This window comes from Melospiza georgiana, chromosome 3 (assembly GCF_028018845.1).
Source record: "Melospiza georgiana isolate bMelGeo1 chromosome 3, bMelGeo1.pri, whole genome shotgun sequence".
Lineage (NCBI taxonomy): Eukaryota > Metazoa > Chordata > Aves > Passeriformes > Passerellidae > Melospiza > Melospiza georgiana.
In genome coordinates this window covers 72641257-72713345 of record NC_080432.1, presented here as the reverse complement: position 1 = coordinate 72713345, position 72089 = coordinate 72641257, and the positions used below count along the sequence as shown (strand labels likewise).

The 72089-nt window shown below is 38.9% G+C and overlaps 1 protein-coding gene across 1 annotated transcript; it reads left to right on the top strand.

The window, feature by feature from the left end:
* Positions 1-17004: 17004 nt before the first annotated feature.
* Positions 17005-68888, top strand: TMEM200A (transmembrane protein 200A). The gene is made up of 2 exons (XM_058020355.1): positions 17005-17214; positions 65720-68888. The coding sequence occupies exon 2, from the start codon at positions 65736-65738 to the stop codon at positions 67209-67211; it is 1476 nt and encodes a 491-aa protein (XP_057876338.1). The 5' UTR covers positions 17005-17214; positions 65720-65735; the 3' UTR covers positions 67212-68888.
* The last annotated feature ends 3201 nt before the right edge of the window (positions 68889-72089 follow it).

Below are 72089 nucleotides of genomic sequence, written 5' to 3'. Positions count from 1 at the left end.
TCCAAGGCTGTGTACCTGGTGGAATGTGTTTAAGTCCAGCAACCTGAGGGATTCCCACTGCATATGTAGATACACATTTCCCACGAGAACTACTTAGAGCCGAGCCAGAGAGGGGAACAGGGTTCTGTGCTGCTCTGTGTGGCTGGCAGCGTGTCTGTCCATCTGTGTTGAGTATGTGTGTGCTCACTGCTGGGCCACATGGACTCCTGCCACTACTGCAGACATGCTGCTGGTCAGCCCTGGGGACAGGGAGCTGCAGCAGCCTTGCTGCTGTCAGGCTGCTGGGTTTGAACACGTGCTTTTGCAGCTTAGGACACTTTTCACTGAGCTGCACAACTGCAAAGGTCAGCCCAAAGCAACGTTGACCATTTAGGTTGATTCCTGCTATGACTGCTACAAACCAAATATTCCAGAAACTTCAACACTCAAAATAGTCTGCTTCACTAAAATCTGTCCCTAGAGAAAGTGTTAAGCACTCAGAGTTGGATCCATTAGGATCCATATACTGCAGCCCTAAGACTTAACAAACTTCTCTGCTTGTCTGCACGTACATTAGTATGAAGATAACTTACTTAGGAAATGAAACACAAGGGTTGAAAAGCATGGGTTCTGCTCCTCTCAATCTAAATTTCACATGAACTCAAATCTTACTCAAGATTCAGACTGTTAAATCTCATGCTGGTTTACACTCCCTGGTTCCTAAATGCTAACTTACTGTAGACATGTTTAAAATCAGCCTTAAAATCATTATAGATGATAAATTTATCTCAAATAAGAAGTGGTTTTATTGTGAGCCACAGATATGTCTGTACTGATGCACACTTTAATGAAACTTAAATCTCTGGGGAGGTACAGAAGTATTATATATACTTAAATCCTCCATACAGTAAAGGATTATGAAACAAATTGATGATATCCAAATTTGGATTGACCTCCTAGCATTCTAAAATGTTAAAACTCCCAGCATTCTAAATCTGCTCAGCTATTCCTTAATTATTCTGATTGTCCTTTACTGAATGAAAACCACAGACTGATAGTGCACAGTGACTCATTTAGGAAAGAGATTACTTGGATTTAAACCATCTTTAACCTCAGGGTGGTGGGACTACCCTCACATCAGGCAGAACAGCCTGATGTGAGACTCAGGACACATCAACTCCAGCTTCAGCAGCCAGAGCAGACTCCCCTTTGAGAAAGCAGAACAAAATGTTATGGAGACAAAGAACAAACAAGAAGCAACCCTAATTGCAGGCTGCAAACAAGAAAATTTACCCTGAGAGAAATATACATTATACAGTACTATGATCAACTGTCTTTATTTTTCTAGGCTTATTTTTATATACTATAGGGATAAGAAGTGTATAGGATAAGGATTTTCAGGACATATTTCTAGGATTTGAACAGAGCATTAAGATTGCACAAACATTATATAATCATTCACTTATATGAAAAGATTCTAAATGTTAGATGACAAAGTTTATGTTCTTGTTGTTCTCATAGAATGCTAACTACTGTTTGTAAGAATTGATTTAATTGTGGATCATCTATTGTTTGTTTCCAGAAATAATCAGTTACTCAATATTTTCCTGCACTAAGATGCACAACAGACAAAAAAAAAAAAAAGGAAGCCCACTGAGTTTGTGATTTTCTTAGATGAAATCTAAGCAGTCTTTCTTCCTTCAAAGAGTATTTGCAAACAGGGAGTGATATGCTTTTTGGGCATACTTGGTGATTTTTAGATAAACAGTTTAGCAAACATATGGATTCAGTCTTGCAGCTACAGAAGCACCCATGTTGATTAAGGAAAATGGCAAGTGCCTTGATTTCATTAGAGAAGGAACAAACCCAGGATGGCTGGTAAAATGGTGATGTTTTAACCATTAGAGAGAACACAAAGATTAGAAACAGATACTTACACATACAGTGGCCTTATGGTTATGATTTTTTTTCAATTCTGTAGGACAATCCTACAGGAAAAAGATATTTAATGATTAACTATAGTCAAACCAAATTTTAAACAAAACTGTAATGCATTTTATACATTTCTAGCCTGTTATTTTATTGAAAACATTCTTTTGTTAAAAAAATAATTTCTGCCTTCAAGAAAAAGGAGCTAAATCTCTTAATGAACAAAATTATTGTCAGAGATGATACAGATTCACTAGGTGGCAGCATAGCTAGCAATCTTCTGAAAAATCTCTCTCATATTCTGTGTATGTTTTAGACGGTTTTTGGCCAAGCAGGATATAAAAAACAGACAGAAAAACAGCCTACTAGGAAGCCAATATTAATAAAATGAACTTATTATAATAGGTCATAATTTCAGAACATGTATTAATTTAAGGCTATGTTGTGTATCTGATAAATGACATGCATATAGTATGGTGTGGTAAAAATCTAGAATAAAACGGGAAAAAAAGAAATTCCTAAAAAAGAGTTCAACCATAGCTTATAGTCAAGTCTACAGCAGATTAACTATGAATTCTAGCTTCAAAATGCAAACAAGAAAAAGAAATGTAATATGCAGCTGTTAAAAAGTATTAGAGGTAATTTAAATTGGTCCTAAGCAAGGGAGAAATTTAGTAAAAAATTGCAGAGGTATAACCATGATATAAGCACTGCCTGTACTCTCCAGAACCAATTGGTATAGGGCAAACAGTGTGATGCCCAATGGGAGAACAAATTAAGCAGAGAAAGAAGATTGCCCGTGTGTGACTGCTTTCCAAGCTATAATGATGTTATGGACTCAAAACCAAAGTCTTCTGGTTTCATATGAGACTGAAAATGGATCTTACCAGTTTGCAGGATTCTCTCTGGTTTTATGGCTAGATTGTAAACGACAGCTTTCCCCCTTCTTTTTAGAGGAAAAAATGGTTTAAAACATTCTCAGCAGGGAAAATGAACATCAAAATACATTTTTAATCGGACTGAAATAACTCAGTCTTCTCAGCTTCAAGGATTCAGATGAACCAATTGATCCTTCTCACCTCTGTGCACACCTTACAGTCAACATTCATAAAATCAGAATGGGTAATGATGATTTACTGAAATATTCTGTAAGGAAGCTCTTTCCTGATACAGATCACCATAATTATCCAATAATCTCAGTTCTGCAATGTGGCCTCAGCCACTTATGCTTAACGCATGGCTATGGTGCTGCTGCTGCTGTGAGCTCATGGTCAAGCCAGCCATGCAGTACTTAGTCAGGAAACCTTTTCTTTGTCTAATTTCCCCTCATTAATGACTGTGAGACTGGTTACATTATATCCCAACCTTCAGGTCTCATCCTTGTCCTGCTAAGTCGAGAATCTTTTCTTACCAGCTTCTCCAAAGTACCTTTGCAGTGCAGTTTGAGGCTGTTTCTTGTGCCTTTGACAATTTACTTTCTCCTAGGGAAGGGACAAAACTGGTGGATGAAGGATTGGTTGCCATTCACAAACTGCTTGAGCTGTGCACTTGTGGTTTAGAATCCCAGCATCATGCCTGATGGAATTTCAGTTGTGGTCAATCTGGACTGAAGCATGCTTTTAGACTGGCAAGCAGAAGACCTACATCTCTGAAATTGCATATAATATGTTGGAGATATGCTGGAGATGTTGCTGTTCATGATTAAATGGAACAGATTTTGCATTTTTATAGTGCTTGCATATATTTCAGGGAAAAGGAATAATAAAAAAAATGTATTTGGCAAAACTCTGTAATTTAAGGTCAAATTAACCACAACACAGCCAACTAACTAAAATCATTATTTCTGAGGACCAGTAGAACAAAGATAAAATAAAACACTTAAATATATTTATCTATTTTTAGAAACTGTACCTATTGGTGTGTAAAATATCAACCTCGGTTTATTTGTTCAAATCAATTTTCTTGAGGAAAATTGATACTATTTTCAACCTTTCTTTTTCTGAGTATGAGCTAAAGGACCAGCTGTAAAAATTTCAAGCCTTGATGATAATCTCACTGAAGAGCATTAAAATCTTGCTGCTGCTGCTGCTGCATGAAGCATGAAGTTTCTCCAGTTTCTCTGAGTTTCTTCAAAGTCACCAGGACGTAGACACAGCCTTGCCTTCTGCATCTCACAGGCCACTGGCTGGATCTTTGGCTTTGGAGAAGGGAAAGGAAAGGAAGCTTGATTCCTCTATCAGCTGTTGAGAAAGCAGATAAACCCCACCTTGCAAAAGGCTTGCAAAAGGAACAGCTCTAAAGCTGTATAAACAATTTGGATTAAACAACATTAAACACATTCACACCTGCTCTCAGGTTCTGAATCTGTAGCTCTGAAAAATGTCATCCATCTGAAGAAAAGCAGATTTTTTTTCTTTTAGTAAACATCTGCTAGGAAATTAAAAACTTATTTTTGTGCTCTTAATTTTCCTGTTGCCTTTACCCATTTATTGCCCTGTTGTTTGAAATATACATCATTGATTACCACTGCAAAACAGCCACAAATAATATTAAGTTATTCCCTTCTTTGCCTTCTCTTTTTGGCCTATAAGCTTAAGGTTTTTCAAATAATTCTACATGCAATCACTGAGCTTTAAAATACAAACAAACTGGAAATCAGGAACAATCTGCTTCCAAGTACTGAAAGCTGGAAAATGTATTATTCTGTTTTATTGTTAAATGCATGAAACTTTGAATTTCATTGGAAAGCAGTCAAACTCAAAATATGAATGACAGAAAAATCCTTGTTTGAATTACTTACATTATTTAGACACAAATGAAGAGCAATCACTGAACAAGAATATTTGAAGTGAGATTTGATTTTACAAGATATTTAATTGAAGGTAAAGTATTACAGGCTTGATTTGAATCAATCTGTAATTTAAAAGTCCTGAAGATTGGGAAAAACAGAGTAATGAATTCAGACATTTGGATGAGGAAACTATCAGGTGTATCTCTGGAAAACAATGAACAGGGTAGGAAATCAATGAGCCATTTAACCGTATAAACACATGTTAATATTTGATGTGTACTTCACACACAGCGTTGGGATCCTGGCAACATGACCCAATTCCAGTAATACTTCTGAAGTGAAGGGAATTGCCTGCATAAATAAAGGTCCTTGAAAATGGGTAAGGTTCCCTGTTGTTATATGCAAAGCCGTTGAGATTGTGTGCTGTATTTAAATATTTGAAAGGTATATTTAGAGGAATGTAGAATTTTCCTGAAGAAGTTTCTGCAAAATTATCAGTGGTGTGGAAGGCATTGAGCAGTATTTCAATAAACCTGGCTACCACACAGTGGTACCACTGTAGTGAAACTGGTGTTTGGGTTTTGAAAGAACCTGAGAAAACAATAAGGGCAGAGATAATAGGAGTATGACATTTAAGTTTACAACCCAATGGAACGGCAAATGGGTGTATTAATAAGGTGGCTGCAGCTGTATTGTTGCAATTGCATTATATATTGATAAATTTCACTTAGGGAACATGGTAGATCCGTGCTAAGCAAATGCAATTACCTTCAACTGGTATAAAAATGTGTGTTCGAGAACAGATCAAGATTAAATTCAATTTACCATTACTTTTTTTTTTGGAGTTATTGCAAAGGATAAACCCTGGCTTGCTAACTTGAGATGAAAGGTGTTAATATCTAAGACCAGAAAAGCATCAGACTTATTATGTAATGTGGAAAAAATTCAATTATATCCTTCCTCATATGATAAATCTTCTTGGAATGAGTAAACTTAAATTTTCTAGAAGTCATAGCTGTAGACTCACAGAATAGTTGAGGTTTGAAGTGACCTCCAGAATCATTTGCTCCTTGCTGAAGCAGGGCTACCTGGTGCCATTTGCCCAAGGCTATGGCTTTTGAGCTTCTCCAAGGATGGAGACTCCACAGCCTCCCTGGGCATCCTGTGCCAGTACTCACAGTAAAACAGTGTTTCCTGATGTCCAGAGGGACTCTGCTGAGTTGCACTTTGTGCCCATTGCCTCCTGTCCTGTCACTGAACACCACTGAGATCAATATATGGCACATTGTCAAGAAGTGATAGAATCAATAAGGGACACTGCAATCAACAGATATTTTGCAGTGGCTCTGCATGTTGACACACTCCGGTGAAGTCAGAATATCCTTCCTTTAGAAGAGGACTAAGCAGAATGCTGTAGAGGACCTAAACTCAAATGAATTATCTATGTGGAGACTATGCAAAACAGCAATGAAGTTTAAATTTATGTCCAACCTTGCCTCACACCAGCCTCTTTATGCACATGTGACGTGAGACTGGATTCTTGCAACTTACTTTCATGTTATGGAAATAAGATTCCAGATTTCTCCATGGGTCAACAAACTAGAGCCATTTGAATGGAGTCCAGTGCTTTAAAAGTATTTCGGAATGTTTTTCACTGCAAGGCTTTCCTATTTCCAGAATTCACATTATCTGTAGACTTCATAGGCATTATCATAAGACTAAAGGTAGGTACTTTGCTAGTATTTCCAACATCCCATTTTGACTCATCATGACCTGAAAAATCCACCCATAAAGAATAGTTATGACATTTTCTCTACAATTTTTTTGGTCAGAAAGGTGCTATAAAAGCAGGGTTAAATCAGAACGGCACAGGTGTTAGAGAATAAGGCTGAGGGTCGTGGCACATCAAACTTCTGTTGCCTGGGAAATTCATTATTTTTATTCCAGAAAGATAATTTTCAACCCAAACCCCTCTAATTAGTAGTATGTGTGAAGAACTTACACTTGGACTAACATCTCCCACACTTTAATAATGAAAGTTCATTACTCCACATGGTCCTGAGCCAGCACTCTTGAACCTTTCCTCTGTCATGAGTCTGCATGTGCTAGGGTAGGGAAACAAAGGCTCTGGCAATAAACATGAAAGCATGCTCATGAAATCATATTCTGTCATGTTCTTCCATCCATGACAATCCCTGACTCCAGAGAGAAAAACACTGTAGTAGGAAAAAATATGAGATCTGCCTGGTCAGCATGCCTGGCATTAATCTCAGCTTGTCAAGTGCTTCTAAAGGCATCAACATCACAGATAAATCACAGGATTTTAGCTGAATTAAACTGGTTAGCAGTAAAGTTCAAATAAAACAAACAAACTTTTAAATGTATTACAAATCAGAAGTGTTTTTTCTCCCTAAAGATATGGATTTATGGATTCATGGATTTAAGATGCTTCGGGTCCCATGGTAAATAACCGGTAGAGTTGAAACAGAGCTGATGACTGAAGGAAAAATGGAAGCTCCTATGTTTCAGTCAGTCAGTGTAGACCTGCTGTCTAATAGCTCTGGTGAGAACAGGAGTGCTGTGACAATTGGAAACTGTAGAGGAAAATTTACTTAAAATACAAAAAAAGGTAAATGTTCACATTAGAATACAACTGTGAGGCCAAGATTACCATCATTACCCTGTCATCTACATGATGCCTTTCATTAAAGGATAAAATGGTAGTAAGAATTAGGCAGTACCTTCCTCTGCCATATCCAGGTCACTAATTTCACATGAAGTCAATGACATTTTGAGAGCAGATGGGTACATAACAAACTGTCTGCTTATGTATAAATAACTGTACTAGAACTGCTCTCCTGAGGAGGACATTATCCAGCTTTGGTCAAGCTGTGAAGTAAAAGATATTTTCAGAAGAGACATTAAAATAAACAAACTAGACTGACAAAATTCCATGTGCTTCATTTCAACACAAAGAATGAATTGATATTTTGGAAAACTTCATTAACAGAGGCTCCAGCCAGCCTGCTATGTGCTCATCAGCAGATGTGCTGAAATAATTAGCAGTATGATCAGGTAGTCAAGTAGAGCTTTTTGTTCCAGAGTATCTCCTTTAATTTAAATACGGCTGGAAAATTGCTTAAAAATATCTTAAAAACATTTTAAAAATGAAGTTCTTCTGTTATCAGGTTAATATATTTTGACATGATCCCTTTCCATCTTTTGCACTTCAGTGAAGATGTCACTATTTCTCTGAAGAAAATAGTGTCGTACGTAGGATTTTGATATAATAAATCCTGGGAGATGAATGGAAATAATGAATTACAGACTTCCCTTCCTCAAGCTCCTATGTTAATTACCATTTAAACAGACCTCATTTTTGCAAATAACCATTCAGTTATAACCCATTCATAAATGAGATTTGAGACAGCATTGTGATAAAACAGGCTGAATGGTAGATTGATATGATTGTCATAGAATTATTAATAATGGAAATTTAACACAATAATGAATGACTCCACTGTTAATTTTCTTGTTCTCTTAAGCATTTTATGTCAATAATTTACTGGAAATAGGCAGCAGATTACATGTTCATATCTAAATCATCCCTTACAGTCATTTAGAATCCTTTAAGCAGTACAGAGAACATTAAAAACATAAATAAAAGCCTTCAATTGTGTCTTTGCTCAGAGGTTTTCCCTATCCCCTAATTTTTGCTTTTACATTTTAACATAGTAGATCCCTCCACAGTCTCTTCTAAGACAATTTCCTGACATAAACTATGCTGAGAATCTGCTGTATTCTGGGTTACTGGTTCATGAATAAAAATGTTGTTTACAGGTTTCTAACTCATGTCTACATAAATGACAGACAGCAGAATGCCCTTTTAAACTGGGCTAAAAATGTCAAGGATTTCTTTCTGGGTTTTTTTTCACTTATTGTAGCTGGGACATGTCTTTCAGTTTCATTGCTTACAATCGTCTAAAAGCAATGTACCTTCCTGTACATCTTGCTTGATTCTTGTGGGAACACTTAAATCCCTATGCAGTGCAATATTTCTGAGGAAGGAGGGAAATACGTATTTTTTCAAACAGTAATTATAATAGTTTTTGTATGTATGTATTAATAATCCACTATTTATAAGCACAAGTTCCATGCCAGAAAAAAAATACTCAAAATATTTTCTAAGGTGATAGGAAAAAATGTAAGTTATTGCAACAGATTATCATGCACATGGGGATGGGGCATATGACTACAGAAATAGCTCTCATGCAGACCCAAATCAAAAAGGCATGAGGTCACTCTGTCTTCTTTCCTTCGGGGCTTAGAACAATTCTCCACTGTTTCAGAACACCTCCTGAGGAGGACAAGCAGAGTATCTGAAGACCTTACTGCTGGGCTAAACTACACTCTGAAAACTACAAAACAGTAAGTTTTATCAAATACTGATATTTTAGAAAAACTCTAATAAGAATTAAGACTCTAATCTTATTATTTTTATAGCGCAAAACCCCCAAATCATCACTGAGCCAGTTTAGCAGAAAAATCAGAACACTGTCCAAACCCATGGGATTTTCAGTTGTTTAAACATGTTTATTCATGTTTAAAGTTAAGTACATCTTGAAATGTTTATTTTATGGTGTCTGCATCTTGAGGACGCTCATGCCACACTTCATTAAGGGAAATATTTTGGGTACTGAATTTAAAGGAATTCATGGCAGCAAAAATTGGATATTCCCTTAATTCTACTGCATTTACTTTTAGTTTTACTCTCTTCCCTCAGTTTAAGTCAGACAACACTGCTCCCTGAGTCCATAGTTTAGCTTCTAACACCATTGAAATATAAAAAGCAAAACCAGAGCAATCCTTCTTCTCCAAAAATCTACCTGAGCATTTAAGCAGTAAACTGTCTGTCCCTGCTGAAATCTTCTCCAGATTAAAAAAAACAAGTGGAAGTGGTGGACTAGCGAGAAAAAAAAAATACAGGGACTTATATTTTATACAGGGTAAAGTCCTTGAAATAACAAGTAGCATAGACTATAGATTTGTGGTTTTTTGGAACCAAAATGTTAGATTGGACATAAATACCATTTTCATAATTATCCTCATAGGAAATGTTAATTTCCTGGTGTTATTAAGCAGTCTGCTTTAATTGCCATATTTGGTTGTCTTTGTTACAGAATTATTCAGCATTTGTCTCTTAGAAATAAGCATGAAAAGTATCAGGACAACAACCTACCATTTCTTTTTCATAAAGCTTGGAAATGATGACTGATATTTTATAGTACATTTCCAAGAAGATCTGATGGCTTTCTGCACCTTCTCAGACTTTCAAAATAAAAGCCAACTTCTGTCTAGATTCTCAATGGAACTCATTTTTTTGGGAGACTTGCATAATCATGTCACACAGGGAGACCCTCACAACAGAAAGGACCCTCATGCTTTTTTAACAAAGTTGTTGCTCAGTTCCAGTTTCTATTTTTTCTAGAAGCAATAATATTTAGGAACTGCACTGGCAGCAATTGTAGGTAATTATTTACACATTTTACATAATAAGACTGAATTTATTTACATAGATTTGGCTTTTTCTTTATGGATGTATGCGACAGGAATAACTGATCCTTTAATGATGCATTTTGGAAGGGATATATGTTTTCAAATGAGTCATCCATTCATTTCTCCTAGTGCTTCCTAGTTTTCTCCACCCCAACAATAGTGAGAAAAATTTGGGATGGCATGGAATGGCATGAAAACTGAACTCACTATCACCACAACTGAAATGATCACAAATAATTACTATTTGATGTATAAAATACTTCAGTGACACCATTCAAAACTGTGAAGCAATTATACTTTCTCCATTACTTATATTTTCATTCAGAAGAGCAACAATACTTTTCTCAAAGATGGTCCTGCTTCACCGGCTTCTAACTTCCTCTAAGTCCCCAGTGGATTTTTATCTGGAGATAGTATGACTGATGCTCATTACAGCACTTGCATGGGAAGTTTCTTATGAAATTAGCAAGTTAAGTCACACAGTATGTTGCTTTTTGTTAACTTCCCAGAAAGAAATGATGAAAAGATGGCAATCCTGTAAGTCTTCTATTTTGCTAGCACTATTTCTGGCATTTCAAATGCAGAGAAAATCCTTATGCCAACAAAGGAATACTCTACCGGCTGTCCCAGCATCCCACCTTCTTGCCTTGACTGGAATGCTCAAACAGAAGAACTGTGTTTTTTTCGATTCAGTATAAAGAAACCTTACATGCAGGGAAGAAACAGTGTCTGCTTCAAACAATTCAGTAATCTGAGAAAATACTATATATTCTATATATTTTTTCTTCAAAAATCTATTCCACTAGTACTTTATTTATCAAGTGCTTCTGATATGATGGACATAAAAGCTGTATGTTACTTTCCAACTTTCTTTCAAGATAGTGCTGCTATTTAAGGATGCGAACTAGACAAAGTCTTGCAGACCCAGGTCAATCTTAAGCTACATGGACTTTAATAAAAAAGAAAGAACATCTTTTGTGAAAGAAAAACCAAAACAACAAACTCACTATCCTTTGCATTAGAGTTCCACTTCACAGGTATTTTACTTTCTTTATTCTGTGTATAGTTCAGAGCCTGTTCACTTACATGTGCATAATAAATAATGGTTCTATTTCTGTGATTTCTATTAGACGCCAACACTGCGCATTCTAACATATCCAGGTATTCATAAAATATAATAATGCATTATTCAGATGAACATTTCAAATAAAGCCAAAATAAAATTTTGTTATGTAGAACATGTTTAAGAAAATCTGATTTCTTAAATCGCTTCAAGACATATTATAACCTACTCAATTCAAGCACTTGTTTAATACTTCAGCTGTTAATAAGAGAATAGATATTCCAGAAATTTCCTTTTGTATACAAAAAGGCATGTACTCTCAATGGTAGAGAAGCTTGAAAAGCATTTCTCATGGAGAAAACCTTGAGTTTCTACTTAAAGAAATTACCAACATGATTTCCAAAGCTTTGTTTTATATATAGGCTTTCATCATACTTGGAGTGCTAAGTTTCTATCGTTTTTTAAAAAGTTAGACTGTTGTAAAGTATGAAAGGATTAAGTTAAATCAGCATTTTAAGTGCTGTTGACAGCTCGCAAATAATTTCAAAGCAGACATTTCTGTCTGTATTCTCACTAGTTTCAGAAACTGGTTGAGGTAAAGTGCAAGCCAATAAATGGCAAATTACACAGTATTGCATGCTGTGTAGCTATTGTTAAGATAAAAAGTGACACGTGCCAAGATTCTCTGTATGATTCTGACATTTTCTTGGCCCTGTGTCTCTTGGCTTTCCTTGCTGTTAACAAATATCCACACCATACTTCTGCTAAACAGGATCTCAATGATTTCCCTCGGTGGCATACAGCTGCAAAGGGAGGAGATGCTCTCTGCCCCGAAAAGCTTCCAGCTGAGTAAAGACAGTGTGTAACAGACAAGTACCAGAACTGAACTGCTCAGCTTCAGAATCAGTGGCATCAGCATTGCAGCAGCTGAGTTGTTTTCAAGATTTTTCTAGGTAATAGAAAATGAGTTTCACACTGGTGTTACACAGACACCAGTGAAGGAGCTCTGCTAGTATTGATGATGAGCTCCTGGTAGGCCTAGTGGCACCAGAAGAAAGAAAAATAATTAATTACCTGTTAACCATCTTGGTGTTTGGTAATAGACACTGGCCTAAGGGGCAAGGAGCTAGCCTGTCAGTATAGCATGTACAAGCCAGTATATAGCATGTACATGATGCACATGTACACGATAAGTAAAAGCAGTAAGGACACCTCTTCGAGACTTCTCATGGTGAGGAAAAGTGGGTTTTGTTTGAAGAGAGACAGTGGGATCATTCAGATCATTTATGACTGAATTTTGGTTACTAGCTTCTATGTCCTCAGTACATGGAGCAGACTTGATATTTAATACTTAAGAAACTGTTTCAGGCTTTGATTGCTTAAGCATTTTCTCATATACAGATTAAAGAATTTAGATTTTGTACTTTAGAGGCAGAAATCAGTCATTAAGGCAGAGTTCTCTTTGCAGTTGTTTATTATTTATTGACTAACAAATAATTTATTACCACAAATAAATTCTTGACACTCATTCACTGCTTATAAAGACCATATTCTTGTGAATTACACTAAAAAAACTGAGTATGAACAAAGCTATTAGAAAAATGATGATTTGAAGATTTCTTTTATGTCTTAATAAGAATTAAAGAGATAACAGATGTAGACTTTCTTTTTACATATATATGGAAGAAAAGGTATGTAAGATAACAGTATCACAGTACAATCCACAGTAAGTCTTAGCAAAAATAAAATCTTATGGTGTCATTTATTCTCACTATAGTGGTCTGGACATGACCACAGCTCCTTACCTCTAGTGGGGATCCTTTCAATCTTCAGTTTCTTTCATGTTCCCAATTCAGGATTCAGGATATTTCACACAGGACAGTTAAGTGTCACAATTTCTTGCAAAATTCGAAAGAGAAATGGATCTGGATCTTAGAAAAATATTCTCTCCCAAGCTAAAAAACGCCAGCTTTCTCTTTAATTGGATTAAATTTATGGAAGACACACAGTTTAATCCACCCACTGCCTTGCTTATTACAGTACATTAATGGGTTTTCATAGCATGAACCAAAAGGTGTAGGTTGGAAGGGAAATTAGTATAATACTGTTGACATCCCAAATTTAAAATAAAAATATTCCATGCCTTTCAAAGGGAGAATCTCACTCATAAAATTACTGATTCTTGCTATAATCCCAGAAGTTACCACTTTCATAATTAATGTACTAAAATGTTTGTTTTACTGACTGCTAGCAATATCAGTGTTGACATTTAATGCCTGAAATATTGGTCTTAACATTGTTTGACTCTCCAGAGATGTGCAGATGACTGAGATGTGGAGAGCCTCAGAGCCTTATTCTCTCCTTTCCTTTCTACTGCAGAACAGGTGCAAATTCCTTAAATCAATAGCTTTAAGGTCAGTATAAAACTGTTGTATTTAGGAGAAGGAGCAGATACTACCCATCTTTAAGAATGCAGTGGCAGAATTTTAGAAGGCTCCAGGCAACACAGGCAAGTAGCAAATCTGAACTTCATCCGCTTGCAAAACACATCTTCCAAATGTCTGTCACTAGGGTGGGCAGCTCCTGTACTATAATCCACAGAATCTCCCACAAAATGTGTTGCTCACACTAATATAAATTAATACATTTTTCTACATGTAACTTATGGATCATGTAAAAACCCAACAATTATGTGGTTCACTGTCAGTGAGTTTTGCAAATACAGCAAAGGCAAGGGGACGTCTACCCTAGAGGTGCTTCTCACCTAGTAACAGTACTGAAGTTAGTCCTCCAACTGATTCCTTCTGTCCCCAAAAACCACATTCTGTCACTTGCACTGTTTGAGACAGTGCCCATCCATAAATTATCTGAGGATTTATGAGGATGGTTTCTTCATTGCAACTAGTATGAGGCTAGCTGTTGGGAACTGTGCTGTTGATAAAATGGGGATGCATTAATAAGCCAAGCAGTGCTTATCTAAGAGCCAAGGCCTTTTCTGCTTCTCACTCCAATCCACCAGTGGGGAGCTTGGGGGTGCACAAGAAGTTGGGAGGGGACTGGACAGCTGGAGTAGCTGACCCCAACTGATCACATGGATATCCCATAGTGTATGGAATCATACTCAGCATATAGAGCTGGAGGAAAGAGAAAGAGGGGCATGTTTGGAGTGATGCCATTTGTCTTTCCAAGTCACTGCTATGTGTGATGGAGCCCTGCTCTCCTGGAGATGGCTGAACACCTGCCTGCCCATGGGAAGTGGAGAACGAATTCCTTGTTTAGCTTTGCTTGCATAGGTGGCTTTCGCTTTACCTATTAAATGTCTTTATTTCAGCCCATGAGTTTCCTCACTTTTGCTCTTCTGATTCTCTCTGCCATCCCACCAGGGGAGAACAAGTGAGTGGCTGTGTTGTGTTTAGTTGCCAGCTGGGGTTAAACCACGTCAAGGAGAAAGGTACAGTGATACTCGACCAAGTCCACTATTGCAGGGAAAAGAAAGGTCAGTAGCAAGAACTGAACAATATTTTTGCCTTTTAGATTTAAAAGCTCTGGCCCTTCCAGAGACAGTACAAGAGCAGTGGTGAAACCAGCAGTGGTTCATGTCACATTCCTGGTCAACGTTTCATCATCTACTGACAGCACAGGAGTGTAAAGTTTCCCTGTGTATTCCATATTGACATTTTCCATAAATTCCAAAGAAAACTTCTGGTTTTTTTACTGGTAGAAATATTACATCTACTTGGGATTTGGTGGACATCCTTTCATCCATTGCCTCTGTGACACACAGCTGGGTCTTTCAAAATTTGACATCTCTGAAATACACAACTGCCTGCAGACCTGTCCTCTCAGTAGTTGATGTGAAATACACTACATCACACACAAACCAAATTACAGATCCAGCAATAGTTGAATGAACAGAGAGAAATCTGACACTTGAAAGTGATTCTTCACTTGTTGAAACAAAACATGCCAAACAGCTGAAATGCAATGTTTCAAACTTCGGAGGAATAGTCTCTTTGCTAGTCTGGAATAGCTGGTGTGTGTGCGTTTCCTTGCTACAATAAGGCGATGATGGAGGATGTACTTAATGCAGAAACCACTGCAGCCACCAGGATTATAATCTTTATAAAGCATACACTGAGAATAAACAACACACTGTACAACCACAAAGCAACTGTAGTCACTTATAATTGGAAGTATTATTTCAGGATGGATGGCAGTTCCTAAGTGTTTTCCTTGAGGAAAACACTTCCTGATAAAAAATTAGATATGATTACACCAAGTTCAGTATTTTTCTTTTCTGGGGAGATGCATTAGGTAGAATTCTGGTGAATTGAATAAAAGGAAGCAGCAACACTTAAGTCCAATCAACTTTACAAAATTAAATAAAACCTGCTATCAATGCAAACCAAGTGCAGAGTTGTTTTTACTTTCCCCCCCAAAAGACATGTTTGACTTATAAATGTGGAGCTCCCATGCAGTCTGGAGTCCTTTCTGCTCCCAAGCGCTTCTGCTGGATTACCTCACCCGACTGGAAGGTGCGAGCACCAGGCAGATCACCTTTGCAGTCCCTGGCTGTACACGAGGGGTGGGCGGTCGGCACCAAAAGAAACTCCCCAAAATAAGCATAAAAATGAAAAGCTGAATCACAAAATGTAATTGCACCCGAGGTAAAGAGCCCCCACATTGCGGTGAATCACTCTGCGCTCCCACGGTTTCCGTCCGGCTCTCACACGGGGTCAGGGAAGGCGAGCACCCGGCCCCACACGCGGAGGGTCCCCGCTGCGCTCTGCACCCTCAGGACAGACGGACCCCGCCGGGAAAGGCCGATTCCCGCCCCAGACGACGCCGTGACCGGCACCCCCGCGCTCTCCTCCCGCGCCGCGGCCCCCGGTGACTCCTCCCTCCTCCCTCACGGCCGCGGCCCCGGAGCCCGGCGGGGCGGAACCGGGCGCGATACAAATCCGCCGCTCCGGCGGGGCTGCGGGCAGAGCAGCGCGGGGGGTCCCGCAGAGGAGGCGCTCCGGCCGGCTGGTCCCGGCAGGAGCGGGGCGCGGCTGCCTGCGCTCTCCCTCGGGGAGCCGGCAAACTTCCCCGGGGGCGGGCGGGAGAGAAGGAGCCGCGTCCCGGTCCAGCGGCTCAGTCCGCCCCTTTCCGCGGCTGCCGTCCTGTCCCGGCGCTGCTTGCGGCCAGACTTGCCTAGCGCCCGCGGGGCTGGTCCCGGCTGCCTCCCATCGCCGCGACCGGCGAGCGGGCTGCCCGCCTCCGCCTCGTCCCGTGGGGAGCGGAGAGAAACCAGGGGGCCGTTTCCATAGAGATGGGGCCGGAGTGAAACTTTGCTGCGGGCGGCAGGCGAGGGCCGAGCCCGGGCGGCGCTGAGCGGGGCGGCTGAGATAGGGGTCCGTCCCCTTCCACCTCCCCCGCAGCGCCGCCGGGGGCGAGCGCCGCCCGGGCACCCTGCAGAGGAGCCGGGAAAGTTTTGCTCCGCGGAGCCGCCACCCGCCCACGCCCCCCTGGGCGGCTGCTTGGCGGCCGTTCCCCCGCGGCGGCTCCCGCGGAGCGCTGCTATGGCACCCGCCCGTCGCCGCGGGGCGAGCAGGGGGAGGCCGCCTCCGGCTGGCCCTGCGCTGGCGGCGGGGGGGTGCCCAGCCCCCGGGCGGCGGGCGTCCTCCTCCGGCCGGCAGTGACCGCCCCGGCCCCGCTCCTGCCTGCTCGCCATGCCTGCCCCCGCCCGCCTCTCGCCGAGCACGGTGCCGGGGAAGGGCGAGGGGAGCCGCCGCCCTGTCACTCCCTGAGCCAGCCGCCGCCTCACCGGAGAAGCCCCGTGTCTGACGGGCTCGGCGCAGCTCCGCTGCTCGCTGCGCCGGGAGGGCTGCGGGCACCTCGCACCTCCCCACAGGTAAGCGGCGAGGCGAGGGGGGTGTGAGTCTGGTCGGGGTCTACCCCTCGTCTCCGAACTTCAGCCCGCCCGCAGCCGTCACCTCTCCTCGGGAGTGCAGGGGCTGCGCCCTGCGCCTTCCTGCCGGCGGTGCGGGGGGACGCGCCCCTGCCCTCGGCGGTGAGGGGCAGAGGGAGCGGCGCCGGTGGGTGGTTCGGTGCGTTTTTCCCTGCCAGAAATGGACTTTCTGCCTCCCGAACGGAGCGGGCTGGCGTGCCGGCGGCCGCCGCGCTCCGCGCAGCTGCTACACACCCTCTTTTGTCTGAGCTGGGTCCGAAATACTTTAGTGCTGCCGTCGCCTGCCCCGCCGGTCGGGATCCCGGCTCGGCGCTGCCCCGCCGGGGGCTGCCCCGGGCTGAGCCCCCCGTGCCCCTCCCCACCCGGCGAGTTGCCCCATTGCCTTTGTTTTCATGGGAGCTGGGCTTTCCTTAACCTTTGTTTGCGGGGAAAATGGTGGTGTGCTGGTTATCTGAATGGATGAGACAGATGGGGATGACAAGGGGGTTGCCTTATTCCCTTGCGTGCGGATGTAACTCAGTGCTAAATAAAACGCTCACCGGGTAGACATAATCTTACTGGTGAGGCAGACTTTGAAACAAAAGTGCTGCGAACAGCTCGGGTACATGGCAGATACTCCTGATATCCTACTAACATAAACATTAGTTAGTGTTTGCGCTTGAATTCAATACATGAGCAGCTGTTGCGCCGATCTGGAATTGCAGTAGCTGTATCTACTTGACGCTTAATAGTCTTTTGTACGCAGTAGTTATGAAAAATAATACGGGTTTTATTGTTCAAAGGCGAAAGTACCCAGACAAAAGTATTCCTTTAGTGTTGCATTCTGTGTAACGTGAACTATAAAATAACCTGTAGCGATGTAGTGGACTTGCACTTCATAATGCTCTTAGGACATGAGGACTATATTGCTCAATAAAATTCTGTCAGCAAAGGTTTCTCTGGCTTTTCTTGATGCTAGATCAATACACTAGCAACTATTCTGTTATTTTTCTCTAAGTAGGTGGTGCATGCAATCCGTGTGATGGAGACCCAGTGTCCAGATAGGAAGAAGCAGTGGGGTTTTTTTTCCCTCCCTTTCTTTTAGTAGTTTTGGTGCTGCCTTGTAGAAAGTGTGAAAAAAAACCCCAACATTTAAACTGGAAAAATGTTATTTCCATTGTATGTAACTGAAGTTCCGTAATGATGAAGCTAAAGGGTCATTCAGGTTTGGAATGGTTTAGTGTACTTTTGTTGCCAGGAAATGTACTTCTAGATAAATACTTGTTAGAAGACAATTTTAAGATAATTTTTGGTAATTCAAAACATGAGTTGCAATTAGGTGTTTTGTCCTGAAAATAGAAAAACACACTCATGGATAAAGATATGAGGTACTTAACTAGTAATTTGGGAAGTAAAATCATATATAATTTATATTTTGTTGGCATAGAAACATTTTATTTGTTGCTCCTTGGTTGGATTGCAACAATGATCCAGATGAAAATTGGACTACTGATGCAATCATTCAGCACAGTAGAATTATTTTGTTTGATGTACAAAAATGTTTTGCTCAATATAACCTCACTAGAATTCATTTTTATATGAAGCTTTGTAATCAGATTATAAAAAGTGGGCTGTTGGAATCTAATCCTGTGAAGTACGGACTAAGCAAGCCCTGCTCTGACAAAGCACTGAAAAGTTTGCTCACTCTCAAGCAGGTATGCAGTTCCAGCTTCGTCCCTAATGATCACCCAAGGTCTGAGTTTGTTGCATGTGGCAGCAGGTCCTGGTAGCTTCAGTGAAACTCTTCATTGTCCTAACTGCACTGCTGGACCTTCCCTGGACCAAGCCCTCTCTGTGTGTTCTGCCTCTACTTCCCTGAATGCTGGGTCTACAACACAAAATACCTGTGCTGTGTGCAGGAGCTCACCTCAGCCACATCTCATGGGTTGTTTATTCTCTGCTGGCTATCATCTCTCAGGGGCGAAAGGGGAAAATACAAAGTGAAAATTGGTTAAGGAGTGAAGTACATCAATGCAACAGCAGGAGGAGACTGCTACTTCTTGTGTTTTGTTCAGTAGATTTTAGGAGCCAGAAGTCTGAAGTGCTGAAAAATCAGTGAAAACTCCCACTAAAATTACTGAAACCAGACAGAGTTATGATATAAAATGTATTAAGCTTGTTGTCATGAATAGTTACCCATTTTTAAAAAATTACCGATAGGGTCCTCAGTCTTGTCTGTAATAGTGGTAGAGATCGTAGTAGAAGGGGAACTTTGTGTCCTAGCTAGTGATGATGCTTCAGTTTGATTTGGTGCCACTGCTCTTTATAAACAACAGATCAGTTACTTGTAATCTCTATGTTTGATCTCATGATACTGGAACAAAGAGGCAGTTGCAAATTAGAGTTGGAGAGTTATGTAGGAAGATGCGAAACATAAAGACATAGGTGTCTTATGCCAGTTTAGACATCTTAAGGTGTTTCAGACCTCTGTATGAGGCTGGTAAACAGAGTCTAAGGAGAGCACCTCTGGAAAGGCAGCTGACAACCCTGTAGAATGCTATTATTTGTATTGCAGGTCCATGGTAAAAGCCTTTAAGAAGAGCAATCTATTCTCAGAAATCTTGTAAAAAATTCTGATGCTGCCTTATAATGGATATGGGAAGAAATCCCTTGCTGTCAGGATTTAGGGAGGTCCATTCTCAGGTGCCCATTTATCAGTAGAATCTTTTTATTGCTTCCTGTGCTTCTGTCTGTCTGAGTAACTCAAAGGTGCTAATAAATAGTTGAGGAGTAAAAAATCTTTTTAGAGGAGTTGCATATACTCTCCAAACCTACTAGAAGTAAATGGAAATTGCAAGTAGTGCTTGAGTTTGTGCTGTAGTTTTAGTTAGCACATTAGTTGTACAACAAAAACACTGTAAGGAAAAGTTTCTGGTTTTCTTCTTTAGTGGGTAAAGCATAAGAACCTACTTACCCAGGGATTGTGTGAGTTAAGTGGACTGTTGACTGCATGAAAGGGTGAAATGCTGACAACATAATTGAATTAAACTACTGAGCAGATGTTTTAAACTGCTGTTGCTCTGCCCACTAGTTTTACTAGCTCCTCAGTGTCCACTCTTTGTGGGGTATGAGAATAAGCACTGTTCTAAATTTTCATGCTGAGGCTTCAGTCTAGCTCTAAACCAAGATGTTACTCTATTCCATCATTACCTATTTCCACATCAGACAATTCAGTACAAGGTGCATATATATATATATATATATGTAACTGTTCTTCAAATAGGTGAATCTTGCCAGAGGGAGCCCAAGTGACCTGATGACAGAACTTTGTACTGAAATGCTGATATTATATTGATCTCTTAGTGTAAATGAAATTACATTTTCCTTACTGAACTTTCCTACATGATCAGGGATTTTAAACTACATGATTCATAGATGCCTTTTAAAAATCAAGTTTTTCCTTTTATTTGCACAGCTAACCAAATGGGATGGATAACCTGTAGTACAGAGCTACTTGAAGCCTTTTATCTGCAGCAGGGGCAGAACATTCTTGTGGTGGTTTTAAAATTATTCTATGTCCTGAAGACCTGAGAAGGAAGGATGTTTATCCTCAGTCATTTCCTATATCCATCAGTGTTTCTCGTTGGGGAAAGTTATTATTCCTTTTTCTGCATGTTTTAGTACCTAAAAAAGTGTGACAGCGAGGTGCAAAGCCACCTAACCAAAACTAGGCATCTGAGGAGCATTGCAAAGAGATGTAATGATACAGCAGAGATTTTCAGGAAAAACAGACTTGTGGAAAATAAAGCAATAAACTACCTTTTTGTGTATAAAGATTCTGAAAGGTCTTATGGGAAATGTAAATGGTTTTCAGTTTACTATCTTGTCTTACTATATCAACATCTTATCATTTATATACTACTGGAATTGTTCCTTCTGTTGGAAGTCTGGCCATTTTCCTCCAATTGAAATAAGTAGAAATGAAGGAGATATTTCTCTAAATTGTCTTCTGATTTTTCCTCATTGAGCTGAATGATGAAGCTCTTACTGAATCAGGAAAAACAAGATTTTGTCACTTTAATGGAGAATGCTTTAGATGCACTCAATAATAATCTCAAGAGGTGTAAAATATAGCATAGGTGACTTTTCATAGGAACTAAAGATGAAGAAACAAAGAGGGAGAATCCCTTTTTATATGAGTTTGTTTTTTCTAGCTGGTGTTTCACAGATACAGTTGGGCTGAGCATCCCAGTGTTGTGGTTTTAAAACGCATCGATGAAAAGTGATGAAATTTGAGTCACTTGAAACTACATTCATGCTGACTGTGAAATGGGAAGGACATTTTTGACAAAGCATTGGTACAGTTGGATGCTAATAGCCTACCATTTCTGACAATTGGTTAGTTTCACTAAATTCTTTAAGTAGTAGAGGTTTGGGCTTTGATACCTATAAATCTGTAGCATTAGCTCAGAGAGTGAATGTGATATCAAACCAAGTTTTTTAGAGCTTTTCAATAGTAGTCATACTTCTTTTTTCTAATAAAGGGAAAATTCCAAAAGTAATTTTCTGTCGATTTAAACTACCATAAAAGCACATTAATTAGAAGCCTGTGATAAATGTCACTTAGATTGTTGAATTTGGTGTCATAGTGGTCACAGTAATAAAGAGTTTTTTCACATTCTCCATCTGAATGTGTCTGAATAAATCGCTCTGCTTATCTGTAATCAGTTGCACATTGTTGAAGAATGTGTTTCTATCTAGTTAATTTTATCACTTCCATTTTGTTATGTATTAAATGAGGAAAAAGTGCTATTATATGTCCATCCATCTGGTGTAAAATTGTTGCTCAAAATCCTGACGTTTTCTTTCCTTTGGGTAATTCAAAGTAACAAAGGCATATCACATTTTATGTGATGTACGTGTGAGATGTGCAACTTTATTCCTTCATAAGGAGGGATGGAAGCAGCCTTGTGTGTTGGGACAGCATTTCACTGCAGCCAACAAGCCTTCCCAAGGGCTGTTCCTTGGATCACACAGGGTGTACATAACAGCTGCTCTAGCTGCTGTCTTTTGCATGATCTTGTGCTAGACAGACTTGGTGCCTAAGGTGTGAGGCAGCCCTTTGATTGGAAAAAGGGACACACTCTGCAAGTGTGCTTTCTTGACATGGATGTCATGGTGGGATCAACGGAATAAACCTGATACAGCTTGAGATTTGGCAGAGGTCTGCTTCTTGCTATAAATCATTGTGTATTTAACAGTTGGCCTGTTTCACCTGACGTGTGACTTATTTTTGTAGGAAGAAGTTAGATGACAGAAAACAGATCAAAAAAACCCAAAGCTAACCCAAGGAAGAAAGCAGGAGCAGGAGAATGGAAACAGGAGCAAAGAGCAAAACACAAAATGGAAATATTGAAGATAGGAAAAATATGAAGGAAGACAAAGGATGAGATACAGTAAATTTCTAAAGAGAAATTATGCCACATGCAGTGTTATAAATGGAAAGAAACTCGAATAATGGAGATTAGAATAAAAGTAAGAATAAAAAATGTGGTGGTATTTCTTTTTTTAAGCATCTCATGGAAAATCAGACTGGAAAATGGAGAAATTAATTCTTGTCTCACTGAGATGTATTTTAAATGAACTGTCTTTGTTGGGTAGTAGGTAAACTGTTCTGCAGAAATGATGTTAAACACTTCTTCCAGAAGATACACTGTAAGTAAATCAGTTCAGACATAAGAAAGGAAAGGGAGCTAAGAAGGATAGTTTGCTTACAAAGATAGAAACTGCATTTTAAAATGCTTGAAAGTTAGGTGAACTGTTGTTTTCATTTCCAAGCAGACTAATACTCTAAACTCCAAGTTATCATCATGTTGATCTAGGTAATTTGTCATTATCTCTCGGAAGACCAGTGACCACAATAAGCACATGAGAACATCCTTCAAATGCTGGATAATTAACTGGTGAATACTTAGCTACCCTACTTGCACAGATTTTTCTTTTTGATATGTTTTGGCTGTATCTGTGTCAAGAAACTAATTAAACCAAGACATGTTTTGAGGTCAGCTACAGTGGTCTGGCTCAATGTGGGTGTTAAACTGTCTTTCAGATGGTCATATCCAAATTAACTGTTTAGAAAGAACTTCTGCACTGAACCAGTGCCTGAGAGTGTGCTGGCTGACCTTGACCACAAATGTCCCTGGCATCCTTGTGGTAGTGTGAAAGAGACATGGTGGGTCCCTGAGCCCGTGCCTAGGGACACCAGCCAGGACTGAGCACGAGATCCACTACTTGACAGAATGTTTTTCCATCTCAGCCGGAACTATCTTACTACAATGATCCCAATGTACACAGATTTTAAATAGAAGTAGTGTGCTGAAAGCTATATTTGGAAGACGCTGTCTGCTTTAATTATGTTAAAAGAAATCTGATGTCACTTTGCTATCACACTAGTAACTTCAGTAATATGGAGAATGAAATTTGGAACACTGCTTGGATACGCAGAATTTGTGGACGTAGTGGAACAACATACTGGGACACCAAGAGGGTGGCCACCTTGTGGCAAAGAAGGCCAACAGAATCCTGGGGTGCATTAGGAAGAGCACTGCCGCAGGACAAGGGCGGCCACAAGGGGGAATGAAACTAGGATGATCATGAAGTACGTGAATGAGGCTAGTTGGCCAGTGATGATGAATAGGTGTTCTAGTGGCTGGCTGCCTGCTCAGGTTAGAATGAGGACGTTAGCAGCTACTCAGCTCTGGTGAGGCCTAGTGGGGAGTTCTGGGCTCCTCAGTACAGGAGAGACATGGAGCCCCTGGAGCATGTCCAGCTGTGAGGATGGCTGGGGGACTGGAGCATCTCTCTTTTGAAAAAAGGCTGAGGTCGCTGGGCCTGTTCAGCCTTGAGAAGAGGCGACTGGGAGGGGTCCTCATCAATGTGTATGAATATCTGAAGGGTGGTGGCAAGAGGATGGAACCAGGCTCTGCTTGGTGCTGCAAACCGCTAGGATGAGAGGCAGTGGACAGAAACTGATGCACAGGAAATTCCAGCTGAATACGAGAAAGAATTACTTTACTGTGTGCTGGAGTGGATTGCCTGGACTGAAGAACTGTCTGGACACGATCCTATGCCATGTTCTCCTGCTTGAGAAAGGAGGTTGTACCAGATGACCTACTGTGGTCACTTCCAACTTGATGATACTGTGACCATATTCCCAAATGGATTACAAGAGATTGCCAAACAAGCACAAAACTTACAAAATAAACATCTTGCTGTCAGTTTCTTAATGTCACATTTATTTACCTGGTAATAATAGTCTGTACAAAACTGGCTAGCAGATATTAATAATAAACATCCAGAGGCCTAACATACTCTTCTTGGAAAGTCCTATCTTGCCTATTAATACAGTTTATAGACTTTAGAGCAGTAGAATCACTTTGCATTAATTGAATGCCAAAGTCCTTTCCCCAAACCCTTCCTATGACCCCTACAAAGTATTTGCTTTGCTCTTTGCCAGGAAGACATTTCTTCTCAAATTACTTTGCAGACACCTATTCTGAATTTATTGCCATTCTTTTGCTAATTCAATATTGTTCTCCTAGGACGTGGCCTCATTAACTGGTGCGCACGGTGGAATATCTGCATACATTGCTGGAACATAGTTCAATAGACGGTATTATATTAGAAAGACACGGGTCCAATCCAAGCCTGCAACCAGTATGCATACCAATTAAATTACACGCAGAAGCGTTTACTGATTAAGGACAAGCAGTGCTGTGCCAGTTTGTAATTTTTTTATTGTTATACTGGCTGTACAGTTGAAATGGTAATGAAAAGAGGTTATCACTGAGACCATAGTTCTTTTTTATTTAAGTTCTTAATCTTGTGAACTTTTAAATTCAGGTAGATGGTTGGTTGGTTGGTTGGTTGGTTGGTTGGTTGGTTGGTTGGTTGGTTGGTTGGTTTTAACCTGTGAAATTCTGAGATTATGACTAGATGGCATTACATATATTACATAATTTCTATAAAAATGTACTATTATCAGAGAATCAGATTTAGTCTATGAGAGGCTGGGCCCAGATGAAGTAGAATAGCTTTCGGGTAATGTTTTGTTGTGCAGCTTTTATAGCATGCTGTGTGATTATAGCTTAGTAAAAAATTCTCCACTGAAAGAGTTGTCATGCATTGGAACAGGCTGCCAGGGGAAGTGGTTGAGTCACCATTCCTGGAGGTACTTAAAAAGCATGTTAATGTGTCATGTAGAAACATGGTCTAGTGGTGGAGTTGGAAATCAGCGCTAAGGTAATGGTTGGACTCACAATCTCTGCAGTCTTCTCCAGTCTAAATGATTCTATGACTTCATGACATGTGACCATTGTAGCTTTTCCTACTTTCTCCAAAGAATTTTGGGAGTACCTAATCTTTGCTTTTACAACCATTTTTATGAGTGTGCATGTTACCAAGTACTTACCTCATTTTAAGGAAGGCAAACTCCAAAGGAAGAACGTGGAGCTGAAAGTAATCTGTGAGCTTTAGTCTCTGCAGTCCTTCCTTCCAGAGTTTAGATCTGGACTCGGGAAAACTCTTTATCTGTTTTATAAAATATTCTAATTGTTACTAGCCAAAGTGTTATTGTGAGTAGGATTTATCATCTTAGTTTTCAGGTTTGTGCTTAGGAGGTAATTTTCAGCTGAGAATATCGGGTGCTTGGGAAATGGTCTAACACATTTCTTAAAACTCCTTAAAAAGCCAAGATCAGCGTCACCCTTAGGTTAAATATGGCTTTGTTAAACCTTGTGACTGAAGAGATGAGCTTCAGAATTCAATTTTGAGCTTTTTTCCCTAATGTAGTTATTGTCACAGTTGAAGAAGCATTTACTGGGGAAATGAGGAGGAAAAAGAAGAAGGAAAATACAAAAGGTCTGCTACAGCAGACTATGAATTCAGATGGGGAAAGTGAGAGAGTCTGGTTAAACCAGCCTGAAATTCAGAAGGCCCCTGGAGAGGGTGCTGATGTTATGGAAATTTGGATTGGAAGACTTTTCTGATGACTCATGTGCTCTGAAATTAGTTGAGAATGTTGCCCTTCCAACAGTAAGGCTGTGCTTGGGAATACCTGTATTTCCAAAAGCATATGGCTGAAAGTCTTCTAGAGCTCAGAGGCTTGTGGTTTCTAAGGTTAGACCTAAAGCTTGGATGTCTGAGTAATGTTCATTATGTGGGTTCTTTGATTGCTGTGTATTAGTAGTCTCATTGTTGTGCTTAATCACCTACATTTGATTCACTTACAGGCATTCAGTAGCTGTGTGCTGTAGCAGAAAACTCAAACAAACCGGCACAGTTTATTATACTTTGGTAAAAAATTGTAGGTAAACAACTGTAGGTGAATTTTATTCCTTTACAATTGCAGGACCGTGAATATAATGGTACTAGGAAGGCAGAATGTAGATAGATGGATAGGTCAGTAGTACAGCAACAACCACAAACATCAATTATTCTATAGCGACAAGACTATAATTTTTGCAAATAATATACTTAGGTAGTAGGGAGGCTCTTATTTGAGTGACTGGAAGAAGTGGGTCTTATGTAGTGTGGCTAGAAGTATGTGTGGCATTAATATCATAACACTGCTTTCCTTCATGTCTTTCAGTAAATCCACAAGGAATTATGAGGCCAGGTGTTTGCATTTACCAAGACTGGCAATTTAGAAGAGAAAAAACATGGTAGGAATAATGCTTAGGTCTTCAGCAGTGACAGCAGAGGCTTTGTTAGAGCAGAAGGGCCTTAGAAAGGGGTCTGATCTGTTATGCCTGCTGTTCTCCAGAGGTTTGTAGCTTTAGAACTCTTTGCAAACACTCAACTTAAAACTTCTTTTCAACAACTGCATTGCTCTGAAAGATTGTCCTTAGCATGGTCATATATGGTCATATGCATGTTTGTACTGCTTCTTATCTTCCTTTTCACCTTGTTTCTGCCTTTTAGACTGTGATGTACTGTGGCTGATGTGCTGTGGGTAGTGCATCCTGGGATGGCATTCCAGCCATGCTCCAGCGTACATACGCTGATTCACAATATGGAAGGTAGACAGGGGGTCTGCAGGATCAGAGCTTGCTAAGACAAGCATGAGGTTTTCAAGATTTTTTATTTAGATCTTGAGGCACTTTGTTTTTTCAAAAGCTGAGATTTTGAGCACGTAATCACGTGGAGGTACTGGGCAGGTTTCTACAATTCCTGTGCCTAAAATTTCATCTTGATAGGAAATCACCTTCTCAGACAGCACCATCAATGAGAGGATGAGACAGAAAATGTCAGCTGATCTTACTGTACACATTTCTCACTGTTTTAGATACTGTGAGGTTTTCCTTAAAAATGGAGGTCAAAACAATAGAAATGGCTGAAAAAGTGTTTAAAATTACTTTCACGTATGTCACATGTAAAACCATGTGGCTGTGATTTAACAAGCTCATTGTGTGCAAAAGCTAGGGGATGACTGTTGCTGAGCATAACTTGCTTTAAACAGATTTTTCAGAAGGATTATCAGTCATTATGATCAGACTGTAAAAACAGAAAATATGAGCAGCAGCAGAGATCTGAAAAACAGACAGAAAAATGATCCTGGATTCCATCAAAACCCAAAAGATTATACAACTTCGTGTTACAGCTTTGGGAGAGTGATAAAATTGAAGTTGATGAATGGCTTCTGTTAATAATTTTGTATTTGGCTTGTGTTTCAGTTTTCAGGATACTTTATTGTCAAACTTTTTTATTGCTCATTCTTGATATGGATTTTGTTTGTTTTTACAGATACAGACTGCATATTTATAGTGCAGTAGCTCTCCACATTCTGTCTGGATAGCTCTTGAAGAAGGAGCATGGAAAAAGCATGGCTGTGTAGACAAGATAGTATTGCATTATTTGAATGATTGTCTGAATCTAATACGGCTCTTCTGGCTGATATGATAGTAATTTCTGTTTTACTCAAGCAAACCTGCCTTTTCCATGTATGAGTGTGTATGTATGTTTGTGTGTGGGTGTGTGTATATATATCTATCTATATCTACATATCTATCTATATCTGTATCTTGGGAGAAGACTGGGGAATTTCTGCAAGTATTGCTCCTCTCTTCATTAAAAAAAATAAAACCAGGTAGTGGATTTGCTTCATATGGAGCCCTATAGGCCCTACTTTTTTTTGTTTGCTTCAAAGAATAATTGAAGAAGCGCCTTAATGCTGTAGCCCTACTTTATGATGTGAACACAAGCCACTCCTTTATTGTATTGATGTAAACAAGATAACCAGAGTGTGGTAAAACATGTAACAATCTCGTGGACATGGTGTTAGGTGTAAGGTGTGTGAAACAGTACTTTAAATCCTTCAGATTTTTTTTTGTGTCCATGCAAATCTTTCTCCTCTCTTTGTAGTGTAGGAGATCCATCCTATTTTAATTTGCTTCACTTCTCCTCTTTTGCTTTTTCCTGCTTCAGAGCAGCAAATGCTTCAGGAATCAAATGGTAATTCAGCTTTGCTTATATCTAAGGTGCATAGGGTGCATATATCTAGGAGCTGCATACTGAACTACTGAATTACTCCTTCAAAGCTAAATTTTAGAGTTGTATAAATTAAACAGGTCAGCAAAGATGCAAGAATTTGGATTCCCTGCTATTGGTATATTTTGCATCAGCATAAATCCTCAATTTTAATGAAAGTTTTAATATATATCATAAAACTGGTGGAGAGTTAGATATTACTGATTGAGTATTGGATATTGACAGTCAAAAATGGTCTTTTCCTGCTGTGAGCTCAGGAACACTGTAAAAAGATTGAATTATTCTTGTTTGGTTACTGTTGCTCTGGTAGTGTCTTGAGATCCTGGCTATGTGAAGTCATAGGCAGATTTCTTATGTATTTCAAAAAGGTTAGGATGTCATTCAATATGTTAGGTAGTCTTGAGTCTAGTGCTGGTTCCTACATGGCCCAAAAATGTCAAAAATATTTTCTGTGAATTATGCCTTTATTACACGAGCGAGCCAAAACAGCTCTCAGCAGCTAGAAGTGTTTTAGTTCAAAGCCATGACAATCAATTTTTGCTAATAAGCTGCCATCCTGGGAAACCCCTAAAGCCTTCCAGAATGTGCTTTCTGCAAAGATGACACTCTTGTTTATCTAAGCCATGTTAAGGTGATATTTTTGTGTTTGTTATTGTCTTAATGTCCCTGAACAAATGCTTTTATCAGCTGGATTTTAAAATGTCTCTGTTCGAAATTTCTAAATGATATGAGTAACATGCCTGAAGTAGAATGAACTTTGGAAGTTCAGATATGGAAGGAGAGATTTTTTTTTCATCTAGTTTCTTTTATTATAATAGAATATTATGAACCACATGATAAGTTAATTAAGTTAATCAAGATATTAAGAAGATGTGTAGTTTTCTTATTAGTGATATTCAAACTCTTAATGGCAACATAATGGGGAAGATGTCTCTTCTAGTGCAGAAGAAACACTTTCTAGAAAACTTTCAGAAATGCCTTAACACAGGAAAGGAATACTTTCTGTGGCCAGTAAATTTCAGGACATCACATTTTCATTCCCCCCCAAAAAAGACCATTCATGAGAACCCATATATCTCATTTCAAAAATAGTAGTAAAATTCAGTAACCTTTACATATCTATGTGCTTTAGCAGTTAAGATTTGCATTATAGGAAGGGTTATATAGATGGGTTGAGAACTTGCTTTCTTCCTTAGGATTCTGCAACCCCATTTCCTGGGGTTGGAAATGCTAATTTTCTGTGATCTCACTTGCTGCTTTGTATGACATAAGGTTGTGGGAGTAAGAGGTCTATGCCTAATAAAGCTCCTCTCAGAATACACTCTGATAGCTATTGGCTGCATTTTGGGGAAAAGCTATTAAGTTCTTTCATCTACTCAGCAGTATTCATTGATCCAGAAAAAAAACCCTTCCTCCGAGGTTCAGATGTGAAAAGAAGCGACTGAGTGTGCACGCTTCCATTGACACACAGTCACTGGGGACTGAACTGCCAGGCTGAGATCTTCATTTGCTCTGCCACAGGTCAGAGTTCCAGCAGCTGCCAAGGCAAATTTGTGCTTGCTGTGAATATTGGTGTTTGTGATTCATTAGGCTTAAAGTGTCTTGTATGGGAAGGGATAAGAGCAGCCAGTTGCTAAAGTGGTGTAAAAGCTGTTGCATTCCTGTGCTGGACAGTTTGTACTGCTGCTGTAATTGAAATATCAGTATTCAGAACAGTCTGTAGTGTATTTCTGAGCTGTTTCACTCACAGAGTTGTACACCTGAAATTTATGCAACAGTATCTACAAATAATGTATTCAGATTGCAGTTGTGACAGGCAAATCTTGTCAATGAGGGGTTTGTTCCTGGCTTTGCCAGAGTTGGTCTGTGACATTGGACAGCTTGTCTGACCCTGCCTTCCCAGAAATGCACAGAAACCTTGTTCCCATGTTATTTTCATCCCTTTGGAGAATATGATCTTTTTAATGTGTTTTCCTTCAGTTTGCCTAGCTGCAAAATAGAGATATTTCTGTAGGAAGTATGCCATTCTTACACACCCATGAGGATTTTTTGAGACATTTGAATGACAGGTGCTATGCAATATCAAATCAGTAATACATACAGTGAGTGGAAAGAGCCCTGTGAATGTTGGTACCTGAGCCGAGTCATTAATCCAAAAAGACATCATGCACCAAAATATATTGGAAATCAAAATATTGAAACTGCAAATAAAATAACAATTGAAATTGGAAACATTTCTAACAGTGAAAAGAATGAATTTAAGTATCTTCTAAGAGCCAAGTTGTGTCTATTAAAATCAAGACTATCTTTCTGAAATAAGTAAATCGTGGAGGAGTTACAGACTTGATACAGAAATCAGAACTGAATATCCTTGCTTATGTATGCAGAAGAAAATTATCTTTTCTGGCCTAAAATATCCATGCATATACATATTTTTTTTGGCCGAACAGTCAGTCATAAGTTTGTGGCTAAACAGTGCTTTTCTCTAGAGGGATTTAAATTCCATCAAACATATTATTATGAACTGTTTAATGTAAGCTTGTTATATAGACAAACATAATGGCTCAGCTGTTTACTCTAGGCAGCTCTCTCCAACTGTATGGATAAACACATGTTGGAGATACTGCAGTTCTCCAGCATGCACTTCCTATAAAGTTTATTTTGCACACGCTCAACATAGTGAATGAAACAAATGTCTAAGTAGAAGCAAAATTCTGCAGACACTTCATGCCTCTAATGCATTTTTTGTGTTTGGCAGAAGTAGGATTAGTGTTGGTAAGCTTGTCAAACAAAATTCAGTACCTTTGGTGATGCCTGAGCTAATATGGCATGGGACATGATGTCTACTGGATGTATGATTCAGATATTTCCATACAGGATGGGATAATTGACACAAACCTTGTAAGTACAGGGGCAGCTGTCATACCATGAGTTGTAAGGAGCAAGGTTTATTGTACAATGTGGCATACAAGCAGTTTGGTAATATTCTTCATCATTTGACTTGAATTGTGTGTCTTACATGACATACATAGCTAAATAATTTCAGCCTTTTCAGAACTCTTCTCAGTTGAAAAAGCAGTCTTTCTTTTGTCTTCCTTTGCAGTTTATAGGAAAATCAATGTGAATTGCATATGTGATCTAACTTTGGAGCTAGTGGTGGAGGTTTTTTCAGCCTACATTATTCCATACTTCTGTGGTTTAAGAATATGTGATTTTGGTTTATATGCATGTAAGAATGAGTCTGAATGCTTTGGGGCCAGGTAGTTGGACAGGGATAGATAGATAGATAGATAGATAGATAGATAGATAGATAGATAGATAGATAGATAGATAGATAGATGATGGAGTTTGAGCCATTCTAGATGTGAAGCAGTCTGTAGACACCTTTACTGACTGTGGAGGTGAGGTTCACTGTCTGTCTTAACACTTCTGTGAAGGTTGTGACTTCTGCCCTGTTAAATTCCCTGCCTGAGTTCTTGGCTGTGCATTGGCTCAGCAGTTCATCAGGAAAGCATAAGCCTTACTTCTGGGAATTGAAGGAAAAATAGCTGAAAGTTTGACATTCCTTTTTTTTTTTTTTTTGTCTTAAAATATCTTGTTTGTGGAATATAATTTTTTTCATTACCAGTGTTGCCTAATATTGCAGGAAGTTAATCTGGGCTACCTTTCGAATATATTTTTGACAGATGGAACATTATGTGTGACCTTGGTATTAATTCTGTGACCTGGCTTGACTTCTGACTGTCTGGAGACATCTGCCAGTAAGAGGCAATAATTAACTGCTTGTGTTGTTTAGAAAATGGTGCTGGTCAGAAAAACAGTTGGTTGCTAGTGCTGGAGCCGTTGTGTGACTAATTGCCAACTAACTTAGAATGGAATAAATCTGTGATTAAATATTTAAGGATATATTTTATCATCACAGTATTTAGTGACAGAGCTTTTGGGTGGCAAGGTCCTGTATTTCCATGAGATTCTGGGGACAAGTCTGACATGGGAAGACAGGGAGACCACTCTCTCTGCTATGGGACTAAATGAGAAGTTTGCCCTGGAGGGGAGGGTGGCACATGCAGGACAGTCAGCAAGGATGCTCTTCCTTTCCCTGGGAATATTGCCCTTTTTGCTGGCTAGCACCTTTGATATCTCTGTTGCTGGAAGGACACCCAGAAGGAAGAAGTGTCACTGTAAAACTGCCTTTTCTCTTTCTTTACAGGCAACTCCTGTTGGTTGAGTCTCAGTTACTCTTGTCTACTCTTAAACCTCCAGTGTCGGATTTGGAGATTCTGGCCAAGGAACTGATGGGGCTAGATCATTAGGACATTGTGATATTTGTGTTTTGTTCTTGGTGAGGTGTTGGACTGTGCCCCACTGGTGGACCTGAAAGAAGGAAGGTTGGACATGCCAGTTTTTCCCAAACAGAAATAAAATAGATGACAACACGGTCTAGCTAACTGTGAATGAAATATGATTTTTAAACACAATCCCTCTAGTATGTCATGCAAATGCTATCTCAAATTAACAGTGTAAGGAGAGAATCTATATTTTATAAGCAAAATAATGCTTTGGCTGTTTTAACAAAGAAGGTAAAAAATACCAAACACAGTGTTGGTGAAGAAATTGGTTTAACTTGTTTACAGGATAAATAACAAATTGGAAAAGTTTGCACTAGCACCTACTGAGAATACTATGGAGAATTACTGTGTTGCTTGTGTATTTGCAAGGTTAGACCAAATTGTGGGTAAGATTTCTCACTTTATTCGCATGTTAAAGCAACCCATGATGTGGTGGTCTCAAAGAATCATTAAGAGTTTGACTGTTAATTTCAGTGGAACCAGAATTTCATATGCATAATTTAATAACATAAATATCTTGTTTGTTTTAAAATTCTCATTTGCTAGCCAAAACTCTTGAACTTCAACAAATCCTTTGTGTTTGCAGAGTCTAGAACTAGGCTCAAAAGTCTGATTTTGATTATGTAATATGAGTAAACTTTGTTATTGCCCAGATTCTTAGCTTAATATGATTGTGCAGTTCTTCCTGACTTACTATTTTTTACAAGAAAAATAATTTATATGAGAAGGATTGATGGAATATTATGCGAAACATTCAGAATTATCCCCATTCTTAAATATGGTATCTTGGTTAATAATGGAGGACTGAGGTGTTAATCTGCAAAATCTGTGTTGCATAAAAAAAGGTTTTGTGATATATTTTTCTTTAAATGGTATTTTACAATTTTACACAGAGTAGATCATTATTCTGTATGTGTGTATCCTGTTCTTTCATGTTACTGTAGAGCCTGATCAGATCACAGAACTCATGTCCCAGTTATACCAACAATCAGCCTAGAATTTATATGTATGTAAGAAGTTTCAGATTTTCAAATAAGCAGTTAAAAATATGAATGTCACTGTTGCTGTATATTTTCCCTTAATCTCATTTAGCAGTCAAGCTAAATGCAGTCAGTTTTTGGTGAAGTTTTCACAAAAACATCAGATGCGGTTTCATAAAAGGCCATAGCTATTGAATTCTGGCAAAATTACAAAGAAGAATTTACAAAAAAATAACCAAGTAACTGGGTAACTTGGCATTTCAAATGGACTTTGGAAGAGGAACCTATTTTCTTGCAATGGTGCAGAATACAGTGTATCACCAGAAAGAAGAGAGGCCGGGCCATTGAGAATTCTTGTGGTAGGTGACAGAATCAGCTGGAACTGCTGGACTAGGTTCTGTCAAGCCATTCATTCTTGTATGCAGTTTCATGCATTATAAATTGCAGACTCAGATAATTTTTTTACAGCAAAATATTTGGAAATAATGTCGGTGTACAGCTACCTAGTTAGTTCTAAATTTCATCTTTCCTGCAAATCAAAGGTGTCCGTGCAGAGTGAGGTACAAGGAAAATACTGAAGAAGCTCAGTATCTTTGGTGGATAATCTTGAAAAATTTTAGTAGGGAAAATACAAGAATTACCAAAGAATGACAGATTTTCATAACTGTTTCTTCATTATAATGCTTATGGAAAGAGAGGTGAGTCATGCTCTGGATCCATTTTTTTTTTCGGTGAGCAATGGGAGGTTTCATTAGGCTCAGTTTGACTTTTAACTGCAAAAGCCCTTCATCTGGAGTATATCTGACTGCAGTGATCATTAGCAATGATTGCATTTTAAATTGAGATGCTAATGGCAGAGGAAGTGGGAGATTTTACAGAAAGGACATCAAGCAGCCTTAATGTTGAAAGCAGACATGAAAGTTTTTCATTGTGATTTAAGGATTTATATTACAGCACATAATTTAAATATTTTGACAGTTGTATACTCTAGTCCATCATTTCTCTGTTAGTGAATGACAATTCTTTGCAGTCAGAAATATTTTGACTCCATACACTTCCCCAAGATCTAATGGAAATGATTTGTTGTCAAATCATTACAAAATAGTAAGTGGTCTGCAGTGGACCTTTCCTAAAGATCTTCCCCTAGAACTGTGCATCTCGTGTTCCAATTAATCATGTGTTCATTAGAAATCGGTCTCTGTCAGCTACACACACAAAGTTATGCTAGAAGATAACTCTGGATGAATGTGGAGAAAAAGAAACACTGGCTCTCAAAATGTGAGGACAGGCATGAGGACTAATTTTCTCTTGTACTTTCTCTAGGATGCAGGATCCTCAAACGACAGTCCTTGGTACCAGTGCCTGGAGGGCAGGGCTGTTGGTTTGCATGAGAGCCCTTCAGCTAATAAGGAGCTGTTCAACACAAAGCTGATTGTATCTGCACATTGCAGTGTCAGAGATATTGTTGGCTGCTTAACCAGCACCATGCCATCTGGGGAAAACAGCACCTCTGCAAAAAGAAATAGAAAAGTGCTGCTGCATCCAAGGCAGCAGGATGTGCTTCTCTGCTTTCACGGCCCAAGCAAGCACCATTGCACGGTGCTTTGTTTTGGATTTTGTTGGCTGTAGCTCAGAGTTCAGTTTACTGCACTTGTTTACATGGTCTTAGTATGCCCAGTAGCTGCAATTCTGGCTGATCATAAAAGGGAAAGACTCTTTATGGTCTGCACAAAAGTTCCTGAGTGTCTGTTCAAAGGCTGGACAACAGAGAATATCCAGTGATTGTTGTAAAAGTGCTGTTAATGTTGTAAAAGCAAATACTTAATAATACATGCTGGATTTTTCTGTAAACGGCTTTGTTTTATCTGAAAGTAATAATTCAGTCACTTTTTATTTGCTGAAGGCTCCGCATGCACTGAACAGGTACAAGTGCACTATCCATTAGTACACATATACTGAACAATGCATTTTATTTCTTTCTACTTCTGTAAAACCTATACACTGTACATTTACATCATACATTAATGAACTTTAAAAGAAGTTCAGCTTCTAGACCAAAAATCTGTCCAGTGCTGTGCTGAGTAAAGCTCCTATGGCCTTGGAACAAATGAATGACTTAGGAAATAAAAGATGAAGGGAAGTATAGAGGGCTAAGGAAATCAGTGAGAATCTAAAGTGAGTTAGTATTTTCATACAATCCTTATTCTCCCTGTAATGTAGTCTTGTCTTAGTTGGTTCCATTTTTTTTTTCATGTGGTCTGCTTTATGCTGAACGCACATAGTGGACTTCAGTCCTTGCTGTGCCATAAGGTTGCTTTGGATAAAGCCTTTATTGTCACTCTGGAACAGTTTTTGAAGGAAGATCAGGCAATGGTAGGCATTATCTATAAATGTCAGAATATCATTCTGATAGTCAGCATCTTACAGTGACTTTGATAAAACATTGAGTTTTCCTGAATCCTCTAGGGAAGTGAGGAAGTAACCACCCCTGTTTCTCTGATGTGAACACATATGGTAACATACTGAAAAGTTATCTGCCACTGAGAGAGCAGGCTTTGTTTCAAGAGAACACTGGGAGCAAGCCAAAATAAGGCTTTTAGAGTACAGAAGCATATGACAGGCCTAGATTAAAAGATATTCAGAGAAAATATTTTTCTCTGGTCATACCATATTTAACTGCACTCAGCTTGCTGAGCATGAAAATAAGCTGCTGAATGCACCTTTCAATTAATTTTAATATGAAAAACTCCTCAGGATAGTTGATGCATCGTAATAGAAAATTAAAATCTAGGGGAAATTCAGGGGAGTGAGGGTAATATTGCATTTGCTGGAAGCATATACACAGATGTGCCTGCAGGAAAGGAGAGGCCACATCTGTGTTCTCTACAGTCACCAGTTAGGCGAGGCAAAGGCAATTTTCTAATTGAATTTACTAGGAAAATAAGAAGTATATACAGGCAAGGAAAATCAGTACACTGAAGGTATAACAGGGGCAGGCACTGATCTCTTCTCTCTGGTGTCCAGTGACAGGACCTGAGGGAATGGCCTGAACTTGTGTCAGGGGAGGTACATGTTGGATATCAGGAAAAGGTTCTTCACCCTGAGGATGATTTGGGATGATAGCAGGCTGCCTGGGGAAGTGGTCACAGCACCAGCCTGACAGAGCTCAAGAAGCACTTGGACAGTGCTCTCAGGCACACGGTGTGACTGTTGGGGATGGTCCTCTGCAGGGCCAGGAGCTGGACTCAATGATCCTTGTGGGTGCCTTCCAGCTCAGAGTATTCTGTGATTCTGTGGTTCTCTTTTGACATGTGGATTACTGTGTTTTATTTTTATAGTCTTTGATACTGGAAGGAGCTCATAGGTGCTGTGTTTGCTGTGTATGTTGCTGCTGCTAAAAGCTTAAGAGATGAACTATTTTCATAAACTAAAAATGGAAGAAATTTTACACAGCAGGACAACTTATAAAAATAATTTTTCCACTTTTTGGCCACGTGTCTCCTATTAGTTCCTTATGGTTAGTCAAAGTGTCAGTCCTACAAATAAACTAAAATATAAGCTTAGAAAATCATACAGCTTGCATGTTTCTTTGATAAGCAAAACCATATGAAATTACACATATTATTAGATCTGCCAGTTTCTGTGGAATGACAATTTTTCCATAACTGCCAAGCAGCAGAATGAAAAGCTATGGTACTCTGGCCTCAGCTCTGCAAATTTTTGCCAGTTTAAGCAGCCGTTTGTCACATGAAAAATCACATTGATTTTAATGGACAGAATTCCAAGATTTAGGTGCATTAAAAGCATTTTATTTCTGAACAAATTCTTCATCCAGCTTGTAAGATTATGGTGTTATTTTGCATACAAGATGCAATAACTCTGATGAATTTGCTGTAAAATTGCTGTGATTCTAAAATTAAGAAGAAAGTGCATATAAGCAGATGTTTACAAATCAGGCTGTCTGTAGAAGTTTATGCTAAATTTATAAACATAAAGCATACTTCTATCACTAAAGAAATAACAAATTAAGTTCCCATAATTCCTGTGGGTAAATTAAAATGGAACTTTTACTTTTTAAGGTTATAAAAAGATCATTGTTTTCAAGTTTCACAGTAATGATGATCACATTGTTTAATAAGGCAATTTAATGCTGAAGCATGAATGCTTAAGAATAAAAAACAAGATCTGACCTCTTAAGATTTAAGAACACCTCCAAAGACTCCTAAGCATATAAATAATAAACCATAGCAGCAATCATCTTGAAAATCAGCAAGGCACAAATCAAGAATTACTAAGAATAAAACAAAATAGTTCTTGCTTCCATATAACATTCTGATCCTGTTTAAACTGATGAGAACCTCCTGTTGCTTGAACTTAAGATTTAACCCTTTGTCTTTTTGTGTGCTTTCAAAGCACATACAGGCATTCAGATGTCTAATTGATAAAACAAATTACTTGAAAATTATGCAGAGCATGGGGAAATGAAGGTGAAGCATAGGCAGAAAACCTGGAGAAGAAAGTTAATGCTAGAATTTTATGGCTTCCATACCTCTTCCTTTCCAACATTTTTTCTCAACTAAAGATTAGTTCATGTAACACTCCTATAATTAGGTAACTAAACAAAGTATGGGCTTATCTTAATTTTTATGGCATGCTTTTACTTATAAAAACTTTACCACTTTATTTACTTTACCACTTTCTGCTAGGAGGGATAAGATGGATTCCTTTTGTATTTTATTTCAAAATTCTCAGCAGTCTTCCAGGAGCAGTGGGCTAAGACTATGAATGTAAATTAAATTTTTTCTTAGTGGGAAGCTGGTAGTATGGGTCATGTAAAGAAGGTCTGTTACTTAAGAAATGTTCATTTGAGTGTAGTATTGCAGGCAATCTACACAGCAGCCTTCAGCAAACAGTTATGGGATGTTATGAGCAGCCATTCCATCCAGCAGCTCCAGAGCCTGACAGTTTTTCCTGGCTGCTGGATCCCAGCCTGAGGCGCCCTAAAACCTAGAGGTCTTCTTCCCCAGGTGATGGACATGGCAGCTGCTTTCCTGTTTGGAGGTTTGACCAGTAGGAAGGCTAAACAGGTACCCTGGACACTCACACAGACAGAGGACATGCCAGAGACAGGGTGCTGCCTTCAACAGCATCCACACACAACGCTTTAAGAATGATGTTACAGCCAAGTTCCCTTCCTCCTCTTCCACTGGTGAGGGGTGGCATTCAGTAGTGAAAGTATACGCCCTTTTGTGCATCCCCCAAGCACTGGTGTGGCCCCTCTGCCCACCCACCCTCCTGCCTGGATCACCTTACCCACCCCATGGCTCTCTGCTCACCAGCTGGTCTCGCTAGGTGCTTGTTGCAAACAGTCCCACAGGTACTCCACACTTGTGGATCTCCAAAAATAGCAACATGAACTCTGCCCACCTCATACCCCTGCGAGGTCCCAGAGCCACTCAGTGGTTGGTTCAGCTTGGGAATTGTGAGTGAATGCACACCCCACATACCTCATGCACACCCCTCAGTTTCTTAGTGGCACATCAGTTAGCATCTGGAGGTTTTTGGCATTGTCTCTGTTTATCCCTTGTCTAACAGTTTGTGTCCCTGTGCTTTTATTTATCACTTCCCCTCTCAGATTACTATCCCCTTGAAGAGGTCCTTGATTGGATAAAGTTAATGAGGTTGATACTTTCCACATGCCCTACACAGAGAGGCTGTGGCATTGGTGACAGTGACAGCTTGAGCTCTGTAATCTGTTTTCAACCTACCCAAAGGCTGGGCAGGCATCTGGCTAGTTAGACAGTGTTCCTGGTCCCTGACCCCAGTTCAGTGGCAGGTTTTGCAGTGGTGGTGTAAGATGTTAGTCCTGCAGCTGTCCATCCCTGTGCTTGCCAAAGGCTTCCCTCCATTTTGGAACAGCAGGCGTGACTACGTGACAACACCTTGGTTGCTGTAGGTCATATTTTAGCATAGAAACAAATCACTGATTTGAAGATTAACAAAGTGTTTGCATGTTCCATTGCAACTTGCAGTAACTTTGGCCCTGGCACATCTGATTCTGCTGTTCCACAAGGGCACTGCAAGACTGAACTGAGAAGTTTTGGGCTTGGAAGCAGCACGGCAAAATGCACTTCCCTTGGTGGCAGCACTCAGCCCTACTGAGCTGAGACATCTTAATTGATATAAACTCCAGTCACTGTTTTAATAGCTTTGTAAACATAACTTATCTGTGTGTTTCTTAATCTTTATTAGTGTTCTATCTTGCTAAATTTTGGTGAGGTTTTCTTTAATGTTTTTGTTCTGCTTCCTGGATTTTCAGTTGCCTATTGTACAGAGTTCAGTGTGAGAAACATTGCACTAAATTGAAGAGCTGGTTGGTGCCAGCTCCTAGAATTTTTGGCATAACAGATCTCTATCTCAGATCTTACAATCCTTCCAGTAAAACTGAAATCCAGAATTTCTTCCTAAATAGGAAAAAAGTGAAAAAGATTGAGGAAATTGTATGAAGAAAGCATGTAGTGCAGATAAGATGCAGAAGAGCTAGAGGCACAAAGACCCAAGTGAACAGAGTTAGTGGGATTTGGAATAGTGTATGACTTGTTCTCAAACCTCCTCAAGGATTTTATAATCTGCAGTGTACTGTGTGTTGGAAATTGCATTTTTAAAGAGATGCTAAGATTCTCTTTCATGTGTACTAACAGTATATAAAATCTTACGCAAATGAGTAGCTCCAGTCTATTCCACTTGAACTGTTTGTAATAGAAGTAATGCATCTTGGCATCTGTAAGTGCCCCAGAACAATTTCTGTGAGCTACTGTAATACTCCTACATTGAACAGACATAGTTCACAGCAGGATTTCTTCTGCAGCGTGTTGATATCCCAGATGAGTCACAGCAACAGCATCTAGTCCAGCCAGCAAAATACTGATTATGGCAAGAATGGCTGCAACTACAGGCAGCAAATCTCTGTCCTCAGTTCAAGAACATATCTGCATTTCAGCTCGAGGTTGATGCTATGTCTGTTTTAAGTCCCTTATTACAGGGGAAGATTCTTTAACCTGTCTTCCTTTGTTGGGCTGGGGTTCTTTTTCCCCAGCTCAGCCGATATCCTGAGAGAATGTAGACCACAGATCTGTAATGCAGCTGTGAATTTTTATGACAGCACAGCAACAGATGTTCTGTATTTGAATTCATTTTCAGATGCTACTATTTTGATAAACAGCATTCAGGGACTTTTTACTTTGTTGCCTAAGTGTTTTCTAATTTGGCATTATGGAGTGGAATGTTGAATTCTGAGACTAGAGAAAATGATAAGTTATGATTGCTTTATCATCAACACAGATGAATTGAATAAGTGAACAGTATGAACATTTGTGCAAAAGTAACTGTATATTTCAAAAATATAATGAGCACCAGAAAAACAAATATTTTCAGGAACAAACGTCTTGTTAATTTCTAGGTTTTAGGGCTAATCCAAGGTTATTGTATGGATGCTTTCTTCCTATGAGTAAAAGCTTCATACTGGCCTTTTTGTTTCTTCTGATATATTTATTTTTTTCTGATCAGGTATACTTATTGTTGCACTGCAGGGATCTTACTTAATTTCTCATAGCACTTCCACAGTTACATGTGAACGAAACAGCTTCTGATTTGGAACTGCTGAAGGTTTCCTAGCAGGGAGTGTAGGGAGTGAAGGGTTCGGTCAAAGTCAGCGTGAAGGACCTGGACCCATCTATGGAAGATCTGCTTCATAGCTTGAGTGTGCCTGTTTAAGACATCTGGCTGTTAACATAGCAGTTAGACATGGAAATTTAAGGAGTTACTTGATGGAGACATAATGGTGATGGGAGAGAGATTTGATCCCTCCCAGTTCTGCCTTCTGGAGTTGACTTGTGGAGTGAGACTTGCCATTGCCTTCCAGCAGCAGTCCATTACGGCCATAAGAGATTTGGACATCTGACCTTACTGTGGGAGGAGGACAATTGGATTTGACCTTGAGAAGTTAAGAAGTTTGCTGCAATGTCTGGACACCACTATGAAATCATTCTGACATGCAGCAAAGAAATTTTAAGTATGCATTTTTTATTTTGGTTTCTTTCCCTGCCCATATTTTTTCCCGCCATAATTTTTCCTCACAAACTTGTCTTGTAAAACTAATTATTTTCAGCTTTAAAAGATGCTTCATTTGGCTGCTGAATTTCTAATTGTGGCTTTTGGCATGTGATCTTTGGAATTCATGGAAAGTTAATGGAGCTGGGTCTGTAAACAACTTCTAAGACACTTATGGAAGATGACGAAAAAGGTTCATATAAAAATTAAAGGAGGTTGCAATGAAAATATTTAGGTGTCTACAAACATCAGAAGTTGTAAAGTCCATGATGTGGGATATGAATATTTGACTAGGTGAACTATGGCTGCTAAGGCTTGCCCTCGTCTTTGCTTTTAGTCTTTCCTTGGCATTTTGACTGGAAACTGGAATTTGGTATTTGTCTTTTGGCGGGTGGCATCATGCAGTAATCATGAAGTCTCTTCCCAGGAGACATAAATATTTTATTTTTCATTGTCACTTTTAAGGCTGGCTGTTAGGACAGTGCAAATAGTTCTGAAGCACTTTTAGCTTCAATCTATATTAAAGAGTAGTAAGGGAGACAATGTACAGTAGAAATCAGTGCTTAATGTTAGTTTCAAATGCTAGACTTCTGAGTGCTCCCAAATATGTTAACACATTTATCTTATTTTCTATATTGCTGTATAATAAATCTCTTACAAAAAACAGTCTAAATGACCACATTAAAAAGAGAACCTGCTGTACAAAAATATTGGCAGATACACAAAGTTAAGAAAAAATAAAATGTGTCCTTTGGCTAGCTGCTCTCAGTTGTTCCTGAAACAAGTAAAACAAGGAATAGAAAATACTTGAAAGTTTGGTTTTATTTTAATTAGCTATGTTTAAATTCTAAGCATGGATTCAGAGCTTCATCAAGGTGCTGGCCTTGCTGTGAGTTGGAAGACTCATGAGTAGGCCTGAGGATGCAGTGTAACCAACTTCCTCTCCTGATGGTGTATTTGTAACAGTACGTGAGGTGGGGGGACTGAGGGAAACATGGGAGTTGTGGGATCGTGAGTTTAGCCATGGCCTTTCACCTGTGATGAGCAATGGCATCTGTTGCCACCATCTGTTCTGTTTCTCTGCTTATCTTGCCATGTGTGATACCAGGCAGGGAGCCCTAAAAAGGGGAAAAAGGGGTCGCTTAGTGAAAGTAAAGTGAATGCTGCTCGTAAGTCCCCAGCCAACACTTGGAAGGATATGTGTGGTCTTTTGCCTGGCAGAGAGCAAGATGCAACAGGATACTAAAAACGTGATTAATATCTTGCAAGGAAGTTTTCCTCACTGAGCTTCTATCCAGGATAAGTACTATGTTGTCTGACAAATACTGTAGAGGAAAGAAAGTTCAGAAATTCCATCACCTGTAGAAAATATCCATTTGGTGGAGCTTCCTGATTTAAAATAGCTTTGCAGCTACTGTTTAAAAATCCGTTCTTCATAAAACCAGCAAGTAGGAATATGTAAAAGTTTTGGCAAGCAAGAGTAGATTTCAGTGAGAGAACGATGGGATACATTAAGGGAAAATAACTGGTCGCTGCAATAAACATCTTCAGCTTTTCTAATAAATCTGCTTGATTTGGGCAGCAGCTTTTTAGCTCTTGGCAGGCTTGTAGGATGCTCTGTAGCAAAGACAAGAATTTGGAGTATTGTTTAAAAGTGTCTTACGAGCAGCATAATTTGTGGAGATCAGAATCACATTTTATAAATAGATTTTTTTTTTAATAAGATGAATTTCAGTTCTAGATGATGTGTGTCTTTCTTTTGACAGAAGTTGTGTGATTTATGACTCATTCTGTACCTGAAATGTTTTGGTTAAAGAAATCACTTTTGCGTGTGAAACATTTCATTCCGACTCATATTATTGACAGTAATATGAAAGAAGAGTTGCTATAAAGATTCTTTTCATCATGTCTTGGAAATTACAAAGAGGATGGAGCCAAAATACATGTATACCAGAACAGCAGTTTTGCTGATACAAACTGTTTGCAGAGGATGCAGTGGAAATTAAAAAACTCACGATCCCTCTGTGGGCATCCATACCACATTCAGCAGACAGGTTTGGCTAAAGTAAGAAAAACTGAACAAAAAAGTTAAAACAACCAGAATATTTTTTGAGTGTTTGGAAAGTGAAACTTTTTTTTCCCCTCACAAAAGTATGTATTTAGTCAAAATTTGCTCTGAAAGGTAACTTTTTAAACTGGTAATGACACACAGGAAAAAAAAAAAGTTATTTGACCCAGAACTAGTTTTGCTTGCTTAAGACTTTGCTAAGAAAAATAAAAGCTGTTTATATTCACATCTAAACAATTTTCCGTATTGTTCCATTTTTTCAATCACTCCTGGGCTACCAGGCCTGGGCAACTAAAAATTCAGAATGCTGAGTTGGTGCATAGGTTGCTGCATATCCTCTAGAAATCATAATATTTTATTTTAGGAAACTAGCACTGTTAGAAAAGATTTTCTTCTTGCATGCTACATTTTCTCATTTTCTATATGGTATTCCTCACATTTGTGTAGCTTCCAAAATATGGTAGTGTGTGTGAAAGGAGCGTGTCAGAATATCTACACAATAATCTTTTAATTGATAAGTGCAAGTCTCTCCTTTTATAAGTCAGTGCAAATTTTGCAATTCATGTCAGTAATTAGGATTTCATGAAGTGCTGTCACAGCCATCTTGACTTTTGTGACTCAGCCATCATACCTGATTTACTGTTTATCAGTCATGTATCAGAATTTGAGATAATATTCCATAACTGTGGAATGAAAAAATGTTTTGACAATGATGTGAGAAGGCTTGGAAAGCTGAAACAATTAGAAATTGAATGAAAAGACCTACCTTTGCTCCATACTGAGAGGATACATCTGTAAATTTGTGTTCTCAAAATTTGAGATCTCCTCACCAGTATAGTTATTTGGTATTCATAATACTATTTTTTGGGAGAGGAGCAACTTAAAATCACAGATTCACAAATTAACAGAATATTCTAAGTTGGAAGGGACCCACAAGGATCATTGAGTCAAACTCTTTAATAAGTAAATGGCCCTTATCCTTTAACATAATTTTGTACTCCTTGCACATCTAAAACTTCCACAGAAACCAATCATAGTTTTATATGCAGTTTAAAAAAGTAGGACCAGAACTATAAATGTAGGTGATTTATGTAAAATAAATGTAATCCCAAAAGATGTTTCCAGAAAGAATTTTACTTGCCTTACAAATGACAACAAAAGTTTTTGTTGAGAATTGGGCACCAATAAGAGTTGCATTTGCTTAGCCATAAATCTTTGAAAAATCTTCTGATACACAGCAGGTAATTTCAGAGATAAAGAAAAGAGAAGAGAGAAAAATTGTCTCCATTTCTCCGCCTTCTATTTGGAGATAATTAAGTTCAGAGGTTCTGAAGGAACATTGACTGTGTTCCAGGATGGCCTCCACACCAGAAAATGAAATTAATCAGTCATTGCCATATTAAGTGAAAATGAATTAGTTGAAGACAAAACACTGTACTTTCATTAGTCATGTCAGGATGCAAATGTGAAGATATATATCTTTGCATAAATGTTCACAGATAAACAACATAATTAAATTCACTATTGAAACAAACTAATTAAATTCACTGCTGTTATGCAACAGATATTCTCTTAAGCAAATGATATTTGGTTTACAAGAGTAAGCAGTAGGTTCTGTATCTCTGTTTTGTCTTTGATGATAGGAGAATTTAATTTTTGTTAATCTGGGGTGCCTGGATTCAGGCAGTGACTCAGGAAGACATCTGTGTTTATGCTTAGCACAAACAGTCCATCTAAATCTCACTGGCTGCAAGTTTTTCTTTTGTTTTAATAATGTTTCCCTGAGGAGTACAGTATGCAATCTGATCTCACAGTTTTAGAACTGTCCCTCGAGATGGTTCCAATAAGACCACTTTTGTCCAATGGCTAGAAGTGAAACAAAAAGTTTTGCTTTACATATTTTCATGGAATTTTACAAATTAGTGTCAAAGCAACCTTCACGGAGCATTTCTTTTAATTTCTGAAATGTATCTGGTAACAGAAAACACTTAAAAATCACCTGTTAACTAAAAATTATTCAGAATTGAGAATATTTAAATGGAGAGAATGCAAAGTAGGTGAGTGGCAGTGATGCACACAACCTGTTGGGCAAGACTTGTGGACTCTGCACAGCTTGGAAAAGAACAGCGCATCACAGCGTGTCTGCCCCACAGAAAGCACAGTCTAACGTATACATCTTCAGATTTCCTTCAGTCATGGAATTGTTTAGGTTCAAAAACACCTTTAAGATCATCCAGCCAAGAGTCCAGAGTTAATCTGAGTCTGCCAAGTGCACCACTAAACCATGTCCTTAACTGCCATGTCTTCACATGTTTTAGATACCTCCAGAGTTGGTGACTCAGCCACTTCCCTGAGTAGTCTTGTTCTAATGTCTGACAACCCTCTTGGTGAAGAAGTTTTCTCCTAATATCCAATGTAAACCTTTCCTGTGCAGCTTGAGGCCTCTCCCTCTCATTCTGCCACTTGTTACATGGCAGAAGTGGTGGACCCCCAGCCCCCTACATCCTCCTTTCAGGCAGTTGTAGAGAATGATGAGGTCACCCTGAGATTCCTTTTCTCCAGGCTAAAATCCCCAACTCCCTAAGGTGCTCCACATAGGACTGACTTGTGCTCTTTAGGACTCCATTTATGCTGTTTGGCAGCAGCTGGGAGTAGAAGGCTCTGAGAAACAGGATTTAGAATGGCAGTAAGAGAATTTCATAAGAATGGGAATAATCCCTAGATTTTATATTTGCTTTAAGAACAGCTTTAAAGAGAGAATATTTTAAAAATAATCAAAGAAACATTTTCACTCAGTTGGGGAAGCCTTATGAGGAGTGGCTGAGGTCACTTTGTTTGTTCAGCCTGGAGGAGACTGAAGGGAGATCTCATTGTAAGCTTCAAAATCCTCATATGAGGGGAAGCAGAGGGACAGGCACCAAACTTTTCACTCTCATGACCAGTGACAGGACCTGAGGGAATGGCCTGAAGTTGTGCCATAGGGGGTTTAGGTTGGATATTAGGAAAAGATTCTTCACCCAGAGGGTGGTTGGGCACTGGAACAGGCTCCCCAGGAAAGTGGTCACAGCACCAGCCTGACAGAGTTCACAAAGAGCTTGGACAATGCTCTCAGGCGCAGGGTATGACTCTTGGGGAATCCTGTGCAGGGCCAAGAGTTGGATTCAGTGATTCTTGGGTCTCTTCCAAATCAAGATGTGCTATGATTCTCTATTTGTAGAAGTTATACTGAATATTGGCATTATTCAAAACAAAGGTTTCTTTTGAATTTTGTATAAAGAACAAAATGTTTTCTGAGCAGTTGAATGTGAAATGTAACATGTGAGGTGATTCCTATGAAGAGGACTGTGTCGAGGGGCCAGCCTCAGTGTTTCAATATGGCAGACTGTTTAGGCAAAAAAAATCTTACATAATTTGTTTACACTATTAATATGTTTATTTTCTGTTTGTATAAGCAGATCAGTCTTGAATGCATGGTTATGTTCAGTAATGTGGTACTTGTGTAATCACTTGATGATCATTTGATGCTAAGTCCACAAATTACATACACTGCTGACAAGAGAGAGCTTTTGAATAAACTATTGCTGCTGCCTATATATGATGGCAATGCATTGTAATAAATAGTTTTCTGTGTACATTTATAATATATTATTATTTTTCCCCCTCCACTGTAATTTTCTACAGGAAACTTCTTTAGAAGTTCACAGGTGGGCTGTGAACTACAAGGAAGCATTTTTTCAAAGAGCAAAATTGAAAGACTTTGATCCTTTCAGCAAATCTGGTAAATCTTTGATAGTAATTTTGTTAACACCTTATGTATTAATATGTTTGTTTTTTATACACACAAACACACCTCCCTGCTGTATAAAGCCTACTGTAATTTAAAGGGGGAACTACTGAATTTATGCATAATTTAACATATTTTAAATCTGCTTTTTATGTATAACTCAAGAACTCAAGCAGACATGGACTGCTGAAATAAAGAGGGAAAAAAAGCAAAGATTTTGTCCCAAAATAATGACAGGATGATTCCTATAAACACATTAGGGAAGTGAATAGTATGACCTCTGTAGTCTTGTTTGATACAGCTTTTCTTCTTTTTGCATTGACAAAGACTGTTAGGCAGTAAAGCCCCATTGATCTACAGACAGGAAAGGTGGGAATTCATCAGTTAAAAGCTTGTCTGAAAATCTAAAATCCAAGTCTTTATAAGGCTAACATATGGGGAGAATAAGGCAGAAACAAGGTAGGAACAGCTGCCCTAGGGAAACAGTTATAACTTAATTTCTTGGTGATTAGTAAATAGGAATTTGAAGACTGTGTTGTAGGATCAGAGAAGAAGAGCCATGGCCCAGGTAACAGATTGAATCTAGGAAGATCTAATGCTCAGATGCTTAAAGAGGAACCTTTTATAATTGTAGGTTCAGACCCTAAAGGTAAAACTCTCAAAACCTCATAAGTAATTTGTGAACTCAGTTTCTATTTTGAATGAAGATTCTCAGGTAATTTCTGAAAAAGGTTCTGAATCACTTGTCAAAATTTTGCCCTCAGCTTTTTAGGCATTAATTGCTCCATAAAGAGGAAATGAATATTCAGCTTAAGAAGTGGTTAAATTCTACTGGTGATAATCTGATGAGGGTGTCATTTTTATAGCTATATTCCTGAACATGACTTTGTTGTGATATTGACTAAGAGTAGGTTTTGGTATGATGGGATTTGGTTATGATTTTAAAGTAAGAGGCATGAGTCAGTACTTTTTAGCTCAGAATAGCATCTCTTTCTTACCCCTTCCATGAGCCAGTAGAGTTGGCACTGAATGGATTAAATCTACTTACTTTATCCATGAAATAAAGTTCTTAACCATTGAGCTGTAATACAACCACACGTGCTGTCAAGAGAAAAGGATAAGAATAAAAATGTTGTGAAGAATATATTCCTTTTGCAGCCCATACAAATCTTAATCTGTAAATCCTTACTCAAAAACACAGGTTGCCCTCCCTTTGCCTTGTTCTTACTGCCCCTGTTCCTTTTACAGCAACAGGTTTCTGTGATAACAGTTTCAGTGAAGTACTCAAAGCTGATGTGGGGCATATGGTTAATCAGTGGTAAATCAGGGATGCAAATTGTGAGCAGCACTCATTGTGAAGGAATGGGAATGGATAAACATATCCTGAACTGCAGAAAATCAGAACAGGATTGGATTAATCAGCACAGCATGTATTAGGAGGAGGCCAGGGCAAGCCCTATTCATTTGAATTTCAGCTTGTCACAGCTCTCCAAGCCAGAGTGTCTGTAATTAAATCAAAAAATCAATGTTAATGCTCAGCTGGGTCACATAGCTCAAATCAGAAGATAATCAGGAAGTGCTGGAAAATTGAAGGTTTCATACAAATATTCTGTGGGCTGTGCTGCACTTCACTAATGTTCTTCAGTACTGTTTTTTCAGAACAAGTGTTAGGTGGTGGTGTGATGCAATTAGAGCTGTTTGACGCTTAGCAAGGACAAGTGTCACTATGCTTATTTGTGAGTGTAACGACAGTAGAATAGAGAGGAGAGAGGAGAGGAGAGAAGAGGAGCTGTAGCATGCATTAATTGTTGCATCATGCATGGATTACACATTTTCAAGCTAGAAAAAAAGGCACATTGGCATCTCAATTTCTGGCCAACTCTGAGAGCTTGCAGGACTTATGGCTTTTAGAGTGACATGGATGTCCCAGCAACTCACATAAACTGCTTTCTGCTCCCATAAAGCAGTGTATGTGACACAATGGCCCTGCTTTAGGAGTTGCATGACCTGCAACATAACTCAGATGGAAAGAAAATTGGAATCTCCTTACAGATACTGATCCTCTGTGAGCAGGATCACATGGGGTATTTATGGCACCAGGGGATGATGATGATGTAATTAACATCTGTTAATGATTAATGACTTGTTGAAATGAGTCCAGAGGAGGCTGCAAAGATGGTCAGAGGGTTGAAGCACCCCTCCAATAAATGCAGGCTGAGAGAAGAGAAGGCACTGGGGAGACCTTACAGCACCTTCAGTACCTAAACAGAGCCTACAGGAGAGCAGGAGAAGGACTTTACATGTAAAGGCATAGGGCAAGGGGAAATCGCTTTAAATTGAAAGAGGATGGGTTTAAATTAGATATAAGGAAGAAATAATTTACTATGAGCATGGTGAGGCTCTGGAACTCATTATTCAGAGAAGTTGTAGATTCGCCCTCCCTGGAAGTGTTCAAAGTTGGGTTGGATGAAGCTTTGAGCACCATAATTACTGGAAGATGTCCCTGTCCATACCAGGGTGGTTGGAACTAGAAGATCTTGAAGGTCACTTCAACCGAAACTGTTCTGTCAATCTTTGATGATTACAAAAATGCTCTTTACTCACATTTCTATAATGATTTCAATAAAAGTGAGAATATTTTATCAGGAAAGGGTTTTCATGCAAGGGAGTCCTCTTTGGGAAGACCTATGAGCTGGAGAAGCAGTAATTTCTTCCAGGCTAGTTTAGAGATCTGTCTCACTAGTCCCAAAGCAGGCAGACACATCTGGGTTTGTCTTCTAAGGCCCTGCCTCCATATAATGTGCCCACACAATCTTCCTGCAAAGTGGGTACATTCTTTTGCTGCTCAGATGGGGATTTTTCAGGCTAGATTTTTGGATCTACATGTTAATTATGAACTGAAAAGTTAGGAAGAGTGCACAGCAGTTGGGTTTGTGTTTGGGTATTTAAGTCAGCTTAAATAAAGCAGTTCCTAGTATTGTCTCCCTCCTTTCAGCACGTCTGGCAGTGATGAGCTGAGTGTTGTGCTCCTGTTATGGCAAAGGCATGTAGTAACAGCCCTTGGGAAACCATCAGGGTCAGTATTGTCACTGTCTGTTCCTAGGATGGGGAAGGCTCCTTCTGTCTGAGTGGCACAAGGCTGCCACGTGTTATCAGTAAGCATGTAATAGAGGTCTACTATACAAGCATCTTTCTGTAGCTTGGAAGCTATATGGAGGTGGACTGTCCATGTGAAAAATCTAGAAACAACTTTTAACCAATCTGAGGTGCTCAGGGTGTTTGTTCATGGTTGCAGTTTGCAGCAGGATCCTTCAAAGATCCTGAATAAAACATTGCAACAAATAGACATTTGCCAATATTAACAACAACAAAAATACCAAATTGTCTATCCTGTTTTCTGACAGTACAGAAACTATATTTCAAATTATGTAGTAGGCAACTTCTGAATTTAGCTTTCAGTGGCTACAGCAGAAATGTTGAGTGCCCTCTGTTCTGACCCATTCTTTCACCCACTCATCAACTCAGCTGTGAAAAATTGCCAAAGGCTTGTGTTGAACCTTTTCTCAAATTCACAGTTATTTGAAAGGCAGAAGCATCAGAGTTTGCAGGAACCTGGAATGCTCTCACTTGGGATGTGCCTCTCTTAGAACCACACCCTGGCATGTCAAGGCAGCCTGAGAAGCCACATGAATGTGTTTCAGGGCAGCCTGGTGATGTAAAGTGTCTGAGGCTGGGCGGTTATGATCCACTCTGTCTGATGGTGGCTGTGCTAGCTGGCTATACTGAGCAAGTATAGAGCAGTCCATGTCTTCTGAGAGGACTGAAGCAAGCCTTCTTGCTTCTTGCTGGTGTCCCTAGGATAAGGAAAATGAAAGAGTAAATGCGAAGCCTAAATTAGAAGTCTAAATAAAGCACCACTGAAGTGATTATTTTGGCCTCTGGGCAGGTGATGGTAGATCCTTTCTGTAGAGAAAGAACAGTGAAGTGATGGGAAAGGAAAAGGAGAATCTTGTTCTGTAAAATCTTGTCCTCCAGCTGAACCTGGAGGATGTGATCAGCTGCCAAATCTGCCAGAAGCTACAAGTGTATCTGACTAGTTAACTCCCACAGACCTTACATATTTCCTACAAATCAAAGAGTTCTCTAACCAGATGCTTTTTTTACTTTCCCTTTTGATTTTATTATCATCTGTCATGTTTTTTCATTGCTTGCATAGGTATCTTTGTTGGTTTGATTTTTTTCCTTGCTTTCTAGCATGTTTGCATTTGTTACCTTAATTTTTTTGGCATTTGCCTTGGTTAAATTACATTCTATCTCTGACATTCCAGGCTGTTTGTGCATAGTTGCATGATCTGGTTCATCTTTCTGCATGCTCCTCTATCTCTTTATTCACTTTGTGTGGTCCTCAATGTTTGCAGCTCTATCAGCCACAATTTCAAATGTCAAGCTCAGTGCATGAGCTCAGTTTTACAGAACTCTTTTCTTTTGATATTTACTCTGCTAATTCTTGGGCACAGTTTTAGGAAAAAACAGTCAGATGAAAGTCGTCCTTTTACTTTATCAGGTATCTGGTTTACTGTACTGCTACTGCACTTCTTTCATTGCTGTTGAAGTAGTAATTACTTTATTCACATTTTAGGCATATAATGAACTTGAACTCTTGTATAAATAAATAGATATGCACACTAATCTATCTGTCTAACCCATTTACTTTACCCATGTTTTTCTAGGAAGGGCCTTTTCTGCAGACTCAAGCTCTTGAGGTTTTCATAAGGAAGTGAAAGAGCTCAGTGCCTGTGTTCAGAATCAGCACATTATGACAATATCTCACAAAATTGGAGATGGGTTGCACTTCAGGCATGCTCTGGTTGGAATAATCTGGACAGTCCCAACTGTTCCATAATGTCTGCTATATTTTAAAGCTGCCTCTTACTCCATACTTACATTAGCACTGCCGCCGTATTTCCTCTAGGAGGAACATGTGTTGAATTGTGACCTTTGAACAGAACTGTGAGAAAAGAGGAATCATAAATAAAGATTTGTTTAAAAGTGTTCTGTCTATTTTCTGTGAGTTTTAGTGAATGCCTTCAAATCTGCATAGATAATTTTAGTGTTACTTTTACTTGTTGCTTTAACTGCTTAAATAAATCTATTTGAAGTAATTTGGCAATGTGTTGCTAGCCTTCTCCTGAAAAAGTAATTAACTGGTGTCATTGTATTTCACTCTTTCCCCTACACTCTGAACTGAAAACTTTATGGTGAGCTGCTGACAGCTTCCTGTAGCTACACTTCCAGCTTAATCTTCTCCCAATTTCTTCATCCTATTTTTTTACACAGAGTTGGCAGTTTTGCAGTAGTTTCCTAAAACTAAAAAGAGTAACCCATACTGTATCTGTTAACATTCAGTAGTCTGCTAAGTTTTACTGACCCTGCTTTCTTTTCTCTTCAGCAATGTGTTCAGAAATTTGACTAAATGTTTAGACATACCAGACTGACTGATAGCTACAAATGCTCTGTGATTATCTGAGAAGATCCTAAAGCCAGAAGTTTAAATTTTACACTAACTGGAAAACCTGACTATATTTTCTGTCTTTTGGACTTCTAACTTCTTGTTGGAATCATCTCTTAATTGTTTATGCTGTCTATATTTGTATCACAGATCAACAGTTTTTAGCGGTGCCTCAAACAATCATGGTTATGCATTCACTTTAGTTTAAGTGTGCCTAATTTCTAAGTGCTTGATTCTGAACATTATACTGGCTTTGTGTAAGTCAGGAGAACATTAAGTTAAACTGATATTTATCTCTTTAATTAACAATGACTATATCCAGGCTAAAGCAAAGTAAGTAAAATATTAATGGCATGAGGTGATGTAACAATAAAGTAAATGAGGACCTCAAAGAGTGAAAAATTACTACAAGTCTTTGTGAAGAAATTGCAGCCTATAATACATGCTAATAATAGTTTGCATCTCCTCCTAAATTGAAATGTTAGCTAGCATCAGTCAATGTTGACATCTGTCATGATCACACGAGTCAACTACAGCAATTACAGGGTAGGTCAAATATGTTAAAACACAGATATATAGACTTTACAAATGGAGGGCACTGAAAATGCACAACACACCAGATAAGCCAGCATGTTATCAGCAATGCATCCATTAATAGGTCCTTAACTAGGGCACCATGCCTTAGCTAGCATTGCTGTTGATCAGTCCTCATGTGCTAGAATTATTCTAATTTTCCTAAGGCCTGGCAGTCTGCTGTTCCACAGGCTCTCTATTAGGAACTCAGTCTTACTGGAAAACTGAAGGGAGGTGGTTTTCTGCAAAATATCAGGACAGTAATATGCCGATTTATAGAGATAAAATGAAAAGCAATTTAGCCGTATATCAGAGAACTCGGTCCCATGGATGAGCTGTGTATGTTTAAAATGTAGGGCAGCAGTATGGAGTGTAGGTGTCTGAGGTGAGGGAGGCAGACCTTTTAGGGTTCACAAGTTATGTGCTTTATGTCAAGTCCCCTGTGCTTACAACACTCAGACATTCTGGAAGCAAGTAGAAGTGAGGAGGTAGCAGTTATTCTGTTCTGTTTAGCTGACCTTTCTTCATGTACTACCAAGGAATTGTTTGGCTTTAACTCCCAATAATGTTCACAGATTTTTGATGGTAAAAAAAAGAGGGAGTTGTTATGCAAGTTATGTATCCTGTGTAAGTGAATTCTGCTACCAAAGCTTAAGATTCAGTTCATAAATTTGGCCCACAGTGTTTCAGCATGTCTTTCTCTTAGTGTCTCACTGCACACAGGTTACTTTGGTCCCAGTGGGTTCCTTCTGTTCATAGTACCTTTAGTTTTGGGTTCTACAAAGAGAGTGGTTATTATAATACTAGTGACAATGGAGCTGTTTACAATTATGGAAGAAATAGTTTGTGATGGATAATTTGCATAGCAGAAGTGGCTTCATATTTCAACATTTCTGTTGTTTTGCACATGTAAAATAGTAATCTGTGTCTTGAAACTGCTGCTGTTGTGTGTACTTTGTAACTTGAGTTTACCCATCAATTTGCTATGTAGTAGTGTGGATGCTTACAGGTTCTACTGATGCCCCCATGTGGATGTCTGGCAGGATCATTCTAGTCTGCAGTTGAAGACATAATTGAGGTTTACTGTTAACTTACTAATAGTTTATTTCTCTGTCATCCATAAATGGACAAAAATGTTTGACTGTGTGGTGTACCAGAATTATTTTTGAACTATGCTTTCCATTCTCTGTGAAATAGTATGACTATCTGTTTTTGTATCTGGTATTTGAAACTATTGTTGACATACTGGAAATAGCATCATGCTAACCAGTTTGCTTATTTTTGTGGGATTCTTGAGACCCAAGAAAATTTTCACTCTGTTATTAATGTCCTAATAATAGCTGTGATATAATGATAGCCTAATTGATTTGCTAACATAGGATAACCTAAACCTCATACACTGATTTTTCTGCCCCTGTGAACTAATACAATGGCATTGTAATTGAGAGCCCACCTGTACCTCTGAATCACCAAAAATTAGTGTTGAGATGCTGGAACTGTCTTTAGATGTGACAGCTCAGGTACTGTGACCTTGTTAGTGATAACAACAGAGACCTTAGGAGGAGCTGATCTGTGTTGCTACCTGGCAGAGCAGATTAATGTGCATAAAGGCCTGCAGTGTAAGGAACATCCTAACCCATGTTTTCAGAAGAGATTTCAGAAGGAAATGACAAACAAGGTGAGTGTAATGGTAGCTTAGGGCCACAGTTGTGCCTTGGCAAATGTTTCTCTTGGCCATACAAGCACTCACACCTTGTGGCTGGGGTGCTCAGGGATCCCAAATTCCAGTTCTTCTAAAGACTCCTTGCATGGACTTTACTAATGATGTAGGAAGAAGGTTCCTGCTGGTGGAAGGGCCTGGCACTCGGGACACCGAAATTCCCAGACAAGTATCTCAGCCACTTATTTAAAATTACATTGCCAGGGTTAATGGACAAATAAGGCTAGGTCTGTGGCTTTCCCAGTTACTTTTTGGTCCTAGATCTTTAAGTTCTGTTGAGCACTTAAAATAATTTTTGTACCTCTGTTATTCACTGAGATCTTCTAATACAACTGTGCAGTATAGATAACTAAATATTCTTCAGAATTAGAGTCTTGCATTATTTATGTTTAAAAAATTGGTGCTATGTCTTTGAGAGTAAACACAGCATGCTTACTCCTGCTCCTTTGCGTTTGTGTATTTTAGAGAACAGGAAGTATTTTCTAGGTCAAGGTGAAAGTGCTGCTCAGACATCTTAGTTGTGGAGCAAATAGATTTGATTTCATATCAAATATGGGTATTACTTAAGCCTTCTGTGAAATACCTACTCCATTTTGTTCCTGGTACTGTTTGAACTTAGAGTCATTGGACATGTATGCAGTGGGAAATTACTGTTGTTAGAACCTGTGAATTAACTTGATTAACTGAGCATGTAGTGCAGATAAGGACATTTGTTTGGTGCTTGGTCTTGAGAGCTGCTTGCTGACACGTGTTAGGTGTGTGTCCAGGCTGGAGATTTTGTCTCTGACTAAATCAAGGAACATATTGCTTAAGTTAAGCTGGATGATATGTGAGTGTAAAATGGTAGCCAGAGCACCCCAACATAGCTGCGCTTTTACCTCCGCACCAAGTGTCAGTCAGTGTCTTACTCAAAATTTTTTGTGTAAGAATTGAAGAACCAGCAATTCTAGGGCTTGAAAATTAAGGTATTTCCTAACATTTCCAATCTAGTTTCATGTTTTGGTTTTTTTTTTTTTTAATTAGGAAACTGAACCTTTCTGGAGTGCTGAACCCTGGAGTGTTTAGTCATGCTTTTCCTTTGCAGTAGACGACAGAGAACAAATCCTTTACTCTGCTTTTACACATTCAGTCTTTCAGAAACATCTAGAGACCATTATAAAATTTATTTCATGACTTGTGGTTGATAACTGGTCTCTGATCTGCATTGTGTGAACTTGCTTCACGATTTAGATTAGTTCTGTGCATTTTGGATTTCAGTTTTGGGGTTGATAGGCTATAGTATTACCTCAAAATTTTCACTTTCTTCTAAAATGAGCTCCTTTTTTTCTTGGTGATGTCTAAAAGATAAAAACTAAAAAAACTTCAAATTAAAACAAATACATAAATATCCGTCTGCTTCTTTAACACATTTTTAATTAGTTTGTGCTTATAAAGTGATTATGTTTGATAAAATGCTTTACTTTCTCTTGATACTGAAAGCAACAGATTGCATGGCATAAAAGATTTAAAATAGTTTACTTCTCTCACCTGTAGACCTATATAAACCAGGATTTCTATGTACTGAATATGAACACTAATAATTTGAATGGACGAAAGTATCTAAAATAATTATGAATATTTGGCTAAATAGCCAATATCTGCTTCCATTTGATTTTCACTAGAAAATGGTTTTACACAAAGTAAAGTGCTAAAATAGCTTGGAAACAGATTTTGTCACTTCAGTCATTAAGGGCAGTTGTCACCTTGTTCAGTTTAGGCTAAAAAAATCCTAGCTGTTTTTTAGTAGAAAAACTCTGACAAACTGGATAATGAAAGAAAATAAAAGCAACAGTGAAACCTTGTTATCCAGTTTTTATTTTTCTGTGTGCATATTCTGAGGATTCTTTTTTTCTTCCAGGAAGAAAATTTAAAAACTTTATTAATCAATTGCATTTTAAACAACTTTTCTTCAAACAGTATAAAGCTACTTGCCATTTTTGTTTCCTCAGACTTTTTTTAGCTCCTTGCTTTTTGCTGTTGGTCTGTAATAGATTTTGGTACAAGATGTGATGTATATGTGCATAGGAAGTGGAAATTTTTATGCATAAGTGAAGAAGTTTTAGGTGCACACTTCCTAAAACAAGTTACAGCTCTGAATTTACTGATAATTTAATACAGTGGATACAGAGGTTATGTAAGCATTCCACAAATAGGTACATGCAGTGCCTGAGATCTTGTGTTTCTTTAGTTTATCATCTAGGACTTTAAAATGTTACAGCTAGAGAGAGACGGACAGCTGGGAATTCAGGACATCACACATGACAGTGGTGGGACAGGTGGATGTGTATGCTGTGTGAGACAGGTGTTTTGTGACCTGAGAACATGTTTGGTTCACTGTGTAATGACTGCAAAGCTGTTCTAGACATAGGAGACCTTGGCAGCCACCTCGTTTTTCTTGAGTTTTACCTTGGTAAAATCCATGACTTCTCTAGACTCACCTGCTCTACTGCAGTGTGCCAGTAGACATAGTTGTGGATGGAACAAATTTTAAAATGAGTTCAACTGGGCCAGGCAAAAGCTGGCAGACCAAATCTAGGCCAAGTCATAGAGCAGCGTCTTGAAAACAAAATATAGAAACTCAGGTTCCTTCTTTCCCTCTTTGATGTGTGTTCTGTGCTTTTGTGAGTAGCTAACGAGCTCTGTGTAATGCTGCCAGTATTGAATGTTGCTGATTTTGCACAGAATTACAGTATATGACCCACTGAAAGGATCAGGCTGAGGGAGAAATAATAGCAAAGAGGATAAGCAGCTCAGGCATTCATCTTTATGCAGTACTGCTGGCTGTTCACCTTACATTTGACCTTGGCATAATAGTTGGAATAATTAATGTATATGGCAGATACTGTAAGTGATGAAGTAATTCAAAAGGGATTTTTTTTGCTGTGATTTAAAGTATGGAGTCACAGCACTCCCCAAATCTGAGTAACAGGCACTCTCTCTTACCCTACAATTGTATTTATCAGTATTTCTAAGTTTGCAAATTTTAGTTCAAATTCCCTAGTTATTACTTTATTATTATTTCATGTTAGTAGTTTAGAGCCAAATACAAGCCCAGGTGATTTCAAGAAAAGGAGTTTCATATTAATAAAGTGTGAAGAAAGATGCTTGCAGACTGCAGCAAGTTCAGCATGGAGCTCCAGGGAGGCCAGGACCCGAAGCTGTCTTCGGAGAACAGACTGAGCTGGGAGGCTGAATCCTTCTTCAGGGATTCAGCCCTGAGGAAGAGGAGGCTCTAGGAGGACAAACCCCCAGTACCTACAGAGGGGTGATCAAGAAGCCAGAACCAAGCAGATGGTTTTAGGACATGAGACAATGACACACAGAAGAGGTGCAAACTGGATAAAGGAAGGAACTCTCTCCCTCTGAAGGAGAGAAAAAGATTTCTAAAGGAAATAGTGGGTTGTCTTACTGCCAACAGAAATGGAATCCTTGTGATGACTTGAATATTGATCAGCTGTGTCTCTGTAAGAAAGGTCTGGTCCCTGTCCAGTTGAGAGAATTACTTAATTAAGTATAACCTTGTTAGACTAGTTTGGTGCTTTGGTATGAGTTTCATTTTCCCCTCCTCCAAATAACAGTGAAGGGCCAAGGCTTTCTTATCATAATTGCTGGGGTTTGGTGTAATTTTATACCCTCTCCACTGAGTTGTAATGCAGACACTTACTGTAAGAGCTTGAGGAAAGCTAGGTTAGGAAGTTAGGTTACTCACAGGCACACCTGTACTTGCCTTGCTGTGCTTTAGTACAAGGCAGTGGACTGTCAAAATGATCACAACTAAGAGTGCCATGGTCCAGGTTTACTAATGAAATAGAATGAATTTGAGTGCAAATAGGTATTTGATATATCCACTGTGGATTCAGTTTGTCTCCTTTGAATACTTGCCACAACTGAAATTTGCATCCAAGGTGCTTTGATAGAAAGGAATTCTGACCCTGTGTACAATGCAAATGTACCCTTTGTGTGTGCTTCAAAATGACACAGTATAGTTATAAAAATATGTATAAAAATGAGATCTTGTAACTCTCATTAAAGCCTGAACTTGTTTGTTAAAAATTCATTTTCCCTTCATTGTTTGAGTTCCCAAATTTGTATAGTAGGACAATGAAAAAGTTCTGATGTGCCATGGCACATAGTTGTCTTTCACAGATTCTGCAGAGGTAACTGCTGGGCCCCTGTGGTCTTGCTTAAACCAGTACAGTGCAGATTTGAAAACCACTGCCAAATACAGATTTTAAAAATAACTGGATCAGATTTCAGATTTCCCAACAGATGTGTCCTTAATAGCAAACTTTTATTTTTCAGTTATGATTGCAAAGATTTGACTGTTTAACATGGTACTGTTATAAAGCAGATACAAACTGTTGGATACAGCTGCATGGTCTGCCAACATCTAGGGAACCTTCTCTTTCAATGTCTGCTTACTGCTGCCGCTTGGACACCCTGGTGCTCTTGCCTTGCCTGGCCTGTGGGCAGCTTGCCTTTCCTTCTCTGTGCTGTGAAACTGCTTGCACAATTTGGCCTGCTTCCACAGGCAAATTGGCAACCAGGACGTTAAAAGGGTGTGATTGGTCCCTAAGCTTATTCCTTTACAGCCTAGAAGAGACACCATTAAAGGGAATTTGAATCCAAACGGGTTGGATTCACCTGGAGATTTCAAAGCTTTAATGTTTTAAATGTCGCATCCTTGGCTTTTGCTAGCATGACTTTGAAATATCAGCTGAAGTTATGAAGATTTTCATTGCCACATTCCACATGCTTTCTTCTCAGCTATCATCAATTAAAGTGAAATTAAAATACCCCATAATCATGAATGCAAAAGACAGTTTTTGCATGCTTGCTTTGTTTTTTAATCTGTTCAGCCAGGTCATGTTTTGATGAATGGATAGGAGAAAGAGGAATCATTGTAAGGTGGTCCTGTTGGTGTGGTGGGTTGTTGGAGGGGCTGCTTGTTAAGCTCTGCTAAATAAAAAATTGCTGCTAAATAAAATTGTAATTTGAGATGGTTTTCTCTGCTTCTTGTGGAACTACTCTCTGGCTATTGCAGTATAGCCTCTACCAGAATGATTAATCCCTTTGGGCCTATAAAGATGGATATTTTTACCCTTGGAATAGAACAGATTGTACCAGATGACAACTTCTGTGCAGAAATAGCATATTGTTTTGTATACATTGTTCATCAGTAGAAACTATAGATGTGTTAAATATAGCTTAATATTAATTTGTTTACTCAGTTGCCTCTTCTCTTATGATTTTGTCATTTACATTCTTGATTATGAGAAACATACTATGAGTAAACAGTCTGTCACCTCCATAATTTCTGGGATTCTAGGTTTATCAAATGTGAAAGAAACTTTCACTGATATTAAAATTTGTGTTCTTGTTAAAATTCAAAATTTAGTAAAACTATAACAAATCAAATACTGTTGGGAAATAAATTTCCTAATAAGCTGAAATAGTCAGATAGGAAATGCTGTAGTAATAGAAATCAGGTTCTGATTTCACACGGTACTTCTTACTGCAGTAATGTTTGATTTTTTTGCTAACACACAAGAATTGAACTTTTCAGAAAACTTTACATCAAGTTAAACTACAAGGAAATAGCATGTACAGTTCTGATAATTTCACATAATTCTCAGTCATTTTTTAAAGAATAAATGAGAGAAAAAAAAGTTTGATTCCCATCTTTACTGGGAAGAATTTAAAATTAAGTGAAAGATCTCTGTGTAATTCCAATTATTTTGCATGTATTCAAAAGACTAAGTTGTAGGTAGAAGTAAGAACTTATATAATACCAAAATAGTTGAACAAATTAGATAAGGCATTAGTTTTCAGGCATTTAAAGTAGCAGCCTCAAGCTTTAAAGCTTACTGCAAGTTGAGAGTTGGTAATAGTTACTGAGAGAAAAATTAGATTTTTAATAGTTAGGCCATCTCTGAAAAACAATTACTTGGAAGCAGTACAGTTGTGGTCATTAGGCAGGAAAGATGGGCATTAAGGTGGTGGTCTCTTAGGTCAAAGAGAGAAATAAATAGCAGTGGAATGAGAAGTTAGTTGGAGCTACTAGAACATCCTATGCAGCTTCCAGTTGCTTTTGCTCTGCAGCCACCAAAGGGACTGAGCAGAATACCACCTGTGCTCTTGCCCTATCAACCACTTGATGCAGTGCCCTAAAGTCCCTTTCAATTGCCCTGACACTCCTTTTTGCACTCCCATCACTGCCAGCCTGGAGTATCAGCAGTGGGCAATAATCAGAGGGCTGAGTCAGCCCAGGCAGTCTCTCAGTGGGATGAGGGGCCCATATGTCAGGGCCCCTGTGGGATGGGTCCAGTCGACTTATGGGGCCCTCTGTTCCCTCAGAAGGGAATCATTCCCACTAGGATTACCCTTCTTTTCTTCTTGATGTTAGAGGTGCTGATCCTGCTGACAGATGAAGCATAATTGGGAGGCTCCCTGGGCAGATCATTTTCTTCTACGTCCTCTGGCTGACCCTCTAGATCCAGGGTCTCATACCTGTTCTGAAGTGGCACCTAGGTAGTGATGGGGGTCTGGAGGAATTTTTATTACCTCCTCAAATAGGGACCCCTTTCCACTTCCCTTCATCCACCAGCTGTCCTGTTGCCTGACAGTGGGAGGCATGGGAGTCCTGAGTCCTGGTGGGCCTCCCTCAAGGGTGGAAAGGTGGAACTGCACCAATCTATTTCTATTTTAAGCAGCATTTAATGAGCAGCACTCATATTGTGCCTCATATGTGACAAAACTAAACAGATTTGCAGAATAAATGATATGTATCTTCAACATCTATTATAAATACAGTATTTTCTAAAATACAGTTTTCTTATTAATATGCACTTCATTGTAATTGGTTTGGTAAAGCTTCTAGGATGAAGTGAAACCGTCTCGTACCAATATGTATTTTAACACTATTGATTTTATTAGATGCAGGAAATATCAAAATTGGCTTATTGCAAATTATTATTTACAAACCTGATTGTGATTTTTTCTGTGAAAGAAAGTACAATAACATTGATGTAAACTCAAGAAATAGGAAAGAGACTCTTTCTATGTACAAAATAAGCTTGTGTCTTTTGGCAGCCAGACTTTTTTCTCCCCTGAGCCCAATTTCTGATGCAGTAAAAAGGAAGTGAGGAATATGTTCCCCTGAAATCACAGAATCATAGAATAGTTTGGAACCCAGCTGTGTGCCTTGAGAGATCTTGCTTTCTTTCTCACTTTCAGAAATCTCAATTTCTGTCCTTCAAGTAATAGATAATAATGAATTTGAGATATGGCTTCCCAGTTTCTGCAAAACTTAAAAATAAGAACTTTCTACAGAAAGATACCCCCAGATGTAATTCTTAAGCATGTTTTTATTTGCTCTGCTTTTTGGAGTTAGAGAGGACATCTTGCTAGAGGTATGTTTAAAATATTTAGCAAGCAGATGTAAGCTTATTCTGTTCACCCTTGGTGCAATTCAGGTAGCTGTGATGAGCAGAGAACAGTACATAAAATAACAAACCCTGCCAACAGGCACAGTGTGAATTTAGCACTAAACTGCTGTGCCTGTGCCCTTCCATGGCAGCCCTGAGAAGGAGCAGAGTGGGTTCGTGTGTGCCTGTAAAATACCACGTGAATATGGAAACTCCTTGTTCACCACAAAGGTCTGGCAATTGTAAAAGATTAATGGAACAAACTAGATTAGAGCTAAACGATTTTACATTTCAGTAAAGATGTGCTGTAATTATCTTAAGTTATTTAATAGAGAAAACGAATTATATTTAATTGAGTCATAACAAAATATAACATCTTTTGTAATGACTAAGTCCTGTTTATTTCTGTCCAGACATTCAAAACATTGTTTTACAGAATAAGGAACTTTTGCTTTGGCTGAAACCCATAAACATGTAAGCACACGAGAAAGTTTGAAAGATTATCAATGTCAAATAACTTTCTTTGGGGTATTTAAACATTTTTGTCTTAAAAAAAAATTAACAAAGCATTCAAGACATTAACTTGCACTGAAATATGGAAATTGTCAAGGGAGCATCAAAAAGGAAATTAATTACAAAGTCTGAAAATTCCCAGAGAGATTATGAACATGAAACCTGAGAGTACAAGTGAAATTTCTGAGATTTTTGTAATAATGTTATGATTTCTCTTGCAAAAATTCAGAAAATGCAGTATACTTATCAGCCTAGACTTTTTCAAGTCTTTTCTTCGTATAGGAAAGGTTTCCCAGAAAGAGAGGAAGCCCTCTGTCCTCTAATAGTGAGGGTGCAAGGAGGGAGTTCAGGGTTGTTAGTCTTTCTGTCATCTGAACTGCTGTTTTCAATTTCCTCCCACTTAGTCACCTTTTTCGAATGCCTTATTAATTTCCTAATCCAGTTCATATTTGGTGGGTTGGGCCGATTGCTGCTTGTAGATGTGCTTATGTGGCACCTGTTTGCAGTGCTGGAAATCTGTGACAGCGTCATATCATAACAGTCTGTCTGCTTCTCCTAACACAAGAGATCCAATGTTTTTTGGTTTTTCTTACCAGAGGTGCACTGCTAAAATTCAAAACAAAATTACAAGTTTGAGGGATCTGATGAAAATCACTGCCTGTAAATTGGAAGCAGTCACCGATTTGCTTTACCTCTGCTTTTCAGCACCTCTCTTTGTTCACTCAGTTCCACTTTGGTTTTGCTTTTTAAGCCACCCCCAGGTTTGACACAGAGCCTTTTCCTCTGCAACAGGCTGTCAGCCTTTCTTTATCTCTGAGCATAATAACACTGCCAAAGAGGACATAATTTTTTCATTCCTAACTTATGGTATCTTAATTTTACTCTATAATGTCATCTCTCATTAATTCTAATACTAGTTAATTAAACACAGAATGATTTTTGAGTCAAAATGCCTTGTAAAATAGAACTATCCTGAACTGTGTTGTTTCATTTTTTACTTTTGCTCATAAAAAACGATCAAATATGACTTTCTCTTTTAAACCCTTGCTGGTTAATATTTCTCATGTAACAGGCAACCAGGTACCAAAGTAAGGCTAAAATGAAATAAAATCTCCTCATAAAACTAAGAAAATTTAGAATTATTAATTTGAAATTTATGAAAATTTCTTGTCTGATAAAACTTAATGGAGGTTTTTGAGCAATAGTCCAAGAGGAACAAACAAAGGGGGAAAATATCTATATATGTGAGGATCAACATTATTAACAAAGGCAGAAATTATTCTTCAGCTGAGACTCAGGATATCTGAATAGACTTGATAAGAGCTTATTTAAAGGCTGTAATAAATATGTGTGATTATATGCTGAAATCTATCAGGAAAGATCTCTTGAAGGGGAGATGTAGAATGAACTGTAGTAACAGACATTGTGTCTCAGAAGTTTTAAAAATAACTAGTAGCTAAAGTGTCGAAATTATCCACAAGGTAATAATATATTATTGACTTTGCTGCAGACCAGTCCAGAGATAAATTACCTGGTAAGACTTCTGGCTATTTTATCTTTATTCCTGATATATCACCACTAAGAACACTAGCTTTACTGTCTGTATCACTGATGGAAGCTTTATTATCGATATTTACAGTGAAAAAGGACTTTGGGAAAATAATTTTTTTTAGGATACCATATGAATCTCAAAACTGCAACTATGTCACAACTGGAGCTATAGTAGTAGCTTTTTTATAGTCAAGAGTGTTTTAATTATCAAGAAATATTTTCATATTAACAAAAAGCTATTTAGTTTTGTAGAGACAGCCTTTGCTTGCCTCAACATTTTTGCTTCTTTTTTTTCTCCAGGGCACAATATAGAGCTATGATAGCAACCGGAGGAGTCATAACAGGACTGGCTGCCTTAAAAAGGCAAGACTCTGCCAGATCTCAGCAGCATGTAAATCTAGCTGGAGTACCAGTTCCTGAGGAGAAGAAACCAGTTCGGCGGCGGCCCAGGACAGATGTAGTAATTGTCAGGGGCAAAATCCGTCTCTATTCTCCATCGGGATTCTTTCTTGTCTTGGGAGTGCTTATCGCATTCTTTGGAATTGCAATGGCCATCCTTGGATACTGGCCCCAGAAGGAACAGCTGTTAGGCTCTGAAGATAATCCATCTGTAAATGAAACCCGGACCCCAAGAAGCCAAGGAAGCATTTTGCTTCGCTTCTTTGAACAGCACATGCACTCGGATAAGATGAAAATGCTGGGACCTTTCACAATGGGCATTGGAATCTTCATTTTTATTTGTGCAAATGCCATTCTCCATGAAAACCGTGACAAGGAAACAAAAATAATACACATGAGAGACATATACTCCACTGTAATAGACATCCACACCCTGAGGATCAGGGAACAGAAGCAGCTGAGTGGTGCCTTCACTGGCTTGTTGGGGGAAGCAGAACTCCGGCACAGCGGGAGCTCCTGTGCATCACGGCTGGCTGCAAACACAGTTGCGCCTTTCTCTGGCTTCAAGAGCAATCTTAGAATGGATAGTTCTGCTGAAGAAGATGAGATTACCCTAAATGAAGATAGGACCACTAGTAGCCTCCTGCCACCTCTGCTGGCTGAGCAATCTGGTGCAGTGTTTGGACTTTATCCTCACTCCAGCAAGGCTTCAGATGACAAAAACACTAACTCCATAAAGTGTGAAACAAAATCCATTGTGTCTTCTTCCATTAGTGCTTTCACACTGCCAGTAATTAAACTGAATAACTGTGTTATTGATGAACCCAGTATAGACAACATAACTGAGGACTCAGAGATCTCCAGGAGTCAGTCTAGAAATCTGTCAATGGATTCTCTTGCAATTCCACTAACTGATACCAATGAATCCTACAGACCAGCTGCTTCCATGCTGCCACGACACAATTCATTTGTGGACACTCCATCTGATCCCTTCAAGTCTTCTATGACCCTTGGACCAAGCACAGGAAAGCTTTTATCTCCTGGTGCTGCCAGGAAGCAGTTTGGTTCCAACACATCTTTGCATCTTCTGTCTTCACATTCTAAGTCCTTGGATTTGGACAGGGGTCCGTCTACGCTCACTGTCCAAGCTGAACAAAGGAAACACCCCAGCTGGCCCAGGCTGGATCGGAGCAACAGTAAAGGCTATATGAAACTAGAAAACAAGGAGGACCCCATGGATAGGTTACTTGTGCCACAAGCAGCAGTCAAGAAAGACTTCACTAATAAGGAAAAGCTTCTTATGATATCAAGATCTCATAATAATTTGAGTTTTGAACATGATGAGTTTTTGAGTAACAACCTGAAGCGAGGAACTTCTGAAACAAGATTTTAATATTTAAATTACAATTTAGAAGATATCATATGGTATTTTTTAAAAGCATTTTGACAAGTGTTTCCTTTTCAGTGAGACAGTACAAGCCTGTTCTTAACCAAATTCTTAATAGCCCATTAAAATTGGCTTGTGTGAACAGAGATCTTCATCATTGTAAAACCAAGGATTTCTTGTCTTAGTAACATTCAGCTGCAATACTGTACATTGTCATTGCTTGGACAGTTTTGTTACGACTGATTCCAATTATTCCCAAGTCACTATCTCTTTTGTTCTATATACGCATGTTACTTTTCACCAAAAGAGACTGCAGTAGGAAAAAAAGCTCAATTTGCCTGTAAGTTCTCTTGATTTAAAGACTGCAAGAGACTGAAAGCAGTGGTCTTGTGGTCTAGAATGGGAAGTGAACAGGAGCACATACTGGAATTGTGAAATCCAGAGCTTTATTCCTAGGTGTTGTCTTTCACTTGCAATACATCTCAGAAGCTGCAGTCCTGCCATTGTCATAGTGAGAAACTTGTTTACATACTGGGGTGGGTGGATAGAAAAGAGTGGATATAATAAAACCATTTTTGTGAATTCACTGTAATTGATCAAGTGAATACCAGTGTTGTGAATTATTAACTATGCTTTGTATAATAATCTTTCTACATCCATTGTAATTTAATCCTGTAATTTTGGAAGAGCATACATAAAGTAAGAAATCTGAATTTTTTTTCTGGGATTAAGTCTCTAAACCACTTTGATTGGCAGCACTTTTAAAATCAAAATAGAAAGATTCAATTAAAATCTTAGGAAAATGATGAATGCCAACAGGATTTTAGAAACATGGTGTATAATAAGGTGATATTGTAACTTGCATCTGAAGGCAATAATGGAGAATGAATATATTGTCTCTCATTACAATAACAAGATGCTAAGTAACTAGATCTCTGTGTTCAAAATACTTCTACAAAGCATACAATTCAATACCTATACTAACATAGTATGAAAGCCCCTTGCCTAAATTTTGATTTATATATTTCACGTAATTATTGGTATGATGGTTTACCGAAGGCTTAGCTGTGTCAATTTGCATTACAAGATTTTGCAGAAGGAATTGACATTTAAAACAATGTTTTTCTCAGCAAAGCAAGCTTCACAGTTGACAGTTGTAGGCTATTGCTAAAGAAAAGGAGAATTGGAATGTGTGTATCAGAGGGTTTTCATGTATTTCATTGCTGTTTAGGCCATGATTCTGCCATTACAGCCACGTTAGAGAATGTCCCTTCAAAGCTGCAAGGCTCACCCAACAGGGTGTTGGTCTTAATTGGTTGGATTTGATATATTCACTTACCCTAAGTACTCAGGAATTATTTTTAATGGCTTTTCCCAAAAAGAATCAAGCTTGTTAAAATCTTGTAATTTCTCAACTAATTAGATTATGAAAGATCAAGGATAAAATACCTTCTCTTTTTTTTAATTTAATGAAATATTCAGCTCCGTATTTCAACTGCGCAATGTTTATGTATCAGGAGCGTTACTTGCTCGGTGAGTTGAGGCATAGTGTTAACTGTTAGAACCTCAAGCCTATATATTGTAACAGAGTTGGCTAAATATTTTGCTATGAAGCTTTTAATAACTCACTGGTTAGTGTTCTTAAGACATTTGCTATTTTTTGCAATAAAATGTCTCTCTACACATGTCCATTGTAAGACCTGGTTTTTCCTCCATGATCTCTACTCTTGCATACCAAAGTATAATTGGGTATATGACACTGTATGCAACATTGTGCCTAAATCACTAGCCTGCCACAAGATATTTCTTCCAGAGTAATCGATTTCAGTGACATGTCTACATATGGAAAGGCTGAATGCTTTTTTTACCGATGAAATGTGAAATGTATTCAAAGTGGTTTTGCTATGAGAAACTTTGTATAAAAAGAACATCATGCTCTTTTTAGTTTGGCAGTAAGTATTATTTTAAAAATGGGAAACACCATTAAAGATTTGAATGATGTAAGCTTTTTATTTCCTTAACAGCTGCATTAAATCACAGCTTAAAAGACTTTTCACATACTATCATATGTGGGAATGGTAGTTCCTTTGTAAGTATAGTAGGGGATGAACTTTTTATTTTAACACAGGTAGTAGGTACTGAAAAATGTACTCACTTGGGAAAAATTTACCAAGGTAAAGCTATCAAAATAGAACCATATAAAGAAGCTTCATGTCTGACAGACCTACTACAAAAACGTTTCCGTATTAACATAAGATGAAGTATTTAATTCAGATAATCACAGGACTGTTGGGGTTGAAAGTGACTTGTGGAGGTCATCTTGTCCACCCCCTTTCCTGCTCAGGCAGGGCTGTCTCACAGTGTAGAGCTGGTTGCCCAAAACTGTGTCAAAGTGGTTTTTGCATAACCTCAAGGAAAGTGGCCTCACAACATCCCTTTGTGACCTGTGCCAGTGCTTGGTCACCCTCATAGTAAAAGAGATTATCTAATGGTCATATGCACCCTCCTGTGTTTCATTTTGTGCCCATTGTCCCTTGTCCTGACTCTTTCCAGAGCCTGGCTCCTTCTTTTTTGTACCTCCTTTAGGTATTTGTACAAGATCCTCCTGAGCCCTCTCTAGGCTGAGCAGTCCCAGCTGGTTCAGCCATTCCCTGTAGGTCCCTTCATCATCTTTGTGGCCTGTCACACAATCAGCTCCAGTATGTCCATCGTTTCTTGTTCTGAGGAGACCAGAACTGGACCCCACACTCCAGACGTGGCCTCACCAGTGCTGTTTTGAGGGGAAGGCTCACCTTCCTTCAGGGTTCATGGAGGACACTGCACAGTTTCATATTCCTTAGGTAGTTCCAACTCAAGCTCAGGTTGGGAAAACTTGTAAAAGTTCAAGAGGCCTGAACATAAACATCAGAAAATGCAGTAGGGCAAAGATGTCTGGACCCTTTGCAATACACAGGGGAATACAGGAACCTTACAGTGGCCAAAAGGGGAGCCATGTGCTGTTGGCAGGTAAGGAACTGATAAAGACAAAAGCATGTCTTAAATTGTATCTTTAGTCTATAAATACCCTATTCAGTTTCTGATACTGTTCACAGAATTTTAAAATTTGATTTCCATTATTGATGTGTAGCCCCACAAGGAGTTTCTCAGATACACTGCAGGGTGAAAAAGAAGCCAAAGTCAGGACAGTTTTGTCATCAGAGGAAATAATTGTGGAGCTACGCCACCAACTTTTTCCTAGAATAAGCTAAATCTTACATCTATTCAGAGAACATGTTATGGTTCTGCATCCTTTATATGGAGTAACTCCAAAAAAAAATTAGATCATAAAAACAAAGAATTTTGTCCTTCCTCTGCCTAAGACTATGAAAAAATATACTTTCTACTTCTTAGGTAAGCTTTTTAATCACTGCCTGTGGATCAGACTGATGGTTACATCTGCCCCTCCTGAACAAAGCACATTTTTTGGGCAAGTTTCATCAGGAAATAAAGAGCAGCACTCTACAATGATAGGTTTACAATGCTGGGTTACAATCTCTTCCAGAATTGCTTCTGTATTTTACATGAAGTGGTTGCTGGATAAAATCCTTGAAACAGGGCTTGGGTTCTTGACAGGTTGATAGTTTAACTACTCCCTGGTGATTCCAATTTACTCGCGCGGGGAGGCAACGAACCAAACCCTTCTTGCAGAGCAGTGCTGAGTTCAGCAGGAGGGATTGACAAATGCTTTCAGCTGCTCAGTTGTACGTGGCTTAATGGATGGGAAGGCATGAGTTTTCTCAACAGCAGAAGGGCTTTGGCACAGTGTTACTTGTCCTGATGGCTGCCCTAAGGCTGGAGCTGTGTAAAGGATGGAAAGGTGATCTGGCACCCTCAGTATGGTTTTGGAAGTGGAATTTTATGTTATTAACTGAGCAGAATTGTTGAGGTTGCCAGGTTTGGAGGTAGACATCTACAATGTCCTGCCTCTTACATTACCTAAATAATCTTTTTTGCAACTGTATCATATTGCTTTTCTCAGATCCTAAGTTGGTTTTGCTCATTCATAAAATGCAGCATTGTTGGTTCTATGGTTTCTCCTAAGAGAAATTTGAGAAATAGGTTCAACCTGCTGCAGCAGTTTCTCTCTGAAAAGACTTACATTCTGCTTAAGGAGTTCCTGAATTGCTTTAGTCTTATACTCTTAAATTATTTCTTTATATGAGTTCTTTTCTAATCCTTTCCAGGAAATTCTGCCTTCATCTTTCCAGCGCTTTTTTTTTTTTTGGTTAATTTTTCCTACCAAATATGGTATTGTGATGAGCAAGTATAAATCTTCTAGCAAGACTGTGCATGTGTATGCGAGAGTGCAAATGGAATAAATAGCCTATTACGATGTAGGAGTGCTTCAGTTAATATGATTTAGCTACTCAAGGGCAAGCCCTTTGTCTAAATCTTTTCAAATTAAACTCGGGAGCAAATTGATTGCAGTTATCACAGCTATTCTGTTTAACTTTCAAGTGCCGCTTATTAATTCCTCCATCCATATTCTATGTATGGCCATATTGGTTTGTATTTCAGGATTCAGTATCTGAAATAAACCTCAAGTATTTTACACATTCAGTAAAGCCCATTTCTTAACAGTATTACTTTTCTGAGTAACAGTTGGCAGAATTACAGCTCTAAGTCTCATTAGGAATGGAAATGGGATAGTTAGAATACTTTTATTTTAGAATAGCCAGCAAGTCAAGGGAGGGGACTCTGCCCCTCTGCTCTGCTCTGGTGAAGCCCCACCTGCAGTGCTGCATCCAGCTATGAGGTCCCAGCACAGGAAGGGCATGGACCTCTTGGAGTGAGTCCAAAGGAGGTCATCAGGTTGATCAGAGGGCTGGAGCACCTTTCCTATGA

Coding starts and splice junctions, on each gene's coding strand:
- TMEM200A (XM_058020355.1), top strand. CDS start 65,736: ATGATAGCAACCGGAGGAGTCATAACAGGACTGGCTGCCTTAAAAAGG.